This window comes from Scyliorhinus torazame, chromosome 9 (genome assembly GCF_047496885.1).
Source record: "Scyliorhinus torazame isolate Kashiwa2021f chromosome 9, sScyTor2.1, whole genome shotgun sequence".
NCBI lineage: Eukaryota > Metazoa > Chordata > Chondrichthyes > Carcharhiniformes > Scyliorhinidae > Scyliorhinus > Scyliorhinus torazame.
Genome location: NC_092715.1, coordinates 57,325,675 through 57,397,763, shown reverse-complemented (window position 1 = coordinate 57,397,763; position 72,089 = coordinate 57,325,675).

Below are 72,089 nucleotides of genomic sequence, written 5' to 3'. Positions count from 1 at the left end.
AGCATCCAAATCAGCCCGCCACTCTCTCCCCCTCCTGCAGCTCCAGCAGCAAATTCACATCAGTGGAAAGCCACTTGGGGGTGATGTGACGATTCATAGGAAGTCACACTGACACAGAGCATAGTGGAAGAGCGAGAAAACACTCTTCTCCGGGATCCAGGCCACAGATAAAAGGCCACAGATAAAAGGGGCTTCAGCTGACAAGCACACGGTCTCCAAACATCAGCAGTAGACAGTTAACAGTGCAATAAAGATACCAGCATCTAAATCAACTCGTCGCTCTCACCCCCTCCTGCAGCACCCAGCCTCAGAGCGCGGCAGAAGAGCGAGAGAACACCCCTTTCCGGGATCCAGGCTTCAGATAAAAGGGTTTGCAGCTGAAAAACACACAGCCTCCAGACAGCAAACATTAACCAGTCAACAGTACAAAAGCTTTCTTCCCCTCCTACAGCTCCAGTAGCAGATCCGCATCAGTGGAAAGTCGCTCAGGGGTGAGCATAACAATACACCTGAAAAGTCACACCTACATAGAGCATGGCAGAAGAGAGAGAGAGAGAGTAGCAACCCCTCCCACTCTCCAGCACTGGCAGTGGTTCCAGATACTCCAAGCCACAGAAGCAGAAGGGGCTGCAGCAGATAGGCACACGACCTCCAGGCATTAAAAAGTAAACAGTTACAGCACAGCAGCAATTTCTGAACATTAAATATGAACCCCCCATTACCAGTACAAAAAAAAAGCCACCAGCAATTTGCACAGTTTCCAAACCGGAAACAGTAAACAGTCACCAGCACGATGAAGCCACCAGTAGTCCACATAGGCATCCCAACATGACCTTCAAGTTGCTTGGTGGAATCGGGCTGGCAACCTTTCTCCTCCTGTAACACCAGCATCTGGGGCGAAATTCTCCCCCAACGGCGCGATGTCCCACATGAAGCAGGGAACATGAAGCAGGGAACAGTAAATAGTCAATAAACAGTCAATAGTACAACAGGCCAGTAGTAGGCCAACCAATCCTCTCCTCGCCTGACTCCAGGTCAGAGAAGCAAGCAGACACACAGCCTCCAGGAAATTGCAGTAGGACTTGAGTCACTCCTCCTCTCTTGCCCCCTATGGAAGCTCCCAGCAGCAGACTCTCAAAGCAGGAACAATCATCATAGAATCATAGAATTTACAGTGTAGAAGGAGATCATTCGGCCCATTGAGTCTGCACCGGCCCTTGGAAAGAGCACCCCACCCAAACCCGCACCTCCACCCCATCCCCACAATCCAGTAACCACACCCAACCATTTTGGACACTAAGGGCAATTTAGCATGGCCAATCCACCAAACCTGCACATCTTTGGACTGTGGGAGGAAACTGGAGCACCTGGAGGAAACCCACGCAGACACAGAGAGAAAGTGTAGACTCCACACAGACAGTGACCCAAGCCAGGAATCGAACCTGGGACACTGGAGCTGTGAACAAACAGTGATAACCACTATGCTACCATGCTGCCATGTGTAGCCAAAGCCACACAAACACTGAGCATAGCAGAATGGGTGAGAAAGCACCCCTCTCCTCCTCTTCAGTCCAGTAGTAGGCCAACCAATACCTCCCCTTGCCTTGCTCCAGTTCAAAGAAGCAGAAGGAGCTGCAGCAAACACACACACAGACTCCAAGTAGCTGCAGTAGTATCTGAGTCACTCCTCCTCTTCCCTCTTCCTCTGACACTGAGAAAAGCACCCCTATCCCTTCTCAGTTCAGTAGTAGGGCAACCAAGGCCTCCCCTTGCTTCACTCCAGGTCAAGGAAGCAGAAGGGGCAGCAAAGAGAAAACAGAAACTAGGTCTGCAGGCAGTTTGCTGTTGAAAGCAGGAGTACACAGAAAACACAACCTGCAGCCACCTGGAGAATATTCTGTTGGGCACAGAAATAAGAGACGGTAGAAACAAGCACACATTTCCCAACGTGAAACAGTGAATAGTCAGCAGTGCAACATATGCAACAGCAAGCTACAAGAGCAGACCCCCTCCCCCATCTTCAGTACGGTAGTAGGCCAGCCAAAACCTCCCCTCGCCTCACTCCAGGTCAAAGAAGAAGAAGGGACAGCGGCAATCAGACAGAAGTCTCAACCTTGCATGGTGTGATTTGTAGGAGGACCATCTTTGCTCAAGTCAGCTAGCCTCCTTTCACACTTCCTATTGGCTGTCGTCTCATATCAATCAACATTGTTCTGGGATCAGGGTATTAATTAGTAACACACAAAAAGGAGCCCTGCTCAATTTTCCCAAAATTTCCTGTTCATTATCCTAAATCTGAATTTTCAATATCAATCCAAATACAAATACGGGTATGAAAGTAATGGCTAAAGTTGTTGTTAACAATCTCTTTAGAGGCCAATAACTTTTCACAACATATTTTAACTTCCAGTCAATAGCTTAAGGAGTGACATGACAAGATTTCATGTTTTAAAACTTTAACTGTAACAAATGACTAAAACAAACACTATTAACTAAACACTGTTTTCATTTCATATGTAACTTCAAACCACAGAAGAAACATTCCCCTTTTAAATATATCACCCATAGGAACATAGGGAGGAACATGTCTGGAATACTATGAATGGTTTTGGTCCCCTTATCTAAGGAAAGATATTCTGGCATTGGAGGCAGTCCAGAGAAGGTTCACTAGGTTGATCGCGGGTATGGAGGGATTTTTTTTAGTGAGCAGAGGTTGAGTAGGCTGGGCAGATTTTTAATCAGTAAGAGAATCAAGGGTTATGGGAATAAAGCGGGAAAGTGGAATTAAGGGTGATTACATCAGATCAGTCATGATCTCATTGAATGGCAGAGCAGACTCGATGGGCCGAATGACCTATTTCTCCTGTATCTTATGGTCTTATGGTCTAACATAAGCTATTCGGTGCCCCCAAGCCTGCTCCACCATTTATCTAGATCATGGCTGATCTTCTATCTCAAATCCAACTTCCTGCACTATCCCCATCGCTCATTCCACAGAATTACAGCGCACAAAAATTGTATGACTGTCTAGTACTTCCTGCTTATACTGTTTGGCATGGAAATAGTCCTGTTTTGTAGCTTCACCAGGTTGACACCTCATTTTTAGGTATGCATGATAATGCTGCAGGCATGCCTCCTGCATTCTTCATTGAACCAAGGTTGATCCTCTGGCTTGATGTTAATAGCAGAGTGGGGGACATGCTGGGCATGAGGTTATAGATTCTGGTTATATGCAATTCTGCTGCTGCTGATGGCCCACATTGCCTCATGGATGCCCAGTCTTGAGTTGCTAGATGTTTGAGATCAATCCCATATATCACAGTGATAGTGCCACATAACACAATGGAGGGCATCCTCGATATGAAGGTGGGACTTTGTCTCAACAAGGATTGTGCGGTGGTCACTCCTACCTGTATTATCATGGGCAGGTGCATTTGTGGCAGGCAGGTTGGTGAGAGATAGGTCAAGTAGGTTTTTCACTTGTTGGCTCCTTCAGCGCCGGTCGCTGACTAGCGGCTGTGCCCTTTTGAAGTCAGCCAGCTCAGTCAGTCGTGGTGCTACTGAACCGCTCATGGCTGAGGGCCCAGAAATCTATTAGCCTGTTGGGACACCTGAGCCCCAAAACATTAATTGCTTGATTGACAACTCCAGATTTCTGATCTCTTGTGCTCGTTTCACAATGTTTATTTACAAATATAAAGATGTTTCAAGTGGTTGCAGTCTCAGCTACTGATACTTTAAAGTCTGGATGACTGCCACTTTTATTGGGCTGAAGTAAAAGTATATTTTTAAAGAAAATGGGATGTTATCATTTAATTATTGTTTTTGAAGACTTGCTTTTACACAGCTGACCATCACTACAGGGTTCATTGGTTCTGTACTGTGCATAGTGGGTGATGGACATGGACCAAATGGGTTGGGAGCAAAAGGTACTACAGGCAGTGGGCGGGAGGCATAATGTGGCATGGATAGGGCATGGAGGTCTGTGGTGAGGAGGAGCTATCAGGCTGGAGGGCCTTTTTGTTTATATTCTGCCTGTAACAAATCCCCACAGCACCGAGTCGAGACTTTTAAACAGCCTGCCCCAGCACCTGATAGCTCCTCCGGCTGCCTCCTAACTTTTTCCCATCTCGGCAGGCCTGACTGCAGCCTGCATCTGGGCCTTCATGATAAAAATAGCGTCCTTGTGGACACTTTCTCCCGAGGTGGATGAGCCGAGGATTTTCTCAACTCCTGCTACCTGCCTCCGGGATGAAAATCCAGTCCCTGATCATTTCATCGCAGCAATATAGTTGGATCAATTGAAGTGAAATCCTTAATCGCAAAGCATTACTGAAGGGGACAGGAACAGATTGGACTTACTTTGGGCTTGTTAAAAAGATGAACACTTCAAAAGGATCATTTACACAGTGGGATTTAGAGTCTTTACCCTTCTGCTTATTTGGTAGAATACTCTTGGGACATCCAGCACTGGCGAGGATATTGGGAGAAAATGTATCTAGCATGAAGGAGTCAGTTCAAGGTTTCACAGAGGCTTCTCACAGATGTTGAACATTCCACAGGAGAGGATCTTCATCAGGTTTCACACATCAGGGCTCAACTTCAATATTGTTAAATTACCTTTGAAGTCGAGATTAAAGGCAGTGGTTTAATCAATGGAGGAAAATGATGCAGTGACTGAACACAGCAAAACTGCAGAGGGTTCCAAAACATTTGTTGTATCAATGTGCTTATATTTACAATAACTGCATTATAATGCTAATTGTGAATACATTTTGAAAATGATCTGGATTGCATTTTCTCTCTGATCTCTTACATTTATACTGACAGCACGGTAACATAGTGGTTAGCACTATGGCTTCACAGCACCAAGTTCCCAGGTTCGATTCCCGGCTTGGGTCACTGTCTGTGCGGAGTCTGCACGTTCTCCCCGTGTCAGCGTGGGTTTCCTCCGGGTGCTCCGGTTTCCTTCCACAAGTCCCGAAAGACGTGCTGTTAGGTAATTTGGACATTCTGAATTCTCCCTCCGTGTACCCGAACAGGAGCCGGAATGTGGCGACTAGGGGCTTTTCACAGCAACTTAATTGCAGTGTTAATGCAAGCCTACTTGTGACAATAAAGATTATTATTATTATTGTACTGGAATGCTGAGTTGGTTTCTGATGCTGGAATAAGGGCCTGGAACGTCTTTCACTGACCCTACCAGACAAAGTAGAGTTGGAAGAAGGTTGGTCAATTTAAATATTCCAGGTAGGTCCATGACTGCATCTCATGTACCCGTCAGAGTGGGTAGATCCAAACTATGGCTCTTGTTCCACTACTCCACTGTGCTCCAGCAATTTGAGGCCCGGTAAGTATGGCCTGTTGATTCCCTTCTGAGAGGGAATTTTTATTTCAGCTGCCCTTATTTTCCAGTTGATGTTTATCTCCTTTCCCCCCCCAAAAAGTTGCAATTAATGCTCAGCATATAAATCTTACAAATAGTTTATTTTGGAGCTATTTAGTTTATCGATTTAATATTTCTTTGCAGCAAAATTTCCTGCCACTGTCCCTGAGTTTTCCATAACAGAGCGCAGAGGGAATGCGGTCATGAGAGAGAGACACAGTGATATCATAAATCAACTGATGGGCTACCAGTCCAAGCCCCGCTACAGAGGTGTAAAAGAGTTCTGATTCATTTGAGGGAAGAAAAGGGAAACTAACTTAAGGCAATCAATCCTTCTGATACCAATTCCCTCCGGTTTGACCTGTGGTGGGGATTTCAGTAGGCCCATAACAGAATCCACTGGCGCTATCATGGGTGAGCTGAGCAGGACTCCTTGGTTACCCAGAGGGAGTAACACATCTTTAAAGTTGATCTCAGATGCAACAGGTTCTGACCTCATGCTCTCATCAAGTTCAATTTGTCGACTTGGTAACAATGGGGTAGATAGCCAAAGGATCCAAAATTCCAATAACGTTTCCTCTGGATTCTCCTCTCAATTTTGCCCACCCACGTCACAGAAATTTTACACTGGGATCTGTAAGGCATCTCACACAACTCCACATTGATGCTATTTCAAACTGCACCACAATCCCGTACCAGCCTCCCCGGACAGGCGCCGGAATGTGGCGACTAGGGGCTTTTCACAGTAACTTCATTTGAAGCCTACTTGTGACAATAAGCGATTTTCATTTCATTCATTTCATTTCATTTCATTTCATTTTCATTCATTTCATTTCATTTTCATTTCATTTCATTTTCAATCTCTGACTGGAAGCTACATCAAGTCAATGCCCAATAGCAAGTCTCTGTTAACCTCTGAACTGGGGCAAAAAAAGAAGACAAATTAGAGAACTCAGCAGGATTGGTGACAATCCCCACGTTATTGATAATTATATCTGCAAGGAAAACTTGTTGGAAACACACAACAGCGCAGGGAAAGGAATTGAGTTTTACTGAGCCCTTTGAGGAGGTGGGGGAAGGGGGAGGAGGAGGTAACAGAGGAGGGAGCCCTGTTGGGGTATATTTTCCTGTCGCCTGGGAAGTTTTGCTGGAGAGGCGAAGAACAGGAACGACTGTCCGCATCATGGAGACAAGCAGCCAATTGAGATGATTAAGGTTCAAATTAGGTGTGATTTTTGGCCTCGATGGCAACCCCTGGGGGCATGTGGAGGCTGCCAGCTCAATGGAGGCAGCCTCCCTGTTCATTAAACGGGAAGTCCCATGCTGCGATAACGGGCTTACTGACATGAAAGGCCAAATCCCGTGCCCAATCTAATCTCCCAGAGGCATTCCCTCTTCACTCCTGTTACTTTGATTTTGTCAGCATAAATGTACCAATCATACAACAGGGGTTGGTAAAACAAAAATGTGGGCTAACTACTGTGCACCGTACTGTGGCTACCAGAGCAGGTCAGAGGCTAGGAATCCTGTGGCGTGTAGCTCACCTCCTGACTCCCCAAACCTGTCCACCACCTACAATACATAAGTCAGGAGTGTGATGGAATAATCTGCACTTGCCTGGATGAGTGCTGCTCCAACAATACTCAAGGGCTCGACACCATCCAGCACAAAGCAGCCCACTTGATTGATACTGTTGCTAACTTTTGGTTGGCTCTTAATTCGGAATTTGCTCTGTTTGTTTAACCTTTGCTCTAGAGTCGCCAGGTATCTTTATGATACAGCCACGAGGTTCAAGTTCAAGTAATGATCAATAACTCAACACACCAATTAGTAAGATTCAAACCAAAACACATTTATTATACATAGTAAATCACTACTCATGCATAAACTCTACTTTCTAGGCTACTCCTATCACTAAAATGCCTATACTTAGCTTCAGACTGGCCCACCAGGTCAGGGGAACAAATGGCCTTTCGTTCAGGTCCTGAGTCTGCAGGATTCAAAAGCTGGTATGGACTGGTAGCTGGGAGCGCCTATCTCGTAGCGAGCGTTGACTTGAGACTTAGTTGGCTGGTGGAAGCGAGGCAGGTCACTGTCAAGGGCTGGTTCAAGTTGCTGAGTGACCCTGCCAAAGAAAAACAAATTGAACTTGGGGGCGTAACTTTATAGTCCCCAGGGGCTTCCCGCCCTTCGGGGCAGACCCCATACCTGGTTCCAAGTGATTGGACTACTTTCCGATCACTTGGATCGATTTCTCCAATGCTGGAGCGGTTCCCTGATCGCTGGGCTGTCCCTTAGTGTCCGTTGGCCTTCCTTTGTCTTGGCTCCTGCTGGCGCCGAGGAGTTTGGCTTGGCTTTAGTCACCTTAACTGTTACCATTGTGCCCGGGGATCGCTCATTAATATGCAGATGGCTGCTGCATTACTATGCAGATGGCTGCTGGTTTTAGTGCTGTCTGGTTTCTTACAGGTTCCAATGTACATGATTTCTGTATTTGCTAGTCTTTGCCTGTGTTGGCTGAATTTCCCTTCAGCCTTTGCGGTTCTCCATTTTAAGTCGGGAAGTGGCCAACTCAGGTGGGCACAATTTGTAATTGGTAATGGGTTGAAGGGTTATGGAGGACGGGCAGGACAATGGAATTGAGGCCAAGGATGGGATCAGCCATGGTCAGGTTGAGGGTGTTAGGCCCGGGAGGATAAATTGCCTACTTCTGCTCTGAGATCATGTGTTCTAGGGAGGAGATGCTCTGGCTGATTTTGTGATCCAGCTCTTGGTCTGTAACATTGTAGGTAACAGATGAGAATCATATCATAGAATCATAGAATTTACAGTGCAGAAGGAGGCCATTCGGCCCATCGAGTCTGCACCGGCTCTTGGAAAGAGCACCCTACCCAAGGTCAACACCTCCACCCTATCACCATAACCCAGTAACCCCACCCAACACTAAGGGCAATTTTTGGACACTAAGGACAATTTATCATGGCCAATCCACCTAACCTGCACATCTTTGGACTGTGGGAGGAAACCGGAGCACCCGGAGGAAACCCACGCACACACGGGGAGGATGTGCAGATTCCGCACAGACAGTGACCCAAACCGGAATCGAACCTGGGACCCTGGCGCTGTGAAGCAATTGTGCTAACCACTATGCTACCGTGCTGCCCCTAATATCAGTTATGATAGAATGGCGGAGCAGACTCGATGGGCCGAGATGACCTAATTCTGTTCCTATATCTTATAACCTGCTGAACTTGTAAACTGTTTGTAAATTAACTGTTTTCAAAAGATTCAGCAACTTATACATCATGAGGGAACTGTGACGTTTTATGATACCAAAATCGGCACCGAACCTTCACCGATTCCGGGACCGGTGAGGGGCTAGCAGCGATGCCGGGTAAAAGTCCCGGTTCCTGCACTAAAAATGGCTAGAGAATGGCCGGGTCCATGGCCATGCAAGTGCACAGCGACGACCTGCTGCGGCTGCGCCGTACACCATTGCGCCAGCCATGCGCGGACCCACCCTGCCAAATAGGGTCCACAGGCCAACCCCTGGCCATCCCAGGCCATCCCCCACCAGTCCCCCCAGCCCTTGTGGAAGCTGCCCCGACCAGCAGTACAGCTCCTGGTTGACTGTGGCGGCGCTGGACACAGTTCCCGACCGCTCAGACCACATGTCAACCGCGCAGTCGGGAACTTGGGCCATGAGGGGCGGAACATCGGAGAAGGGCCTTCAGGTGACGCGCCAACGGCGCTCCAACGGCGTGCTGTGTGCGATGCGATGACGGCATTTTGGAGGGAGCGGAGAATCGAAAACGGGCGTCAAACCGGCGCCGACAACAATTTAGCCGTCGGAAGGTATTCTCCGCCTGATCGCCAATTACGATATCGCCGTCAGGCAACAGAGAATCCCACCCCAGATGTAAGCAAAATAAGCAGAGAATGCCGCTGCTGGATAGGGCGCGCTGACCAGGAAAACATAGCTGGCGGACGAGAGAATATCGCTCAAGGTGCATAAAGCAGCATGGTTTTCAAAGGTATTTAAAGGGCTGCGACATTTACAAAAACCAAAGAACTACTCTTGGTTAGATGGGACATTTTACTATATATTCATAAAATCTATTCTGAATATTCACCATCAAGTGACTCTTCTGTACTCAAAGTGTATTGTTGTGAACCAGAAAATGAAGTAGTTTGACTAAGGGGGCTGGTTGACTTAAGGGCTGGTTTAGCAGGGGCTGGTTTAGCACAGTGGGCTGAACAGCTAGCTTGTAATGCAGAACGAGGCAGCAGCGTGGGTTCAATTCCCGTACCAGCCTCCCCAAACAGGTGCCAGAATGTGGCGACTAGGGGCTTTTCACAGTAACTTCATTGAAGCCTACTTGTGACAATAAGTGATTATTATTGTTAATGGTTGATGCTTAGTTTTAGAAATTAGGCATTTAATAGAGGCTGTAACTTTTAACTACACACCTGTTGGGATAGTCTTGATCCTATTGCTTTATGCTATCACTTTCTCTCTGTTCAGTGAAAGAAAAAATCAGTATGAATACCTCTCTAAGCAAGCTATAAAGAGAGAAATCTATGCAAAGCTTAATGGAGACAGAGATGGTGTAGGGAATGACATATTGGCATGGATGGAAGATTGGCTAGCTAACAGGAATGGGGGGGTAGGCATAAATGGGTCTGTTTTTGTTGGCAGGATGTAATAACTGGTGTGCTTCAGGGATCAGTGCATGGCCCTCAACTCTTTACAATTTATATCATGATTTTGTGGCCCTCTAAAATGGCCTCCCGCAAAGAGTGATGGGAAATTCAGCCAAGCTTGAACACAGACAAGCTGCAGCCTGCAAGTATACAAACTGCAGCCCAGACTTTATGCAGAAGCTCACACCTGCAAAAGGCCATTAAAGGGCAATTAAAGGGGGTGGCATGTGGCGCAGTGGTTAGCACTGGGACTGTGGCGCTGAGGACCGGGTTTCGAATCGTACACGTATGTAAAAGCAAGAGGGTGGCCAGGGAAAGTGTTGGTCCACTGAAGAACAGGGGAGGGAATCGATTTGTGGAGCCAGAGGAAATGGGCGAGGTACTAAATGAATACTTTGCATCAGTATTCACCAAAGAGAAGGAATTGGTGGATGTTGAGTCTGGAGAAGGGTGTGTTGATAGCCTGGGTCAAATTGAGATCCAAAAAGACGAGGTGCTGGGCGTCTTGAAAAATATTAAGGTGGATAAGTCCCCAGGGCCTGATGGATCTACCCAAGAATACTGAAGGAGGCAAGAGAGGAAATTACTGAGGCCTTGACAGAAATCTTAGGATCCTCACTGTCTTCAGGTGACGTCTCAGAGGACTGGAGAATAGCCAATGTTGTTCCTTTGTTTAAGGAGGGTAACAAGGATAATCCAGGGAACTACAGGCCGGTGAGCCTTACGAAGTGGTAGGGAAATTACTGGAGAGAATTCTTCGAGGCAGGATCTACTCCCATTTGGAAGCAAGGTGTCATATTTGCAAGAGGCAGCACGGTTTTGTGAAGGGGAGGTCGTGTCTCACTAATTTGACAGAGTTTTTCGAGGAGGTCACAAAGATGATTGATGCAGATAGGGCAGTGGATGTTGTCTATGTGGACTTCAGTAAAGCCTTTGTCAAGCTCCCTCATGGCAGACTGGTACAAAAGGTAACGTCACACAGGATCAGAGGTGAGCTGGCAAGATGGATACAGAACCGGCTAGGTCATAGAAGGCAGAGAGTAGCAATGGAAGGGTGCTTTTCTGATTGGAGGGCTGTGACTAGTGGTATTCCGCAGGGATCAGTGCTGGGACCTTTGCTGTTCATAGTATATATAAATGATTTGGAGGAAAATGTAACTGGTCTGATTAGTAAGTTTGCAGACGACACAAAGGTTGGTGGAATTGCGGATAGCAATGAGGACTGTCAGAGGATACAGCAGGATTTGGATTGTTTGGAGACTTGGGCGGAGAGATGGCGGATGGAGTTTAATCCGGACAAATGTGGGGTAATGCATTTTGGAAGGTCTAATGCAGGTAGGGAATATACAGTGAATGGTAGAACCCTCAAGAGTATTGACAGTCAGAGAGATCTTGGTGTACATGTCCACAGGTCACTGAAAGGGGCGACGCAGGTGGAGAAGATAGTCAAGAAGGCATACGGCACGCTTGCCTTCATTGGCCGGGGCAGTGAGTATAAAAATTGGTAAGTCATGTTGCAGCTGTATAGAACCTTAGTTAGGCCACACTTGGAGTATAGCATTCAATTCTTGTTGCCACACTACCAGACGGATGTGGAGGCTTTAGAGAGGGTGCAGAAGAGATTTACCAGGATGTTTCCTGGCATGGAGGGCATTAGCTATGAGGAGAGGTTGAATAAACTCGGTTTGTTCTCACTGGAACGAAGGAAGTTGAGGGGTGACCTGATAGAGGTCTACAAAATTATGAGGACCATAGACAGAGTGGATAGTCAAAGACTTTTTTCCAGGGTAAAGGGATCAATTACTAGGGGGCATAGGTTTAAGGTGCGAGGGGCAAGGATTAGAGGAGATGTACGAGGCAAGTTTTTTACACAGAGGGTAGTGGGTGACTGGAACTCGCTGCCGGAGGAGGTGGTGGAAGCAGGGACGAAAGGGGCATCTTGACAAATACATGAATAGGATGGGAATAGAGGGATACGGACACGGAAGTGTAGAAGATTTTAGTTTAGACGGGCAGCATGGTCGGCGCAAGCTTGGAGGGTCGAAGGGCCTGTTCCCGTGCTGTACTTTTCTTTGATCTTTGTTCTTTGAATCCTGGCCCTAGGTGTGGAGTTTGCACATTCTCCCCATGTCTGCATGGGTTTCACCCCCACAACCCAAAGATGTGTAGGATAGGTGGATTGGCCACGCTAAATTGCCCCTTAATTGAAAAAAAAAATTCGGTACTCTAAATTTAAAAAAAAAGGCAATCAAAGGAACAATAGAATTATCCTGTCCATCAAATCATCTCCCAGAGGCAGCGGCACCAGCCCCTGCTCGGACACTCCCAGGATTGGCCACTTCCAAAATCGATGTGGCAGCCCCTGATTGGATGTGACCAATCAGGGGGATGGAGCCCTGATCAATTGATTGACAGCGACCCAGCGTGTGACCGATCAGGGGGGATGGAGCCCTGATCAATTGATTGACAGCGACCCAGCGACCGCCCACAAAATGGACAGGGAAATCACAAGCCGGTTAAAAGGCATTGCGCAGCCATCACGCGCTCTCTTTCGACTGCAGCACAACAGCTACCGACATCAGCCATGACCAAGGGCCCACACCATCCACAGAGGACGACAACAGAACACAGACTACCTACAGAATTTCAATACTGCCAGACTACCAGAATCCTGATAAGGCCATATCTGCTCTGCATTTGCCAGTCACCTGAAAGTTAAGTTAAGGTCATTTAAGTGTATTAGTTCATAGTCCAATGTGCATGAATGTGTGATTAACCTTGTGTATGTTAAATAAACTATAATTGTACTAAACTACTTGTGTAATCATTTGTCCACCATATACGGGTTAAACACACTGTGGTTATCAAAAAAGCAACAATTTGAATGAAGGGACTAAAGGGATGGTTGCTAAATTTGCTGATGACACAAAGATACGTAGGAAAGAAAACTACAGTGCAGAAGAGGTCCTTCGGCCCATCCAGTCTGCACCTACACATGAAAAGCCCTGACCTGCCTACCTAATCCCATTTGCCAGCACTTGACCCATAGCCTTGAATGTTATGGCGTGCTAAGTACTCATCCAGGTACTTTTCAAAGGGTGTGAGGCATCCACCTCTACCACCCTCCCAGACAGTGTGTTCCAGACCATCACCACTCTCTGGGTAAAAAGGTTTTTCCTCAAATCCCCCCTAAACCTTCCACCCCTCACTTTGAACTTGTCTCCCCTCATAACTAACTAACCCTCCAATGAAGGGGAACAGCTGCTCCACCATGAAGGGGGGAAGTAAGTTGTGAAGAGGACATAGGGAGGCGACAAAAGGATACAGAAAGGTTAGGTGAGTGGACAAAGATCTGGCAAATGGAGTATCATGTGGGAAAACATGAAATTGTCCATTTTGGCATGAGGAATAAAAGAGAAGCATATTATTGAAATGGTGAGAGGTTGCAGAGCTCTGAGATGCAGAAGGACCTGGGTGTCCTACTGAATGAATCACAAAAGGCTAGTATAAGTGCAGCAAGTAATTAGGAAAGCACATAGAATGTTATAATTTATTGTGATGGGAAGTGAACACAAGAGGAAGGAGGTTATGCTTCAGTTACACAGGACATTGGTGAGGCCACATCTGGGGTACTGTGTACAGTATTGGTTTCTTTTAAGGAAAGATGTAAATACGTCGGAAGCAGTTCAGAGGTTTACTAAGTTAATACCTGGAATGGGGTGGGTTGGCTTATGAGGAAAGGTTGGACAGAAACGCAGAAGATACGAGTAGGAGGAGGCCATTCAGCCCTTTGGGCCTGCTCCACCATTCGTCACAATCATGACTGATCATCCAACTCAATAGCCTAATCCTGCTTTCTCCCCATAACCCTTGATCCCTTTGCCTCAAAAGCCATATCTAGCCGCCTCTTGAATGTATTCAATGTCTTAGCTTCAACTACTTCCTGTGGTAATGAATTCCACAGGCTCACCACTCTTTGGGTGAAGAAATGTCTCCTCATCACTGTCCTAAATGGGCTATCCCGAATCATCAGACTGTGACCCCTGGTTCTGGGCACACCCACCATCGGGAACTTCCTCCCTGCATCTGCCCTGTCTAGTCCTGTTAGAATTTTATAAGTCTCATGAGACCCCCCCTCATTCATCTGAATTCCAGCAACAACAATCCTAATCTAGTCAATCTCTCCTCATACGTCAGTCCCGCCATCCCTGGAATCAGCCTGGTAAAACTTCGCTGCACATCCTCGAGAGCAAGAACATCTTTCCTCAGAAAAGGAGACCAAAACTGCACACAATATTCTAGGTGTGGCCTTGCCAAGGTCCTGTATAATTGCAACAATACATCCCTGCTCTTGTACTCTAAACTTCTCGCAATGAAGGCCAACATACCATTTGCCTTCTTTACCGCCTGCTGCACCTGCAAGTTTACCTTCAGCAACTGGTGCACAAGGACACCCAGGTCCTGCTGGATACTCCCCTCTCCCAATTTACAACCATTCAGGTAGTAATCTGCCTTCCTGTGTTTGCTTTCAAAGTGAATAACCTCATATTTATCCAAATTATACTGCATTTGCCATTGATTTGCCCACTCACCCAACCTGTCCAGATCATGCTGAATGATCTCTGCATCCTCGTCACAGTTCACCCTCCCACCCAACTTGGGATCATCTGCAAACTTTGAGATGTTACATTTTGTTCCCTCATCCAAATAATTAATATATATTGTGAATAGCTGGGGTCCCAGCACTGATCCCTGTGGCACCTCACTAGTTACTGCCTGCTAATTTGAAAAGGACCCATTAATTCCTACTCTTTGTTTCCTTTCTGCCAAGTAGTTTCTCTCCATCTTAATACACTTCCCACAGTTCCATGCGATAATCTCTGATGCGGTACTTTGTCAAACGCTTTCTGAAAGTCCAAATATACTACATCGACTGGCTCCCCCTTGTCAACTCTACTAGTTACATCGTCAAAGAATTTCAATAGATTTGTCACGGGTGATTTCCCCTTCATAAATCCATGCTGACTATGTCTGATTTCTAAATGCTCTGCTCTAAAGTCCTTGATAATGGATTTGAGAATATTTCCCACTACTGACGTTAGGTTTACTGGTCTACAATTCCCTGTTTTCTCTCTACCTCCCTTTTTGAATATTGGAGTGACATTATCTACCCTCCAATCTGCAGGGACTGCTACAGAATCTATAGAATCCTGGAATATGACCACCAATGCATCCACTATTTCTAGAGCAGTGTCCTTAAATCCTCTGGGATGTAGATTATCAGGACCTGGGGATTTATCAGCATTTAATCCCATTAATTTCCCCAGCACCATTTCTCTACTAATATTTGGGAGCACGGTCGCACAAGTGATCAGCACTGTGGCTTCACAGCGCCAGGGTCCCAGGTTCGATTCCCTGCTGGGTCACTGTCTGTGCGGAGTCTGCACGTTCTCCCCGTGTGTGCGTGGGCTTCCTCCGGGTGCTTTAGTTTCCTCCCACAGTCCAAAGACGTGCAGGTTAGGTGGATTGGCCATGATAAATTGCCCTTAGTGACCAAAAAAGGTTAGGAGGGGTTATTGGGTTACGGGGATAGGGTGGAAGTGAGGGCTTAAGTGGGTCGGTGCAGACTCGATGGGCCGAATGGCCTCCTTCTGCACTGTATGTTCTATGTTCTATTGATCTCCCTCAATTCTTCCATCTCACTAAATCTTGCAGGGTAGGCTTATATCCGTTGGAGTTTGGAAGAGTAAGAGGCAACTTGATTGCAACCTTTTAGATATTGAGGGGACTTGACAGGATGGAGGTGCAGTGGACCCCCACGCCATGTTGTGTCGGTGCCGGCGCTAAGGAAGTCCCCCCCGCGCATTCGTGGGTTTGCGCGGCCCAACTGCACATGCGCGGGTTGGCGTGGACGCCCATTTGGCGCCGAGATGGGAGGCTGGAGTGGCGCGACGGCGCGAACACTCTGTCTCCATTTCGGAGAATCGCGCTCCTGGTATTCTTGTGTCTGTCCTGATGAGTCAAGATGAAGAACTTTGACAGTCTGTGACTTCCTTCACAAATGGAGAGGGATAGGAACAGACAGTATGGGACGGTATTTAATTGGGGGAGGGGAAATTACACTGCTATTAGACAGGAGCTGAGGAGCATAAATTGGGAGCAGATGTTCTCAGGGAAATGCACAACAGTAATGTGGGGGTTGTTTAAGGAGCACTTGCTGCGAATGCTGGATAGTTTTGTCCCACTGAGACAAGGAAGGAATGGTAAGGTGGAGGAGCCTTGGATGACAAGACAAGTGGAGCTTCTAGTCACGAAGAAGAAGGAAGCTTATGTAAGGTAGAGGAAGCAAGAATCTGGCTCGGCTCTAGAGGGCTACATGGTAGCCCCCAGGAAGGAACTCAAAAATGGACTTAGGAGAGCTAGAAGGGGACATGAAAAAGCCCTGGTGGGAAAGATTAGGGAAAACCCCAAGGCGTCTACACTTATGTGAGAAATAAGAGGATGATCAGAGTGAGAGTAGGGCCGATCAGGGATAGTGGAGGGAACTTGTGCCTAGAGTCTGAGGACGTAGGGGAGGCCCTAAATGAATATTTTGCTTCAGTATTCACCAAAAGGGGGCGGTTGTTGCCTGTGAGAACAGCGTGAACCAGGTTAATAGGCTCGAACAGGTTGATATTAAGAAGGAGGATGTGCTGGAAATTTTGAAAAGCATCAGGATAGACAAGTCCCCTGGGCCAGATGGGATATACCCAAGGGTACTACGGGAAGCAAGGGAGGAGATTGCTGCGCCGTTGGCCATGATCTTTGCGTCTTCACTCTCCACTGGAGTAGTACCGGATGATTGGAGGGAGGTGAATGTTGATCCCCTGTTCAAGAAAGAGAATAGGGAAATCCCTGGGAATTACAGACCAGTCAGTCTTACATCTGTGGTGAGAAAAATACTGGAAAGGATTCTGAGAGATAGGATTTATGATTATTTGGAAAAACATAGTTTGATTAAAGATAGTCAGCATGGCTTTGTGAGGTCATGCCTCACAAGCCTCATTGAATTCTTTGAGGACATGGCGAGACATAATTGATGAAGGTCAGGCAGTGGATGGGGTGTATATGGATTTCAGTAAGGCATTTGATAACGTTCCCCAAGGTAGGCTCATTCAGAAAGTCAGGGGGGATGGGATACAGGGAAATTTGGCTGTCTGGATACAGAATTGGCTGGCCGAAAGAAGACAGCGAGTAGTAGTGGATGGAAAGTATTCCACCCGGAGGTCAGTGATCAGTGGTGTCACACTGTGATCTATTCTGGGACCTCTGCTCTTTGTTGTTTTTATAAATGACTTGGATGAGGAAGTGGAAGGGTGTGGCAGTAAGTTTGCTGATGACACGAAGATTGGTGGAGTTGTAGATAGTGTCAAGGGCTGTTGCAGGTTACAACAGAACATTGACAGGGTGCAGAGCTGGGCTGAGAAGTGGCAGATGGAGTTCAACCTAGATAAATATGAAGTGATTCATTTTGAAAGGTCGTATTTGAATGCTGAATACAGGGTTAAAGGCAGGATTCTTGGAAGTGTGGAGGAACAGAGGGACCTTGGGGTCCATGTACATAGATCCCTTAAAATTGCCATCCATGTACATAGATCCCTCAAGGTTGTTAGGGTTGTTAAGAAGGCGTCTGGTGTGTTGGCTTTCTGGTCTGGAGAGCATGAAGAAAGGTTGAGGGAGCGAGGGCTTTTCTCACTGCAGTGAAGAAGGAAGAGAGGTGACTTGATAAAGGTGTACAAGGTGATGAGAAGCGTGGATAGAGTGGATAGCCAGAGACTTTTCCCCAGGGCGAACATGGCTGTCACGAGGGGACATAATTTTAAGGTGATTGAAGGAAGGTATAGGGGAGATGTCAGAGGTAGGTTCTTTACACAGAGAGTGTGTGGAATGCACTGCCAGCGGAGGTGGTGGAGTCAGAGTCATTAGGGACATTTAAGCGACTCTTGGACAGGCATTTGGACAGCAGTAAATTGAAGGTTGATCTTAGATTCGGATAAGTGGTCAGCACATCATCGTGGGCCGAAGGGCCTGTACTATGCTGTACTGTTCTATGTTCTATGTTCTATGGATGTTTCCTCTTGTGGGAGAATCTAAAACTAAGGGTGACTGGTTAAAAATAAGGGGTCACTCTTTCAAGACAAAGGTGAAGGAAAACATTCTTTCAGAGAGTTGTGACACCTTGAAATTCCTTTCCTTGAAAGGTGGCTGAGGTAGGGGGCTGGATTCTCCGATTTGGAGGTTATGTCCCCACGCCAGTGTGGGGACGGTGGCATTTTACGCCAGGAAAACTGGCGCAAAGCAGCCACCGCTTCCCTGTTTTGCTGGGGGCTAGCGGGGAGGCAGCGTAGAGCACCCGGCTCCAGCTGCCGAAAAGCCCCGGAGGATTGCCGGGTCTGTGGCCACGCATGCGCACAGCGGCGGCTTGCAGCAGTCGCGCCGTGCTTCATGGCGGATGCCGTTTGCGGACCCTGCCCACAAAATAATCAGCCCCTTCGGCCGGATCGCGCCACAGTGCCCCCAGTCCCGAATATGTCCACCCCTGCCCGCGGATCGGCCCTCCCCCGACTGTCGCGGCGCTGGCCTGAGTCCGCAGCCGCCACGCTGAGTTCCCGACAGGCGAGACCGTGAGAGACCCACGCCGTCGGGAACTTGACCTGTTGGGGGGGCGGAGCTTCGGGGGGTGGGCCTCAGGCAATGTCCTGAGGCCGTGGATACGTGGCACGGTGTATTCGGAGGGGGCGGGGCACCACAGAAGTGGCGCCGTCCCCGATTCTGTCGGGAATTTGGATTCTCCAGCCCATCGGCGAACGCGATTTCGGCGTCGTCGACCAGCAAATCTAGCCCAGGATCTTTGAATATCTTTATGGCCGAGCTGGATAGATTCTCGAAAACTAAGGAAGTGAAAGCTTATTGGGGGTAGGCAGGAATGTGAAGTTGAGGTTAAAATTAGATCAGCCATGGTCTTATTAAATGGTGGAGGCCTACTCCAGCTTCTAATTCATATGTTTGTATGTTCGTACAAATATATAGGAAGGATGAGAAAAGGAGGATAAGAAAGAGGAAAATTAGATTACATTAATGGCAATTTCTTGTCCCCTGTGACAGATACTATTTTCTCTTTTGGGCAATGTTTCTATTTTGGTATGCCTGATTGCCATAGGCTTACTGTCTGTCTCTGAAAATCTCACATTTATCAAAAGCATTGACAGCTCTGATTTTAGTGTTCTTCAAGGTTGGCGATGTTAGCCCTGAGTAACAGGCACCTCAAGGCAGGCCACAAAGACTCGTATTACCGGATGGCCTCCTCTCCTCCAGATCAAGACACGCCACATTGCAAGGTCTGTTGCATTCTTTCCAATGCTTTATCATGTTTTTAAATAATCTTTATTATTGTCACAAGTAAGCTTGCATTAACACTGCAATGACGTTACTGTGAAAATACCCTAGTCGCCACACTACGACGCCTGTTCGGGTACACGGAGGGAGAATTCAGAATGCCCAAATCACCTAACAGCACATCCTTTGGGACTTGTGGGTGGAAACTGGAGCTCCCAGAGGAAACACACGCAGACACGGGGAGAAGGTGCAGACTCCGCACAGACAGCGACCCAAGCCGGGAATCAAACCATGGACCCTGACGCTGTGAAGCAACAGTGTTAACCAATGTGCTACCGTGCTGCCTGAGTGAGTTGGACTTTGTAATGTCATCTATTTGCTTTAAACCAAAGGCAGGACGTTGATAAGGACAGCTATTTTATTTACAGGGGTTGGTGCTTGATAACCTTCTCCAGTGGCTGCAGTTTTCTTACATCACATTGTATACTGGACTTTCTATTTTAATACTGAAATAAGCTGATATGATAATAATAATCGCTTATTGTCACAAGTAGACTTCAATGAAGTTACTGTGAAAAGCCCCTAGTCACCACATTCTGGTGCCTGTTCGGGGAGGCTGGTACAGGAATGTACTGGGACAAGGTCAGTTTGGACCGTTCAGGTGCAGATTGTATGCAACAGTAGCATTTGGCAAATCTTTGCACTTCCTATTATAATTTAATTATATTTTATTTGGTCTCAGGATGTGGGCAATGCCATGGTTATTGCCCATCTCTTGATGACCTGAGCAAACTTCCCCTTATATGGCTGCCTCACTTGTGGTGATGGGCATTCCGCAAGGGTGTTCGATAAGGAATTCTGTGTCCTGGACAGATGGTTCAGCAAGCGGCGACCCCAGTTCACGTGTGTACACAGCCTGGTCCTGCCTTCCAGCCACTTACACAAGCAAGTGTCTGAGGGGGCAGACTAAAAGAAGTCACATGATCCATCATGAAGTGAGCGATCTATCATGAGCGCAATTTCTAGCCACGTCATTTGTGGATCCCGTTGTCACTGATCAGAGGCAGGACATATCCGGTGGTATTAGATACAGAACAACTGTTCAGACCATCTTTCTTGGTGGCACCCCAAAGGTTAATGGTTGAAGCAACCATGTTGGTTGGATGAATTGGAGGCCTCTCTGTCAGGGAGGCTGGATACAGGTGTCGTGGGGTCATCGCCCTGTATAGGCAATACTGCCCTTTCACATTTACTGGGGATGGCATTGGTCTATCATGATCCCTGACATCCATCTCAGCCCTCCAAAGTGGTCCTCAATGCTTCCATCCGAGTGCGATGCTCATTTGACTTCCTTGTTTTAAGAACAAGACCCAAGATATATTAGTCCATAGGCTTGGGAGTATGTGGATGATTTCTGCAGAGTTTTCACCACTCAGTGTCCAAACAATATTAACACCTCTGACTTGCTCTGAGACTAGTAATGAATGAAAGAATGCCACACAGATAGAGAGCCTGCAAGGAAGAATATAGTGGTACTTGTAGTTCACCTTGTAATGATATGTATATAGTCAGGTTAGTGAAGGGTTAATTATTACATCTCTGTGTAATTCAAACACTATAGGGCACCACCACTTCTCTGTATATAAATCAGACCCTGAAGGAATTCTGGGTGTTAGTGAAGGCAAAATCCTGAGAACAGCACTAGGAGAAGATTAGATTAGATAGAGTTAACACGAGGTTAGATCATAGTATAATTAGTGACTATTTAGATTATTGCTAGGCAGATTCAATATTACTTTATTATTGACTATAGCTCAGTAGAGTGTGCAAACTTCATTTAATTAATAGTTATTCAATAAATCAGTTTTGTTTCAATCTAATGATGGGTGGATTCTTTGTCATCAACACAACAGATCATTCTGGAAGAAAAGACAAAGAACACAACATATTACCACCAAGGGTAATATAACACACCACCTTGGCAGCTCCGGTGAGGCTGTTAAATTTCTTCTTGCATTGGAAAGGGGTCCTGGTGGTCAAGAAGGTGTCACTCAACTTCACAGCCAGCTCCCTCCACAAAGTTAATTTCATATGTTTGGCAGCTCTCAACCTGAAATAGTCACGGTTCTTCGGTTCCTTCTGATATTTCCCTGGTCCACCACAATTCAATAAGATCTCAGTTGTGAAGCTTTTTCTGCTCCAATGTCTCCTTTCTGTTGATCTCCTATCCACACTCTCATCCTGGCTGTGGCACTTTCAAATCTCCTGCTCTGTACCTGAAGTTGGAATTGCGAACTTGACAGTCTCTTTGTTGCTCCTCACACTTCCTAGATTTCTCACAGTCATCTGAGGCAATGTTACCCTGTTGTGTTTGTTATAGAGCTGGAAGTTGTGTTTGCAGCCATCTTCACATCAATAGTTTTGATGGCGGAAACCTGTATTTTAGCAGTAAGGGTCTGTAGTTAAGAAAGGTTAAGTTAATATCTTCACTTTTTTTCATCAATCCTTGATTTTTCAAACTCCTCTTTCTGCTTCTATGTTTGACTGAGAATATCTTGGCGAACTAGTCACATGTATAAAACCAAAGTCCTGCGGAAAGTTGCAGAACAGCTTGTTAGCAAGCTGGTTAGCAAACCAGCTTGGTATGGATCGTACTCTGCTCAAGACCACAGGAAACTACAAAAGGTGTATGTAGCTCAAACCATCACGCAAACCAACCTCCCATCCATTGACTCTATCCAAAATACCCACTGCCTCGGAAAGGCAGCCAGCATAATTAAGAACCCCACGCACCCCGGACATATTCTCTGCCACCTTCTTCCGTCAGGAAAAAGATACCAAAGTTTGAGGTCACGTACCAACCGACTCAAGAACAGCTTCTTCTCTATTGCCATCAGACTTTTGAATGGACCTACCTTGTATTAAGTTGATCTTTTCTCTACACCTTGCTATAACTGTAACATTATATTCTGCAGTCTCTCCTTCCCTCCCTATGCACTGTATGCATTGTTTGTGCAGCATGCAACAAACAATACTTGTCACTGTATACTAATACGTGTGACAATAATTATTCAAATCAGATAACCTGTGACTTGGAGCAGAGTGACCTTTGACTGACACCATAATGTCCAAGATGTTCCGTATCGCAAAGATTCTCCTCATTGATATGGCTGCCTCTGCCATGATGTTGTGCAGTCTACTCTCTTCAAAGGATCTGGATTAGTAATCAAAGACGATGATGAAAACTTTGCCTTTGACCTCAAATAAATACATTCTCAGGAGCTTCTATGGCCACAAAGGAAAGATGGTGGGTATTAGTGGTTCACTCTGCTGTTGGCTGTTCAGAAGCAATCCTTGATTAACTCTTTAATAGACTGTCTGATGCCACCAGGCTGACTGATTTGATTTGATTTGATTTATTGTCATGTGTACTGAGGTACAGTGCAAAGTAATGTTCTGCATATAGTCCAGACAGATCGATCCATACATGAAAAAAACATAGGACATACGATAAATACACAATGTAAATACATAGACTCAGGCATCGGGTGAAGCATACGCAATGTAGAACTACTCAGTAGGGAAGATGTGTGAAGAGATCTGTCTGGACTATATGCAGAACATTACTTTGCACTGTTTAGACTAAGGGGCTGTTTAGCACAGGGCTAAACCGCTGGCTTTGAAAGCAGACCAAGGCAGGCCAGCAGCATGGTTCGATTCCCGTCACAGCCTTCCCGAACAGGTGCCGGAATGTGGCGACTAGGGGCTTTTCACAGTAACTTCATTTGAAGCCTACTTGTGACAATAAGCGATTTTCATTTAATTCCTCCTGTACTCTAACTCATGATTGTTCAAGATCCTACCCACTATGGTTGTAGATGGAGTTGGAGCAAAGTTTGACACACAGTCGTGTGTATAGTGGGGGCTAAGATGCAGCCTTGTGGGGCCCTGGTATTGAGGACTATCATGGAGGAGGTGTAATTGTTTATTCCTACTGATTGTGGTCTGTGCACCAGGAAGTCAGGATCCAGTTGCAGAGGGAGGAGCCAAGTGCTAGCTTTTGAAGTTTTGATATGAACCTTCTGGGATTATGGTGTTGAAGGTGGAGCTGTAGTCAATGAATAGGAGTCTGACATAGGGGTCCTTGCTGTCGAGATGCTCCAGAGATGAGTGTAGGGCCAGGGAAACGGCCTCTGCTGTGGACCTGTTGTGGCGGTTTGCGAATTGAAATGGAACAAGGCATTCTGGGAGAATGGAGTTGATGTGTCTCATGACCAACCTCTCGAAGCACTTCATCATGATAGATGTCAAGGCCACCAGATGGTAGTCATTGAGGCATGTTGCCACGTTCTTCTTCGGCACCGGTCTTATGGTGGTCGTCTTGAAGCAGGGGGGCACCTTGGACTGAGTAGAGAGAGGTTGAAGATGTCCGCGAACACACCCGCCAGTTGGTCCATGCAGGATCTGTGTGCACAACCAGGGATTCCATCAGGAGCTTTTGTTTTCCGAGGATTCAATTTCAAGAAGATCGATCTGATTTTGGAAGCTGTCACGGTAGGTTTGAGTGTGTCCGAGGCCGCTAGGGCAGTTCATAGTAACCCTACAGTACAGAAAGTGACCATTCGGCCATTGGGTCTGCACCCTACCTAGGCCCACTTCCCTGCCTTGCAACCTCACACTAAGGGGAAATTTAGCATGGCCAATCCACCTAAGCTGTACATCTTTGAACTGTGGGAGGAACCAGAGCACCTGGACAAAACACACACAAACATGGGGAGAAAGTGCAAACTCCACACAGACAGTCACCCGAGTTCGGAATCAAACCCAGGTCCCTGGAGCTGTGGGGCAGCAGTGCTATCTACTGTGCCATAATGCCGCCCATTGACACCGGTTTGTTAGTTTCCTGCTTGAAGCAAGCATAGAATTCATTGAGTTCGTCGGAGGGATGCGTAGCTGCAGGAGTCTCTACTCAGCTTTGCGTGGTAGCCCATTATGTTGTTTAAGCTTTGCCACAACCTACGAGAGTTTGTCTCATTAACATGTGACTCTAGCTTAGTCTAGTATTGTCTCTTGGCATCCCTGATGGCTTTGTGGAGGCCATACCTGGATTTCTTGTACAGGTCAGGGTTGCCTGGCTTGAACGCCTCAGAACTGACCTTCAGTAGGGAGTGAATCTCCCGATTAAACCATGGTGTCCGGTTGGGGAACATACATACTACCTTCTTTGGCACGCAATCTGCTGGGCTCTTCTTTGGCACTTCCCTCTTCCCAAGAGACCCTGATGGATTTTCGGGAGAATGTTGAGTCAAAGTGTTTTAGTCACTTTTAGTCTGTCATTAAAAACAAAGAAATCATGATGATTATGAGATGATTTCCCTGATCATAGTTGTTGTTAGCAGACCTCCACACATTCATATACTGTTCTTTTTACTCTTTGTGGAAGAGTGGGGGAAGTGGTGGAAAGATTTCTGAGCTGACTATCAGCCCATTGAATTGGGTTGTGGTCAACACGTCCTGGCTTTGGACCTGAACACGGGACGTCTGTTATATAGCAACATAGGAATTAGGACCAGAAGTAGGTAATTCAGTCCTTTGAGCCTGCTCCGCCATTCAATCTGATCCCTTCATGGTCTCAAATCCATCTCGCTACCTGTTCCCCATATCCCTTTAACCCATTTTTAATATCAGAAATATATCTATCTCCTTCTTGAAACCATTTCATAACTCATATTCCACGCACTATGGGGCAGCGAGTTCCACAAATTCACCACCCTCTGCGAGAAGTAGTTCCTCCTCATCTCAGTTATAAATCTACTGCCTCTCAACCTATATCTGTAACCTCTCATTCTAGATTGCCCTATAAGGGGAACATTTGGTCTACATTTACTTTATTAATCCCTTTTAGCACCTTATATCCCTCGATCAGATTCCCTCTCATCCTTCTAAACTCCAGCGAGTATAAGCACAAACTGTTTAATCTCTCCTCACACATCAACCCTTTCATCCCCGGAATCAATCTGGTGAACCTCCTCTGAACTGCCTCCAATACCATCACATCCTTCCTCAAATAAGGAGACCAAAACTGGACACAATACTTCAGATGTGGTCTCACCAACACCTTATACAATTGCAACAATTGTTATGTTTATTCTTGGCCGTGTAATATTGGGGCATTCTTGAAAGGTGAAATTGTATTTCCAGTGGTAGAGACGCTCCCATTGCACCACAAGGTTCATAGTATTGGTGAAGCACTGGGATGTTTGATGCACTCATCATCCTACTGTTGCGCATTTTTTCTAATCTCTCCTCAGTAGCTGGCAAGTCTATAGTGATGAACAAAGTACCTGCTTCCACTTGCTCAATAAAATTAAAATCTTCCAGTTGTATTCCTTCAACTGGAATTATTCACAATCTATCTGCAGTTGTCCTTTCCTTAAACTTACTCAGCAAATGAATCATATCTCATGAGTCGAGTACAAAATGTTGAATTTTAGGTGGCATCTTTGCAATTTCCTTTCGGTTAAGAAGAGGAGCAAATGGTTTCTGTTCCAATTCAATTTTAAGCCTCCTTTACATAATCAGGGAGCTTCTCACAGGCCCATGTGGCTGCCAATGCTTCTTTCTCTATGATTGCGTGCCTCTTCTCTGTGTCCATGGGAGATCCAGAGGGGTAACAAACGACCTTCTTTGTCCACCTTTTTGAACTTTAAACTGCCCCGCACCCAAGCCTGTGGATGATGGGCTGGATTCCCCGCCGGTGGGATGCTCTGTTTTGCTGGCAGCCCGGGGTTTCCCGACAGTGTGGGGCTGCCCCACAATGGGAAACCCCATTGACCAGCTGGCGAAACGGAGCATCCCGCTGGCGTGCTGAAACAAAAATCATAGAATTTACAGTGCAGAAGGAGGCCATTCAGCCCATCAAGTCTGCACCGGCTCTTGAAAAGGGCACCCCACTTAAGCCCACACCTTCACCCTATTCCCATAACCCAGTAACCCCACCTAACCTTTTTAGACACTAAGGGCAATTTATCACGGCCAATCCACCTAACCTGCACATCTTTGGACTGTGGGAGGAAACTGGAGCACGCGGGGGAAACCCACACACACACGGGAAGAATGTGCAGACTTGTCACAGACAGTGGCCCAAGCCAGGAATCGAACCTGGGACCCTGGAGCTGTTAAGCAACTGTGCTAACCACTATGCTACCGTGCTGCGGTAATGTGGTGTGGCGGGGCGGAAAACCTAGCCCGATGTGTTTGCTACTACAATCGTTGGCGATTTTGGAACATAGTGAGGTAGAATTCCTGGTGAAATTATGAGCCTTTTGATCTTGTTTAATTGAGTCAAGTCCATGGGAGACACAGTAGTTAGCAATGCTGCCTCATGGCGCCAAAGACCTAGGTTTTACCTTGTGTGGGGTTTGCACATTCTTCCTGTGTCCGCGTGGATCTCACCCCACAACTCAATGATGTGCAGGGCAGGTGGATAGGCCACGCTAAATTGCCCCTTAATTGGAATTTTTTTAAAAATTGAGTCAAGTCCACACAGATTCTAATGGAACCAATAGACTTTGGTAATGCAACTATTCCAGAACACCACTTTGTCCATATGGTTATTAAAGAGATGACTCATTGTTGATTGAATCTCGCTCTTGACTTTGTTTATGAGTGGGTAGGAGACCTTCCTTGCTGAGAAAAAACATATAGATATAGGGCGGCCTCGTCACGTCCGACTTGGTGTCGGGATATCTGCATTGGGATTCGCGACGCTCAAAACATCTCACGAAATTCAACGGAATCTTGCGGCACAATCTGGACCTTGCTTGTGCGGAACGAGAGCAGGCGTGCATACTTAAATGAGCGATTAATCTCATTTAAATATGCACTCAGCCAATTCACCGAAGGACCGGGATTCACAGGAATCGCCAGCGAGGCCCCAACCAGGCGCCATTTAGGACTTGTTCACCAAGTCATGATGGCATCTTAGGGGGGCTTGCTGGGGAGGCCCTAGGTGGTCAGGCACTGGGCAGGGTGGTGGTGACACGGTAGCACAGTGGTGAGCACTGTTGCTTCACAGCGAAAGGTTCTGGGTTTGATTCCCGCTTGGGTCACTGTCTATGCTGAGTCAACACATTCTCTCCGTGCCTGCATGGATTTCCTCCGGCTGCTCAGGATTCATCCCACAAGTCCCGAAAGACGTTCTTGAAGGTGATTTGGACATTCTGAATTCTCCCTCTGTGTACCCGAACAGGGGCCAGAGTGTGGCAATAAGGGGATTTCCACCGTAATTTCGCTGCAGTGTTAATGTAAGCCTACTTGTGACACTAATAAAGATGATGATTGTTATTATTTTTATTACCCTGGCACTCCCCCAGCATTTGGCACCTTGGCACTGCCAGCCTGGAGCCTTGGCACTGCCATTCTGGCACCCTGGCAGTGCCACCCTGGCACTGCCAGGGTGCCTGGGTGGCACTGACAAACAAGCAGGGGTATTGTTAGGGTGCCAGGCTGGCAGTGCCAAGGTACCTGGGTGCCAGGTTTTCCATGCCGGGGTTGGGCCTGGGGGGCTTTCACATAAGAGGTAGAGTGGGGGGAGGGTTTAAGGACCCCAGACGAGATAAGTTGGGTGAATAGAGGGGATCCTGAGGCCATGGTAGGGGCACGGGGGTGGGGGTGGGGGGGGGGGGGGGGGGGGGAGAAAGAATCATAGAATTTACAGTGCAGAAGGGGGCCATTCGGCCTTTCGAGTCTGCACTGGCCCTTACAAAGAGCACCCTACTCAAGCCCACGTATCTATCCTATCCCCGTAACCCCCACTTAACCGTTTTGGACACTAAGGACAATATAGCATGGCCAATCCACCTAACCTGCACATCTTTGACCTGTGGGAGGAAACCGGAGCACCCGGAGGAAACCCACGCACACACGGGGAGAACGTGCAGACTCCGCACAGACAGTGACCTAGCCGGGAATCGAACCTGGGACCCTGGAGCTGTGAAGCAATTATGATAACCACTATGCTACCGTGCTGCCCTTAGTCGGGGCTGTCTTTAAAAATGGCACCTCAATCTGCAAGTAGTCTTCCGTCACTGTCTTAAAGAGTGGCCTCGACGGGGAGTTCCTCACCGAGGCCAAAAAAAAGACAAAGAGCCGTTGAATAAGCGGGTTCTTTCTCAGCGCTGCAGGGTCAAGAAACACTGCACCAAACTCGCCATTTAGCTGACTTTACTAGAATCCGCTGAATTGCGCCTTCCGAGTTATGTGGAATTCTATTTTCAGCTTTCTGATGCTTGAAACTAAGGATTAGAATTCATTCCTGAATACCTCATTGGATTGAACGTCATAAATCTCACAAAGCTTGTAAATGAGTTTTAGCTGCAAACATACTTTTCTGTTCAGTAATGATGATTCTTGGTTCATTTATCACATACAGGGGTTCCACAATTTAATCATTCTTGAATTATAAGCTTGACAAGTGCTGGTCTATTAACTTTAATGATGTCCCCTCCTGGACCTTGCAACTGGATGGAGGATTGTTGCAATGTGATATTTTTAAGCCACTTTATTTAATCAGATTATACTGAAACACCCGCACCAGTGTCTAGGTAAATTCTGTGCGGTGACCATCAACTTCTAATTAATGCTCCAGGAATTATTTTCTGATTTATTAACTTCTCGGAAGAAGGTTATTTGTTTTTTCTGTGGCTCTTCCACTTCTTGGACTCGACATGATTTTCTTGTTATCTTTCTTCCTACGAGCTGTAGGACCTCTGGATTGGCAGGCTATATTTAAATGTCCTAAGTTCCCACAGTTCTGGCACTCTGCTCCCCCTGCTGAGCATTCTTTCTGCTGGTGTAAGGTTTTTCCGCCACCCCGAGAATATTTTGGGATGTTGGTAGGTACTTTTGTTCCTGAGTCTGTGGGATCTTTCTTCACTGCACTTTCTCTTTTTCCTCTGACATATTGAATTGCTTCAATATCTTTTCTAAGGGGCATCATTTTCTCCGCCATTAACCATTCTGTTTTGCTCTCTAAACCCAGTCTGTTGCACTATTTCTACTGCGAGGGTTAAATCTGCCCTCATTTGCAAAAATTCATCAATTGTCATAAAACCCCATCTGGTTCATTAATCTCCTTCGGGGAAGGAAATCTGCCACCCTTACTTGGTCCAACCGACATGTTACTCTTAACTGCCCACTCAGTTCAAGGGAAATTAGGGATGGACAACAAATGCTGCTCTTGCCACACAAACATGGGAAGAATGTGCAGACATCCCATGAAATAATAAGGAAAATAAAACCTCAGTACCCAACACGAGGTTGTACTTCTGCTTCCTACCCGATCTCCGTCTCTAGTCATGTGACATTGCATCATAGTTACATCAATCTTTACATCAGTATCAGGTGCTCCTGATGTCAATGTTTCATCCGTTGTCGTGGCGTCTGCATGGTCTCACCAATGTACCACGCCTCGGGACATCCTTTCCAGGTCAACCATAGTATTCCAACAGCCAGACTTCTGGCATAGCTGAGGTATTGCAGACTGAATTTACACCGCTTGCATACCACTCAGTATGCTAATTATACGCCCGACTTACAGCAGGATTAGCATCGGGATGTCATGGTGGTCCGAAGCCCAGCCCCACCTCACATTTGATGAAAAACAGCACCGCCAGAATTCCGAGCCCGATCTAATTTTTTTTTAAATGTAGCTACTTGAAAGAAAATGAGTGCGCCTTTTTGGAAACTCTAAGGTTATTTTGGTATTTGAAGATCAGGCAGATAAACCAAAGTACTGAGTGTACAAATAGCTTTTATTGTGGGCTGTTGCAGTGAGAGTAACATGGAGTTATGTGGCATATGTGGAGCTCTCGCTGCGGCGAAGAGAGGCAATATATCAGCTGAGAGTTAACATGTGTGCTGGAAATAGCAAAGGCGGACATTAATCTCCAGGGACATCAAAGGGCATCACGCAGTTGCATGCTGGGTTTGAAGGTTACAACTCGAGTATCAATCGAGAAAAAGAAAATTTAAGAAGATCTGATTATTAATCTAGAAAGACCTGAAACCGTGGCCGGTTTCACAATCGTGTCAGATTGCCAACATGTTTAAACCTGTATAAAGTTGGTTCTGCTCCAGAGGTGCTCAAGGTAACGCCTGCTGCTGAAATACAAAGGGCATGAAGCACGTAACTGCTGGCATACTTACTTTTATTCCTTTCATTCCAGTCCTTTTGGCCAGAGGTTTTGCCTTAGTGAGGTGCGGTGTAACTGTGGCACCACCCGTCTCAATGCCAACTCTGCCAGACATATTTTTAACGAGTGGGAACTATACCCATAATTATGTGAAAGAGATTTAATTAAAGATCCAATTCTCGGAAGGTAACACATAGCAAACCGTAAAACATGCTACTTAATTCAGGCATGCTGAGCACAGATGGGACAGGTGGTCTTGTGCCCTGGTATTTCTTCATAATTGTCCTTTTTGCAACACCCTCAGCTGTGAGTCAGTAACTCATGGATTCAAGCTCCAATCTGGAGGTCTGAAGACATAACCTAGGCTGACACTTCAGTACATTGAGTTGCTGAAGATGCCCAGGCGTTACACTAATTAACCTTCAATGGATTGCAATTCAGGCAGTATTTTTTATTTATGTTCTCTGCTGTTCTAAATGATTGTTCCATGCAGCTAATGTTACACGCACTGTTCATTGGCTACATGTATCAGCAGGGAGGCCAATCACCAATATCGCCATGTGTGCGCTCTGCTCAAAGGCAGGTTCTTTGTACATTGTCCGCTGATGCTTCATCCTCAGCCATTCTTTGGCAGTTTGCTTTTTCAATGCATACTTACCATTGCATTCCATTCTCGGGGACAAGGCAAGGAGGTTGGCTCTAAGTTTACCTCAGTTGGAACGGGAATCAAATGTTGGTGTTATTCTCAATCACACGCTAGCCACCTAGCCAACTGAGCGAACTGGCAGGGTGCCCAATAGTGCCACTTGAAAACAGCCTGCCCCTTTTAAAGTGGAGGTGCGTTGTGGGTGGAGGAAGTGGAGGGAGTCCTTTTGTGTAGGAAAGATTGAAGAATGGCTAAACATGTGAGAGAGTCATCAGGTGGAATTTCCAGGCCTTCCCGCCGAAGGTCACCTCCCCACCCCCACCTCAACAGGTTCCCCAGTTGCAGGATGGGCGAGGCACGCAAAACGCCACAGACATCGGTGGAACTGGAAGATCCCGCCAGCAACCTTTGGCGAGCTGCCTCCACCACTGGAAAACACATTGCGGGGGGCCGAAAAATACTGTCAATCACGTTTTCGAAATCTTGGTCTAAGATGTGGGGCGAAGGAAAGTTATCCTTCATCTGCTGGGTGGCAGAAGACCTACAAGACATTTGAGGGCACTGTTATGATAGGAGATGTTAGCAAATTAGATCTGGAAATGTGATCGAAGATGTAATTGGCAATTAAGGGGTTAGCAAACTGAGGGTAAAACACCTAGCACTGAAGAAGTCTTACAACACCAGGTTAAAGTCCAACAGGTCCTGTTGGACTTTAACCTGGTGTTGTAAGACTTCTTACTGTGCTCACCCCAGTCCAATGTCGGCATCTCTATATCATTCTAGCACTGAGTCATAGGTTATACATCCACACCTGGTCTGAGTTACATTATCCTATTCAGACTTAGACTTGTTAATGGGAATAAACAGGTTATCCCTGTTCAGCCAGGATGATTCACTCAAGATTCATAGCGGTGACCAGCTATTAGCTCATTACAGAGTCTGAGGGCCTCTTTTTTCTGCGAATTGGAGGTTAATTGCATATTCACCCGAGCGTCCAAAATCCTGGACATAGCCCTCGCAAAACCCTGCCAGAATTCTTTGAGCGCCGGGCATGCCCAGAACATATGGACATGGTGTGACGGACTACCTGAAAACCTCGCACACCTGTCCTCCACCCCAAAGAACTTGCTCATTCTCGCCGTCGTCATGTGAGCCCTGTGTACCAACTTAAACTGAATTAAGCTGAGCCTGGCACATAATGCGGAGGAATTCACCCTGCCCAGGGCATCAGCCCACAGGCCCTCATCTAGCTCCTCACCTGGCTCCTCCTCCCTCTTGCCCTTCAGTTCCTCCACTGAGGCTTCCTCCGCCTCCTGCATGGTAGATGTCTGACACCTTCCCCTCTCCTACCCAGATGTCAGACACCGCCCTGTCCTGTATCCTTCGAGGGGGTAGTAACGGAAATGTCCCCACCTGTTTTCTGAGAAAGTCATGGATTTGGAGGTATCTGAAGGCATTTCCCGGGGGCAGGCTGAACTTCTCCTCCAGCGCCTTCAAGCTAGGGAAAGTCCCATCTATAAACAGGTCTCCCATCCTTCTAATGCCTGCCCTATTCCAGCCTTGAAACCCCCCGTCTATCTTGCCCGGAGCAAATCTATGGTTGTTCCGTATTGGGGGCCAAACTGAGGCCCCCTCCTCCTTCCTGTGCCTTCTCCACTGACCCCAGACCCTCAGTGCCGCTGTCACCACCGGGCTTGTGGCGTATCGTAGAACATAGAACATAGAACATAGAACAATACAGCGCAGTACAGGCCCTTCGGCCCACGATGTTGCACCGAAACAAAAGCCATCTAACCTACACTATGCCATTATCATCCATATGTTTATCCAATAAACTTTTAAATGCCCTCAATGTTGGCGAGTTCACTACTGTAGCAAGTAGGGCATTCCACGGCCTCACTACTCTTTGCGTAAAGAACCTACCTCTGACCTCTGTCCTATATCTATTACCCCTCAGTTTAAAGTTATGTCCCCTCGTGCCAGCCATTTCCATCCACGGGAGAAGGCTCTCACTGTCCACCCTATCCAACCCCCTGATCATTTTGTATGCCTCTATTAAGTCTCCTCTTAACCTTCTTCTCTCCAACGAAAACAACCTCAAGTCCATCAGCCTTTCCTCATAAGATTTTCCCTCCATACCAGGCAACATCCTGGTAAATCTCCTCTGCACCCGCTCCAAAGCCTCCACGTCCTTCCTATAGTGCGGTGACCAGAACTGTACGCAATACTCCAAATGCGGCCGTACCAGAGTTCTGTACAGCTGCAACATGACCTGCCGACTCCGGAACTCAATCCCTCTACCAATAAAGGCCAACACTCCATAGGCCTTCTTCACAACCCTATCAACCTGGGTGGCAACTTTCAGGGATCTATGTACATGGACACCTAGATCCCTCTGCTCATCCACACTTCCAAGAACTTTACCATTAGCCAAATATTCCGCATTCCTGTTATTCCTTCCAAAGTGAATCACCTCACACTTCTCTACATTAAACTCCATTTGCCACCTCTCAGCCCAGCTCTGCAGCTTATCTATATCCCTCTGTAACCTGCTACATCCTTCCACACTATCGACAACACCACCGACTTTAGTATCGTCTGCAAATTTACTCACCCACCCTTCTGCGCCTTCCTCGAGGTCATTGATAAAAATGACAAACAGCAACGGCCCCAGAACAGATCCTTGTGGTACTCCACTTGTGACTGTACTCCATTCTGAACATTTCCCATCAACCACCACCCTCTGTCTTCTTTCAGCTAGCCAATTTCTGATCCACATCTCTAAATCACCCTCAATCCCCAGCCTCCGTATTTTTTGCAATAGCCTACCGTGGGGAACCTTATCAAACGCTTTGCTGAAACCCATATACACCACATCAACTGCTCTACCCTCGTCTACCTGTTCAGTCACCTTCTCAAAGAACTCAATAAGGTTTGTAAGACATGACCTACCCTTCACAAAGCCATGCTGACTATCCCTGATCATCTTATTCCTATCTAGATGATTATAAATCTTGTCTCTTATAATCCCCTCCAAGACTTTACCCACTACAGACGTGAGGCTCACCGGTCTATAGTTGCCGGGGTTGTCTCTGCTCCCCTTTTTGAACAAAGGGACCACATTTGCTGTCCTCCAGTCCTCTGGCACTATTCCTGTAGCCAATGATGACATAAAAGTCAAAGCCAAAGGTCCAGCAATCTCTTCCCTGGCCTCCCAGAGAATCCTAGGATAAATCCCATCAGGTCCCGGGGACTTATCTATTTTCAGCCTGTCCAGAATTGCCAACACCTCTTCCCTACGTACCTCAATGCCATCTATTCTATTAGCCTGGGGCTCAGCATTCTCCTCCACAACATTATCTTTTTCCTGAGTGAATACTGACGAAAAATATTCATTTAGTATCTCGCCTATCTCTTCAGACTCCACACACAATTTCCCATCCCTGTCCTTGACTGGTCCTACTCTTTCCCTAGTCATTCGCTTATTCCTGACATACCTATAGAAAGCTTTTGGGTTTTCCTTGATCCTTCCTGCCAAATACTTCTCATGTCCCCTCCTTGCTCGTCTTAGCTCTCTCTTTAGATCCTTCCTCGCTACCTTGTAACTATCCATCGCCCCAACCGAAACTTCACACTTCATCTTCACATAGGCCTCCTTCTTCCTCTTAACAAGAGATTCCACTTCCTTGGTAAACCACGGTTCCCTCGCTCGACGCCTTCCTCCCTGTCTGACCAGTACATACTTATCAAGAACACGCAGTAGCTGATCCTTGAACAAGCCCCACTTATCCCGTGTGCCCAACACTTGCAGCCTACTTCTCCACCTTATCCCCCCCAAGTCACGTCTAATGGCATCATAATTGCCCTTCCCCCAGCTATAACTCTTGCCCTGCGGTGTATACTTATCCCTTTCCATCATTAACGTAAACATCACCGAATTGTGGTCACTGTCCCCAAAGTGCTCTCCTACCTCCAAATCCAACACCTGGCCTGGTTCATTACCCAAAACCAAATCCAACGTGGCCTCGCCTCTTGTTGGCCTGTCAACATATTGTTTCAGGAAACCCTCCTGTACACACTGTACAAAAAACGACCCATCTACTGTACTCGAACTATATCTTTTCCAGTCAATATTTGGAAAGTTAAAGTCTCCCATAATAACTACCCTGTTACTTTCGCTCATATCCAGAATCATCTTCGCCATCCTTTCCTCTACATCCCTAGAACTATTAGGAGGCCTATAAAAAACTCCCAACAGGGTGACCTCTCCTTTCCTGTTTCTAACTTCAGCCCATACTACCTCGGAAGAAGAGTCCCCATCTAGCATCCTCTCCGCCACCGTAATACTGCTCTTGACTAGCAGCGCCACACCTCCCCCTCTTTTGCCTCCTTCTCTGAGCTTACTAAAACACCTAAACCCCGGAACCTGCAACATCCATTCCTGTCCCTGCTCTATCTATGTCTCCGTAATGGCCACAACATCGAAGTCCCAGGTACCAACCCATGCTGCCAGTTCCCCTATCTTGTTTCATATACTCCTGGCATTGAAGTAGACACACTTCAAACCACCTACCTGAACACTGGCCCCCTCCTGCGACGTCAAATCTGTGCTCCTGACCTCTATACTCTCATTCTCCCTTACCCTAAAACTACAATCCAGGTTCCCATGCCCCTGCTGCATTAGTTTAAACCCCCCCAAAGAGCACTAACAAATCTCCCCCCCAGGATATTTGTGCCCCTCAGGTTCAGATGTAGACCATCCTGTCTGTAGAGGTCCCACCTTCCCCAGAAAGAGCCCCAGTTATCCAGAAATCTGAATCCCTCCCGCCTGCACCATCCCTGTAGCCACGTGTTTAAATGCTCTCTCTCCCTATTCCTCATCTCACTATCACGTGGCACGGGCAACAACCCAGAGATAACAACTCTGTTTGTTCTAGTTCTGAGCTTCCATCCTAGCTCCCTGAATGCCTGCCTGACATCCTTGTCCCCTTTCCTACCTATGTCGTTAGTGCCAATGTGGACCACGACTTGGGGCTGCTCCCCCTCCCCCTAAGGACCCGGAAAACACGATCCGAGACATCACGTACCCTTGCACCTGGGAGGCAACATACCAAACGTGAGTCTCTCACGCTCCCACAAAATCTCCTATCTGTGCCCCTGACTATAGAGTCCCCAATTACTAATGCTCTGCTCCTCTCCCCCCTTCCCTTCTGAGCAACAGGGACAGACTCCGTGCCAGAGGCCCGTACCCCATGGCTTACCCCTGGTAAGTCCCCCCCCCACAAGTATCCAAAGCGGTATACTTGTTTCTCAGGGGAACGACCGCAGGGGATCCCTGCACTGACTGCTTTTTCCCAGTCCCTCTTACAGTTACCCACCTATCTCCAATCTTTGGTGTAACTAATTCCCTGAAGCTGCTATCTATGACCCCTTCTGCCTCCCGAATGATCCGAAGTTCTTCCAACTCCAGCTCCAGTTCCCTAACTCGGTCTTGGAGGAGCTGGGGATGGCAGCACTTCCTGCAGGTAAAATCAGCAGGGACACTAACTGCATCCCTCACCTCAAACATCCTGCAGGAGGAACATTGCACTCCCTTCCCTGCCATTCCTCTTACTTTCTACCAAGATCTGGCTAACAACTAAATTAAATTTTTATAAAAAATAATAATAATATAATAAAATATGGTACTCACCTCAGACCAATGGGTTTTATTATTAGGTTAGAGGAGGAGGGCGGGTGGGAGACACTACACGTGTAGTGTCTCGGGTTTCCTCTCCACCAGAATTTATTGGTGAGGGTCTTCCCAGACGTCCGCGGGTCGACTTCCTGTTCCCGCCTAAAAAACTAATTAAAAAAAAAAAGATCGTGCCGGCGAGAATGGCAGCGGTGCCGCTACGAGTGCCCCTAGGCTGGTGCCTTTGCATGACGCCGCCTCTAACCACCCCCACGCCGACCCCTCCTCCATTTCCCATTTCCTAATTGATGTGTTTGGCAGGTCGGTTCGGTGTGGACTGCACATGATGCAGCGATGCGAGAAACAGACCCCTAACACTGTAGAAGATCCAACACGGTTTTATTGAACGATAGAACTAACATACATATTTAACTGTGGGTCGACACTATACTGAACTGACTGGAGACCTTGTACTAGCCTGACTAGACTTACTAGCTACCGCATGGTGTTTGCACAGTGCTAGCTCGTGGACTCTGACTGTCTCAGTGGCTGGGTCCCGAGAGAGCGGGAAACTTAATGCCCTCTGGCTTTATAGTGGTGGTGTCCTGTCTGGTCTTGTTTGCCCACACAAATCCCGTGATAATCCTGTTCACCCGCTTGAAGGAGGATTTGGGGATGAAGATGGAAAGGCACTGAAAAATGAGCAGGAATCTGGGGAGAACTGTCATCTTCACAGTCTGCACCCTTCCCGCCAGGGAAAGCGGGAGCATGTCCCACCTTTTAAAGTCTCCCTTCATCTGCTCTACAAGCCGAGATAAATTGAGCCTGTGTAGGGCATCCCAGTTCCTAGCCACCTGTGTACCCAGGGAACGAAAGCTCCTCTCCACCATCTTGAGCGGGAGCTCCCCTAGTCTCTTCTCCTGACCCCTAGCGTGGATTACAAACAGCTCACTTTTCCCCACGTTCAACTTGTACCCCGAGAAGCTCCCAAAGTCCCTTAGGATTTGAATGACCTCCCCCATCCCCTCTAGCGGGTCCGAAATATACAATAGCAGGTTGTCTGCATAGAGGGAAACCCGGTGCTCCTCCCCCCCGGACCAGCCCCCTCCAGTTCCTTGAAGTCCTCAGCGCTATGGCCAACGGCTCAATTGCCAGGGCAAACAGTAGTGGGGATAGGGGGCACCCCTGCCTCGTCCCTCGATGCAATCTAAAATACGCCAACCTCAGCGGGTTCATGGATACACTTGCTATGGGGGCCTGATATAGTAGCTTGACCCACCCTATGAATCCCTCCCCGAATCCAAACAAAGAACAAAGAACAAAGAACAAAGAAATGTACAGCACAGGAACAGGCCCTTCGGCCCTCCAAGCCCGTGCCGACCATACTGCCCGACTAAACTACAATCTTCTACACTTCCTGGGTCCGTATCCTTCTATTCCCATCCTATTCATATATTTGTCAAGATGCCCCTTAAATGTCCCTATCGTCCCTGCTTCCACTACCTCCTCCGGTAGCGAGTTCCAGGTACCCACTACCCTCTGCGTAAAAAACTTGCCTCGTACATCTACTCTAAACCTTGCCCCTCTCACCTTAAACCTATGCCCCCTAGTAATTGACCCCTCTACCCTGGGGAAAAGCCTCTGACTATCCACTCTGTATATGCCCCTCATAATTTTGTATACCTCTATCAGGTCGCCCCTCAACCTCCTTCGTTCCAGTGAGAACAAACCGAGTTTATTCAATCGCTCCTCATAGCTTATGCCCTCCATACCAGGCAACATTCTGGTAAATCTCTTCTGCACCCTCTCTAAAGCCTCCACATCCTTCTGGTAGTGTGGCGACCAGAATTGAACACTATACTCCAAGTGTGGCCTAACTAAGTTTCTATACAGCTGCACCATGACTTGCCAATTCTTATACTCAATGCCCCGGCCAATGAAGGCAAGCATGCCGTATGCCTTCTTGACTACCTTCTCCACCTGTGTTGCCCCTTTCAATGACCTGTGGACCTGTACTCCTAGATCTCTTTGACTTTCAATACTCTTGAGGGTTCTACCATTCACTGTATATTCCCTACCTGCATTAGACCTTCCAAAATGCATTACCTCACATTTGTCCGGATTAAACTCCATCTGCCATCTCTCCGCCCAAGTCTCCAGACGATCTAAATCCTGCTGTATCCTCAGACAGTCCTCATCGCTATCCGCAATTCCACCAACCTTTGTGTCGTCTGCAAACTTACTAATCAGACCAGTTACATTTTCCTCCAAATCATTTATATATACTACAAAGAGCAAAGGTCCCAGCACTGATCCCTGTGGAACACCACTGGTCACAGCCCTCCAATTAGAAAAGCATCATTCCATTGCTACCCTCTGCCTTCTATGGCCTAGCCAGTTCTGTATCCACCTTGCCAGTTCACCCCTGATCCCGTGTGACTTCACCTTTTGTACTAGTCTACCATGAGGGACCTTGTCAAAGGCCTTACTGAAGTCCATATAGACAACATCTACTGCCCTACCTGCATCAATGTGTTCAATTGCCTGCCCTTGATGAAACGCGTCTGGTCCTCCTCAATCACTTCCGGGACGCAGTCCTCTATTCTGGTAGCCAAAATTTCTGCCAGCAGTTTGGCGTCTACATTAAGGAGCGATATCGGCCTGTAGGACCCACATTGAAGCGGATCCTTCTCCCTCTTCAAAATGAGCGAAATCAATGCCTGCGACATCGTCGGGGGGAGGGTTCCTCTCTCCTTTGTCTCGTTAAAGGTTCTTAGCAGGAGTGGGCTCAGTAGCTCCGAGAATTTCTTATAAACCTCTACAGGGAAGCCGTCCAGACCCGGGGCCTTGCCCGACTGCATACTTGCTAGTCCTTAACTATCTCCTCCAACTCAATCGGGGACCCCAGTCCCTCCACCAGGTCTTCGTCCACCCTTGGGAATCTCAATTGATCCATAAATTGCTTCATCCCTTCCCCTCCCCTCGGGGGTTCTGACTCATACAGCTTACAATAAAACTCCTTGAAAACTTCATTGATCTTGTCTGGGCCCAACACCGTATTACCTTCCTTATCCCTCACTCCCCTGATCTCCCTGACCGCCTCTCTCCTGTGAAGTTGGTGCGCCAGCATCCTACTTGCTTTCTCCCCATACTCGTAAACTGCCCCTTTCACCTTCCTCAACTGTGCCTCCGCCTTCCCCGTGGTCAGCAAATCGAACTCCGCCTGCAATCTCCGGCACCCCTTTAGCAGCGCCCTCTCGGGGGGCTCTGCGTACTTCCTGTCTACTCTAAGTATCTCTCCCACCAGCCTCTCCCTCTCTGCCCTCTCCCTCTTCTCTCTGTGGGACCTAATAGAAATTAACTCCCCTCTGATAACCACCTTCATAGCCTCCCAAACCTTTGTTGATGTTACCTCCCCTGTGTCATTTGTTATCATATATTTTTGAATGCTCCTCCTTATCCGCCCACACACCTCTTCATCCGCCAGCAGCCCCACATCCAGCCTCCAGAGAGGGCGCTGCACCCGCTCCGCCCCCAGTCGCAGGTCCACCCAGTGCGGGGCATGGTCCGAGACCGCAATGGCCAAATACGCGACCCCCTCCACCCTCGGGATTAACGCCCTGCTCAACACAAAAAAGTCAATCCGCGAGTAGACTTTGTGGACGTGGTAAAAAAAGGAGAACTCCACGGGTCCACACCCCCCATTTGATCCATGAACTCCCACAGGGCCCTGGCCGATGCCGGTCTCTTTCCCGACCTGGACTTAGACCTGTCCAGTGCCGGATCCAGGCCAGTGTTAAAGTCCCGCTCCATGATCAAGTCACTTGACTGCAAGTCTGGGATTTTACCCAACATGCGCCCCATGAATTCCACATCATCCCAGTTCGAGGCATAAACGTTCACTAACACCACCCGGGCCCCCTGCAGCTTGCCACTCACCATTATGTACCTGTCCCCCTTGTCCGCCACAATACTCCCTGCCTCGAATGCCACCCGTTTATTAACCAGAATTGCCACCTCTCTGGTCTTTGAGTCTAGCCCCGAATGGAACACCTGGCCCACCCATCCCCTCCTTAACCTCGTTTGGTCAGCGAATTCTAAGTGCATTTCCTGTGGCATGGCCACGTCTGCCTTTAATCCCTTTAAATGCAAGAACACGCGGGCCCTCTTGACCGGCCCGTTCAGACCCCTCACATTCCACATGATCAGCCTGGAACCCCCCCCGCCCGCCGACTAGCCATCTCCCTTTTTCCAGACTCTCCATCCGTCCCCAACAGTTGGCTCCACTTCAGTCAGCAAAGCAGCACCCAATCCCCCACCCCCCAATCCCAACCCCCCCGTGCCCAGCACCCGCTTAGCACTGATTTCCCCCCCCATTACACTTCAGTAAGTCAGCTGACACCGGCCGCTCCCGCCTCTATCTCCAAACTTACTATTGTCTCCTCCTTTGGGCCCCCAACCCCCCCCCCCTCCCCCACAGGGTAAGAGGGCAGGAGCCATCCAGATCCTTCCTGTGCAATGAAAAACACAACCCGGGCGTTATCCCGCCCCCTGAAAAAAAAACAGAAAAAGAAAATTCTACTACCAATCTTACATCAGGCCAACACCCGGTTACACATCCTCGCCAGCGCGTTTCACCCACGTGCAGCTGCCCCTTAGTTCGAGTCCAGCTTTTCGTGCTGAATAAAAGTCCACGCCTCGTCTGGCGTATCAAAGTAATGGTGCCTGTCCTGGACGTTACCCAAAGTCTCGCCAGATGCAGGAGCCCGAACTTCACCCCTTTGCTGTGAAGGACCGCCTTAGCCCGGTTGAATCCCGCACGCCTCCTAGCCAGTTTAGCTCCCAAGTCCTGGTATATGCGAATCTCACCGTTCTCCCACTTACTGCTCCGCTCTTTCTTTGCCCACCGCAAGACACGCTCCCTGTCTGTGAATCGGTGGAACCTTAGCACCATCGCCCTCGGTGGTTCGTTCGCCCTAGGCTTCCTCGCCAGGACTCTATGTGCTCCGTCCAGTCCCAAGGGCTGCGGGAAGGCCCCCGCGCCCATCAGCGTCCCCAGCATTGTAGTCACATACGTGCTCGTCTCCGCCCCCTCCGCACCTTTAGGGAAGCCCAGAATCGGCAGGTTGTGACTTGTAGACCTATATTCGAGGTCATCCAGTCTCTCCTGCCATCTCTTGTGTAGGGCCTCCTGCGCCTCCACTCTGACCGCCAGGCCCAGCATCTCATCCTCATTGTCAGATACCTTCCTCTCCACCTCTTTAATCGCCTTCTCCTGCACCTTCTGAGTTTCCGCCATCTTTTCCATGGAGGCCTTCATAGGGGTCAGCATCTCCGTCTTCAGCTCTGTGAAGCAGCTTCTCAGTAAGTCTTGCTGCTCTCTCTTTTATTTAATAAATTTAGTGTACCCAATTATTTTTTCCAATTAAGGGGCAATTTAATGTGGCCAATCCACCTATCCTGCACATCTTTGGGTTGTGGGGGTGAAGCCCACGCAGACACGGGGAGGATGTACAAACTCCTCACGGACAGTGACCCAGGGCCGGGATTCGAACCCGGGTCCTCAGCGCCGTAGGCAGCAATGCTAACCACTGTGCCACCGTGCTGCCCTCACTGCTCTCTCGACCACTGGGCCCACGCTGCTTGGTCCGTGCCGGCCGCCATTTTGTCCTCCCGGACCCGCTACGCTCGCTTCCCCACAATCACTCTTTTAACGGCCCCGCTCTTGGTTCCCTCCATTCAGCAGTAAGGGGAACCCCTCCAGCGTCCTTTGCCACGCCGGGAATCACCGCCAAAGTGCCATCGCCGCTCCGCTTAAAGGCCCGAAACTCCGATCCCGGCGGGAGCTGCCGTGTGTGCGACCTATTCGGACATGGCAGCTACCGGAAGTCCACTGGCCTGCCCTTTAGCTCCATTGTTATTGCCTGCCTAGCAGCCCAGACTGCTCCAACCCAGGCTGAGCTGGTTCAGGGGGCAGGAAAGTGAAGTTGAAAGCTAAGATCAGCATTGATTGTATTGAATGGTAGAGCAGGCTTGACAGGGTGTATGGTATTCTTCTGCTCCTCTGTTTTTTCCTTGTGTGAAGCTTTTGCCCCCGAGGTCGAGAGCTGCTCGAGGTTGGCCCCAAAGGTCATATACAGTCTCTTCTTCTGAAGTTCAGCAACCTTCCAACACCCAAACTGCAGCCAGTGGGGAAGAGCCTTGTAGGAGAACAAGCACAGGCAAAGGCACATAGAAGACAGCCACGAAGGCAATGCACAGGGGTGATTGATTTAATTGTATATAAATTGTACAATGATTGAATTTACAAAGTGTGCATATTCTGATGGGTGTTTTTAGTGCTGGCAGGCAGAGATAATGGTCAGTGATGGAGGAAAAGTAAGAAGGATGGTACTGTTGGTGAATGGCGAGATGTGGTATCGCTCACGCATAATCGCATCATGCACACTGTGGGTGGAGTAAGACTTTTGAAATTGTAGCCCCTCTACTCTTTGCTGTTCTTCCACTTCCTGTTGTACCTCGGTGGTTCCCAGAGTCGGTCCAAAGCTTCTGCATCAAGTGACCCGCCTCCTGACTCCCCAAAAGCCTCTCGAACAACTGCAAGGCATAAGGTAGAAAAGGGGTGAAATGTTTTCCAATTCCTTGGCCGTGTGCAGCCCCCAATATGCCCAAGACGTTTTACACTATCCATCGCCATGCAGACCTTGTGATATCTCATCCACTTGTCTAAACACCCATTCATTTGCACAACTGCACTGTGCTGTAGTGCAACCTGCCTGGGGGCATTGCAGCAATTCATCAAATACTTGATCACCACCAGGTAGAAACACCTAGAACATTGCATTACAATGTTTTTCACGATTGAAAGTACAATAAAAATGTAAATTATTGTCGATGAAGGACAAGAGCCAGCAGGTGGATGGGAACACTGCTAGCTCCAAGTTATTCTCCAAGTCAGGGTTTTCCAAACTCAAGGTTGTGACCCGCAGGTGGGTCGCAGGCAGGTGTCGGGAGGGTCACGGAACGATCGGCCCCACCGTTCCCACACTGGTCCCGATCGCAGGAGAAGTGTCCAACAGCCACTGAGAATTATGGCCACTATCACCTTTTAAATGTAGATAGGCTGTGTGGAGTCTGCCGACCAGAGGTGGCAGCAGAGAGTAGGTCACATGCCCTTCACATAGAATTGACGTGATGCACCATCCAGGGACCTGCTTTTGGCGCAAAATCGTGGAGCAGTGTTGCTTCTATTTTCCAGCTGCTGGCAAGATGATAGTTTTCTTAAAGGTAAGAGATGGCCAGCGAGTCAAATAGGCAGTTTACCTATTGGACAGGATCTCACAACAGAATCTGCTGGAGAGAGCTGCGCAGGAGAGTCCAGGGCAGGACAAAGCAGTGGTAGTTTTAGAGCTCCAGGGCCTCTGGTTAACGGCCCTGAAAAAAAAGCTTAATTCAGAATAAAGAAGTATTTCTTGATGTATGGTTTTGTCAATTGTAACGATGCAAATAAGGAGGCAAAGTCCATGTGTGTTATATGCAGGGAAGTACTGGCAAATGAAAAAAGTTACTGAATTTGGAAGAGAAGTGGTGTGTGAAAAATTCCTTTTCCGTTTGAGACTGCAGAGTCAGTTATTAACTTAGAGTTTGGGGCAGCACGGTGGCACAGTGGTTGGCATTGCTGCCTCACGGAGCCGAGGTCCCAGGTTCAATCCCGGCCCTTGGTCACTGTCCGTGTGGTGTTTGCAGATTCTCCCCGTGTTTGCGTGGGTTTTGCCCCCACAACCCAAAGATGTGCAGGATAGGTGGATTTGCCATGCTAAAATTACCCCTTAATTGGAAAAAATTAATTGGGTACTTAGAGCTCACTCCAAATTAAAAGTCTACGCTGCTGTAGCTGACCTGTGATACCACATTAAAACACGCCAAAAGCCCATGAAGCTGTCAGCACTCTGGTGTGGTATCTCCCTTGAGTACCCAATGCTGAGTAAAACAAAACATTGCGTTGCCATTGCCATTCATGACGACCTAGAAATTTCATAGAATTTACAGTGCAGAAGGAAGCCATTCGGCCCATCGAGTCTGCACTGGCTCTTGGAAAGAGCACCCTACCCAAGGTCAACACCTCCACCCTATCCCCATAACCCAGTGACCCCACCCAACACTAAGGGCAATTTTGGACACTAAGGGCAATTTATCATGGCCAATCCACCTAACCTGCACATCTTTGGACTGTGGGAGGAAACCGGAGCGCCCAGAGGAAACCCACGCACACACGGGGAGGATGTGCAGACCTGCATGTGTGAAGTTGAATTTTCCATTTTCATAAAGATGAAGATGGAACAGAGGATCTGGCTGAAGTCTATACCTAATTTGCGCATTGCCCTTTGTTCATTTCAACTTGTGATCATGAGGAGAAAGCTGGCTCACCCTTTCACATTAAAAGGTGACAAACATGACGTGTGTCGTGAAGGTCGGTCAGCGTATGTCATAAAGGATGGTCGGCGTGTGTCCTGAAGGTTAGCAGATTGCCAAAAGTGGGTCCTGGGAAATAAAGTTTGAAAAACACTGCTCCGAGTCACAAGTCATCTGATTTGATTTGATTTATTATTGTCCCATGTATTAGTATATAGTGAAAAGTTTTGTTTCTTGCATTCTATGCAGACAACACATACCGTACATAGGGAAGGAAGGAGAGACGACAGAATGTAATGTTACAGTCATAGCTAGGGTGTAGAGAAAAGATCAACTTAACACAAGGTAGGTCCATTCAAATGTCTGATGGCAGTAGGGAAGAAGCTGTTCTTGAGTCGGTTGGTACATGACCTCAAACTTTTGTATCTTTTTACTGACGGAAGAAGGTGGAAGAGAGTATGTCCGGGGTGCATGGGGTCCTCAATTATGCTGGTTGCCTTTCCGAGGCAGCGGGAATTATAGAAAGAGTCACTGGATGGGAGGCTGGTTAGCGTGATGTACTGGGCTACATTCTCGACCTTTTGTAGTTTCCTGCGGTCTTGGGCAGAGCAGGATCCATACCAAGCTGTGATACAACCAGAAAGAATGCTTTCAATGGTGCATCTGTAGAAGTTGATGAGGGTCGTAGCTGACATGCCAAGTTTCCTTAGTCTTCTGAGAAAGTAGAGTCGTAGGTGGGCTTTCTTAACTATAGTGTCGGCATGGGGGGACCAGGACAGGCTGTTGGTGATCTGGACACCTGAAAACTTAAGCTCTCGACCCTTTCTACTTCGTTCCCATTGATGTAGACAGGGGCATGTTCTTCTCTACGCTTCCTGAAGTCGATGACAATCTCCTTCGTTTTGTTGACATTGAGGGAGAGATTATTGTTGTTGCACCAGTTCACCAGATTCTCTATCTCATTCCTGTACTCTGTCTTGTCATTGTTTGAAATCCGACCCACTACGGTGGTGTCATTAGCAAATTTGAAAATTGAGTTGGAGGGGAATTTAGCCACACAGTCATAGGTGTATAAGGAGTATAGTAGGGGGCTGAGGACACAGCCTTGTGGGGCACCGGTGCTGAGGATGATTGTGGAGGAGGTGTTGATGCCTATCTTTACTGATTGTGGTCTGTGGGTTAGGGGAAGTTCAGAATCCAGTTGCAGAGGAGGAGTTGAGACCCAGGCCACAGAGTTTGGAGATGAGTTTCGTAGGAATAATGGTGTTAAAGGCTGAGCTGTAGTCAATAAATAGGAGTCTGACATAGGTGTCTTTGTTATCTAGGTGTTCAACTGTTAAGTGCAGGGCCAGGGAGATGGCATCTGCTGTGCACCTGTTGCAACGGTAGGCGAACTCTAGTGGATCAAGACAATTTGGGAGGCTGGAGTTGATTTGTGCCATGACTAACCTTTCAAAGCACTTCATGATGATGGATGTCAAAGCCACTGGACGATAGTCATTAATGCACGCTGCTTGGCCTTTCATTGGTACAGGGATGATGGTCGTCTTCTTGAAGCAGATAGGGACCTCGGATTGTTGTAAAGAGGGGTTGAAGATGTCTGCGAATACCCCCGCCAGCTGATCCGCGCAAGACCTGAGTGCTCGTCCGGGTACCCCATCCAGGCCAGTGGCTTTCCGAGGGCTGACCTTTGAGAAGGCTGCTCTGACGTCTGCAATGGTGATCTCAGATACAAGTTCATCCGAGGCTTCTGGGGTGGAGGGCTTGCTCTCGCTGACTGACCTCTTGCTCAAAGCGTGCATAGAATGTGTTGAGCTTATCAGGGAGGGGTGCGTTGGAGCTGGCGATTTTACATGCCTTCATCTTGTAGCCCGTTATGTCTTGCAGACCTTGCCATAGTCGGCGGGGGTCCGAGTGGCTAGCCTGGGACTCAAGCTTGCCCATCTACACAAGGGCATATACCAGTCTCCCTTCATCATTGTTGCATCAAAATCCCAGAACACCCCATCGAATGGCAGTGTTGGGCACCTTCACCACACAGGCTACAGTGCCTTAAGAATGTGTTCCTTCACTACCTAATTCAAGGACAACTTTGGATGGACAATAAATGCTGGCCTTGTCAGTGAGGCCCATAACCTGAGAACAATTTTGAGAAAATGCATCTATTGCTTCTCAGATTGCCAAAGTTTACACGTTTTAGTGAAGATTTGACAGTCATGTCCTGACAATGCAAAATTATAATTTAAATGTGATGAAAGTTCAGAGTTCACAGTCTCAGCAATACTAATGTCATTAAAAAGCACAATCCACAAATGTGATTTAGTCTTCTTCTGAGTATCAAGTGCAAATGCATCAAGTTTATGAAGAAACCATTTACATTTTTGTTAAATTAGCTTGGAGTATGTTTTGATATATAATAATAATGTTTATTTATTATGTGGAATATAAAAAAACTTGCATCCGTATAGTGCCTTTCATAAACATCCGATATCCCAAAGCACATTTTTAAATGTTAAAAATCGTCCTATCTTTATACTGAGACTGTTTTACCCTTTGGGGAATAGTAGTTGGGGAAAGTGGTGGAAGGATTCCCGAGATGATTATCAGCCTGTTGAACCGCGTTATGGACACTCCTTCCATGGCCAATACGTCATGGTGTTGGACTTGAACCCAGAGCTTCTGGTCAGAGGTCGGGATGCTACCCACTGTGATACTTTCCAGCCGATGTAATACTTGACAGAAGTTTGTTCACTGTTGTAACATAGAAGCTGCAGGAGCCAACTGACACAAAGAAAATTCCCACAAAGCAATCCGCTAATATCCGAATAATCAGATTTAGTGATGTTGGTTGAATGATAAATATTGGCTGGGATACTGGTGGTAACTCCTTCTTTGGAATAGTGTCATAGGGAGCTGTGTTCCCTATTTTGTCAGGCCGGAAGGATGATTCGTGATCGGGCGGAGAATCCAGCATCGGGCAAAAGGGATCGGTGCCCGGTTCCCCGCTGGTGGGAATCATGTGGGTGAGAATTAGTACAGGTCTTTACAGACGCTACAACCAAGAAAGCACAACAGCGCCTATACTTCCTCAGGAAACTAAGGAAATTCGGCATGTCCATATAGACTCTTAACAATCTTTACAGATGCACCATAGAAAGCATCCAATTTAGCAGCATCACAGCCTGGTATGGCAACTGCTCGGCCCAAGGCCATAAGAAACTGCAGTTGTAAGTGTCTAGTTTTACAATGAGAAAGTCAGCGGAGGGCTAGCAGTCGCGCCAGGTAAAGCCCGGCTTAACCTACAGATACAGATGGAGATACGGTGGCTGCGCCGTACAACGTGGCGCCAGCCACGTGCTGACCTGGCCTGCCAGATAGTGTCCCCCTGGAACTATCCTCGCCACCCCCCACCAGTCCCCCCAGCCCCGCCGAAGTCCCCCAGCCAGCGGAACGGCTCCCCTCCTAACTGTGGCAGCGGTGGACACACTCAACAGCCGCCACGCAAGGTCCCCTAAAACTGTGAGGACATGCGACCGACGCCGTCGGGAAGTCGGCCCATTGGGGCGGAGAATAGGAGGAGGGCCTCAGGTGACATCCTGAGACCATCCCATTGGCGTGCGCTGTACTCAGCGATTACGCTGTTTTTGTGGGGGCGGTGCCGCCCCACGATTTCGGCGTGAAAACGGATTGTCCGGCAAATCGCCTAACGCGATTTCGGCGTCGGCAATCGGAGAATACCGCCCAGGATCTTTTAAATGCACCTGAGAGGGCACTGAAGAAGCAAGGGTCTGGGCAAAGCAGCAGAGACTCAGATAGACAAGTCGATTGGGTTAACATTTTGGATGGGATTGTCTGGCCTCCCAGCCGCATGTTCTTGGCAGCGGGAGGCGGCGCTTGTTCGTTGGTGGCAGGATTCTCTGTTCCCACCGCTGTCAATGGGAATTCCCATTGAAACCACCCCATGCCGCCGGGAAACCCGCAATGAGGGGGTGCTGGCAGTGGGACCAGAGAATCCCGCCACCAGTGAACAGCCGGAGAATTCCCGGCCTCATCTGGAATTCCAAGTCTCATCTCTAACAACACTCCCTCAGTGTTGGCACTGGAATGCAGATTGCTTTCCTGCATGTTTCTGATCTTGGCATATCCAGCAACCTTAATTGATGGAAAGGTAAGGGGATGGCATGTTTAAATGGTCTCTGATGACTTACTAGTCCTCTAAGCAGAGGTCTGATTCTGCTGTCCTCAGTTTGACGTGTAAAACTCCAATATTACTGGTGCAGCATCCAGGGGGCATAGACCTGTTATCTGAGTCTCTGCTCCTTTGTCCAGGCCCTTGCTCCTTCAGTGTTCAGTCTATTGGTGTTTTTAAATGAGCTGACATTACATTGAAACATGAGGTGAGTAATGGTGGAAGGGGTTCACAGGGTGGGGTTTGCAGGGGAGGGGTGTCAGCAGCCAGGGCAGGAAGGGTGTCTCTCAGCGAGTGGTTCCCCCCACCCCGTCCCCACCTCCCAACCACTTCCTGATGCTGGGTCCTTCAATGAGCCGATGAGTGCCTGATAGGCTTCCTACATGGCAAGTCTCCCACCTGCTGCTGGCATCCAAGCAATGGCAGCAGGATGAGGTCTTTGGGTAGGCATTTACTGTCCACGGGCCTTCCAGCCACAGACTTGATTAGAAGATGGTGGGGTACCCACCCACTCCCCCTCCCAGCTCTCCCCCTCAAAGGGGAAAGCAGCCTATTGTTGTCTAGGACAATGGCGACTTTCGCTTTACCCACCCACTACTCTCCCACTCGATTAAATGCCTCCCTACCACCAAACCCACCCAGGAGGGGTCATTAAATGATACCCTCTGTGTTACAAATCCCGGTATCAACTGAGATGAATCCTGAACCCTCCCCTTCAACAAGCCTAACACTACCCCATGTGGTGACTCACCTAGAAATAACTAGAAGTTCCAGGGTCTGGTTTAGCACAGGGCTAAAGAGCTGGCTTTGAAGGCAGGCCAGCAGCACGGATCAATTCCCATACCAGCCTCCCCGAACAGGCGCCAGAATGTGGCGACTAGGGGCTTTTCTCAGTAACTTCATTTGAAGCCTACTTGTGACAATAAGCAATTTTCATTTTTCATTTTCATTCAAGTTCTTTAAAAGAATCATAATGTATCCGTAGCACTGAATGTCTATCTGCTTTGTGAGCCTTAATTCAAATGCCTGTTCCTTTATCTTTGCATCCTTTTTTAAATTATTTGTTTTTTGGAGGTTTCACCTCTCTGACTAAATTAACCCTGACTTGCCCTCACTTTTGTTAACTTTAATTTCCTCAGTGACTCATTTTTTTCTGAATTTCGATCTTATGTTTACAAGTGTTTTTTCTATTCCTCCCCGAACACGTGAAAGCCGTTTTGCTTTAATTGTTCAGTGAATCCCTCCAGATTTATGTCTCTTTATATTCTATTTTCGCTGTCGAGTCACTTGACACTGTCCGCCAAGACTGTAACCTCTTCCTTTCATTAGATTGAGGACAGCGGGATGCAGTTACAGTTCCGCAAAGCTGTTTCTCAGTTTCAGTGCGAAGATAGACCTCCCCGCCCCATTGCCACGATGTACCCTGGTCTTGACTGTCCTGAAATCCAGTGCAGATTCTAAGGGGCGAAGAATTGGTTGCAGAACCAGACGGAAAAGGGTAAACCCAACACAATTAACGTTGGGTGTGCATTTAAATATTTACGCATTAAATCCAACATCTTAATGAGGCATGCAAAGGAAATAGGCACTTCACTAAAAATAGAAGGGTGCGGAATTACAGACCAGGAGGAATTTGGCACAGGGCCCGCCTTCCCAATCGAGTGCTCCCTCTGCTCCCACAGGGCCACAAAATCCGCCATGCTACTTCACGCGGAACCACTCGTTAGAGTTTTATTCCGGAAATTCCGATAAGAGATCTCGGGTTGGATCCTCCGCCGGTGGGATTCTCCGTTGTGTGGCAATGCACCCCTGCCCGCGGGTTTCCCGGCACCGTGGAGTGGCCACAATGGGAAATTCCACTGGCAGGTGGCGGGGACGGAGAATTTCGCTGCCGGCGAGGACACGCCGCCCAGGAAAAATGCGGCTGGCGGAGCGGAGAATCCCGCCCCTCCGGTACAACTTTCTCATCCTGATGTATTTTCTGTATTCTCTATTTCTAAATCGGACATTCAGTTATTTGTAGTTTACCGTTCATCTCTGCTGCTGAAGTTGGCAATAGTAATGGTCAGGCACAAAGGGCTGATCATGGACCAAAGAAGGAGGCCTGCGAGCAGGAACACATTGATGGAGGCTGCATGGGCCAGATAGTTCAGTGGGAGCCATCTTCTTTTTGGCTCCCAGTTCCCTAAACATCACACATTCCCTCCACCACCCCCCCCCACCCCCCCCACCCCAACACACACACACACACACACAAGGTTGTTAAACCTTGCTGCCACAGAACTACCAGAAACCAGCAACATTCCCCCGCCCCCAATAAAGTTCCACAAAAACCCACCCAATTCAGCAAAATCGCCAGAGACCCTTCCCCGATTCGCTTGCACCTCCAAATCATAAGACCCCCCCCTACTCAGTACTTAATCCCCAATGACAACTCTACACCACCTGAGTTCCTTCAGCTGCATCAAGCTGAATGATCACGAGGCCTATGCGATTGTGAACCAACCTGTGGAGTTGACTTAATTGCGAGGCCTTTCATCTTGGAATCGGCTTACTTTCCACATGGTACTTTCCAGGGGAAGGACGGACATTTTGTTTATAGAGGAGATGCTGTAAGTCTGACAGTAGCGGACACAAACGATACTTTCAACTTGCGGCTGCGTGTTTCTCACCTGAACAATAGATGAGTGACAGAGGAAAATCTGCAGTTCCCTTGTATGTCCTTTTGCTCACCTTTCAGGCAGCCCTCAAAACGGCTGTCCAGCGCCACTGCTCGGAATAGGCAGGAAGATTTTCCAGGCATTGAGAGGCCTATGTAAAGGTCCTTTCAAGGGCCTCGGGAATCCTCTTCAAAAAGTTAAGAGTACTTTTTTGAAGATTTTTTGTTTCTGGGGCCAAGAGGCACATGAATTATTTTCCAGCCATTACAAACATTTTCAGGCCTGCTCTAGGTCTGTTTATGATCCACTCCCCCCCCCCCCCCTACAATTCCCCATCCCCACACCTTATCCCCGCACCCCCCCCCCCCCCTCCGCCATCCCCTTCACGAGCTTCCCAAACAAAAGAAGAACCAACTGACGTGAGAATTGGCCCAAAAGGCACATTATAATTGTAAATGTTGTGGGTCCCTAAATCACTGACAGCAAGGGTTTTCAACAAAGGGTAGTTCATTCACTAGCTTAGCAGCTACTTCTACACTTGTGCCCTGCCTGCGCTCCAGGGTATAACCCCCACACTCCCGTCATGTGACCTCTTTTGGAGCCGCGTTCTCACGTGACCACTCAGCCTACAATAATTTTTTTAAGCTTTCCTTATGGAGTTGGGAGGAGCAGGAATGCTCACCCTGATCCCACTAGGAAATCTGAGACCACCCTTGCCGTGATCGACTCCCTTTGCCCTGAACCACCCCCCCACCCCCCCACCGCCATTCCTCCCTGCGGGAAATATACACAGCAGCCAATCACGCCATTTACATGTTATTGATGGGCAGGCTCCACGCTGCACAATTTATTGCCACCTCTCACCCAGAATGGGTGAATAGTTGGCAGCGGGATTTAAATGGTTAAATACCAGCCCAAAGTGTCAGCTGAGATTGCAACTTTTAAAATGCGGTGACAAAGTGGACACCTTGAGAGAAGGACTTCAGCAATTCCGATCTGGTCTGGGGTCAGAAAGGAGTCACAGGATCATGGAATGGTACAGAACAGAAAGGAATTGCTGCTCGGTTTATAATCTTTCGATTTTGGGGTCTAGAGCAGCCCGCGTGACTTGAGCCAACACTGAAATCGTAAAGTTGAAAGGTATGCAGTCTGGCTGAAGTCTGAGGACAATCCATTCACAGTGTTCTTAATCTTCTCTGTCATGCATATGGCGTGACCTGATTTTAGCAGGCATGCACTGCCTTCCCTTCTCCACTTACAGACATCCATGTACTTTTCAGACGCGCAGCTGCACATTCTCTTGTAAACACAGTAACTCGAAGCAGTTGGCAAAATACAGAGCAAGGCTGAAACCAAAAAGACTTCTGTTTCAGTGCTTTAGTGAAGCTGATGCTTGTGTGGGTGTAGGACGGTCACATATTTATACCTGGACTTTGAGTTGTGAGCACACACGTCAAGCTGAGAAGAGGTCACAGTCGGGGCAGTCTATAGGTTCCCATTGTTCCTCGGCATCTCATGAATGCTGGGAGGATGAAAGCGCCACATAAATCTGTGCTTGCAGCTCGAGCTGTGATTTATTCTTGCATTTGCTTAAATGTAAATGAGCTTTTGGTGCCAGCCGAGGCGTGATGTACTTGATGGTCACTGACAAAAACCATGCGGACTTGTGGTTGCCCTGACTACCCTACTGCATTTAAGTATTTTACTTCTGACCTTGTCTCTGAGTCCTTCCGTTTCTTATTGTCTTTGGCAGGGGCTGTGCAGTGGAAAATGTCTTCAGTAAATTTGAAATGGAGTCAAGTCTGCTTTTGTGCGCGGTTAGTTTTAACAATACCTGTTTTTGTTTTTCTTTTTCAATACCCCCCCCCCCCGGTCAATACAAATTAAATGAAGCTAGGTGACTTCAGAGAATCGTGTAACAGGACAGTATGCCAGCTTTTATTAAGAACATAAGTCAAAAGACATGAGAAGCCTTTTGTGGTCGATGGAAACTCAGCTTGCTATCATTCTAACTCACCCATTCAGGCAGTGGCGGACTTTCACTTTTTGGGGCCCTGCGCTCCCCTTCATTTCTGGGGTTCTTCCCCAATTACTTCACACCCCTCCCTCTCAATTACATCATGCCCCCCCCCAAATGCGTCACGCCCCTCCTGACCTGCCCACCCCCACCCCACAGAATGAAAGGTGCAAGCCACAAAAATACACAAATTGATCACTGCTTCACTGCTTTAGTGCTTTTTAACTTTTAAAAACACACCCATATGAATAATTGCTCAATTGAAATCCAAGCTTACCTGACGGTGAAGATGGTTAATATTGCAATGTGTGTCTTGAGGCGGGAAAACACAGAACTTGCTGATGGATAACGAGATGGAAAAATTAGCCGATTAAATCAATGCAGCACAGGCCAGTGCAAGACAGAATGAGCAGGGCCAGTGCAGGAGCGAATACTCCAATCAACAAGAGGCGTACCCTGCCATTCAGTACATTTCATTCAGTTTCAAAAATTTACTTCCTAACTTCCTCTCACAAAATTAAATAAGTTATTGTCGTAAATTCATGTGAGTGGAGTATCCAGTGAGTCCAAGTCCAATATCAGTGGCTCTGTCTGCAGGATTCCATGTTTTGTCCTAGAAGAGACTTTCTGTAGGTCATTATGGAGAACAATGGTGGTTATAACTATCAGCATGTGACCAGCTGCAGCCATTATATCAGGCCAGCAATCGTCCATTTTGAAAAACAGAATTCAAACAAAAGAATGTGGAAGATGGACAGAATTTTAAAGATTTTCTTACTTCACCCCTGGCTGGCATGGCAATTTAGCGAGGTTTTCTTTCTATACTTTTTCTTCACAAAATCGTTAATTACATTATCATGGGCAAAATCTTGTAAAGATGCACATACAATCGTTAATATTATTTAACTTGTCAAATGTTCCTGACTCATCGTACTTTGCAAATAATGTTTAACTCTTTTCAATACAATAAAAGAATGTTCACTGGAAGCATTTGTGGCAGATATTGTTAAATGTATTTTCAGAATGGTTTCCACATTTGGAAAGGATGTTTGCAAACCATCACATACAAGTCTGTACAAATCTGCTGGTGATCACAAGCACAGAGCTTATCATTACTGATTTTTCACTTCACCTTCAGAAAGATCTATGTGTTCTCCTGGTAGAATTCACTTAATTTCTTACTGCAGGGTCTTGTAGCATTCGCATCCAAACATCTGTCGAAAAGCACACAAAATAAATCTACAGTTTTCTTCAGAGATTCACTTTTGCTCTGCAATTGCATCATTATTGTGTCACAAATAATATTGACAGTTTCAAAGATGATCTTCTCTTTCCTTTCTAAAGTGATTTAATTGTCTCTAGTTTCACCAAAAAATAGCTTCCTGTGTGTTGTATGCTTCGCATCATCAGAGGGACCAGTACGTTTTGTTAATGTTGGTGCCTCTGCTTCCAACGAGCTATAGTCATTTTGAAATTCCATAACAAGACTTTTAGCTGGGGCTAACAAATGTGCAGCATTCAATAAAGTTGTACCAACATTTTTCAGTGATTTGCTGATGCATTAATTCTTTGAAGTAAACGGTTCCCAAAAAGAGTAAAAGCGGCAATATCGTACTTATCAATCTTCTCTGCTAAAGATTTGTCTTCAGCTTTCACATATCTGAATTTGATGCAGCTATGTCTAATAAGGTTTCCTTTATATCAGCAAAGCTCATTTTCAAATCAAAACACCATCTGCACAGATTCTTTTGACCATCAAATGTTTTCCGTTTGATTCTCCAAGCGTGATTGCAACGTAGTCCACCGATACATAGACACCATAAAAAACAAACTCAAAACAACGTACAGCTCCCTCACAGGGTTCAGCTGCAGCATTGCAGATTAAATTCAAGGAGTGACTGGAACATGGAGAAGTTAAAAATGAAGTTCCCTGTAAGGGAAGAAAACAGAGAAAATCGGAGGTGCCCCTCAAAGTTTGTTTATAGTATTGAGATGTGCCATGACATACAAAGTGTTGGGAATCACTGATCTATAAGATTGTTTCAAACCTTTATCATACACAGAATCTGTTAAATGTCCTGCATGGAAGGAAGCCATTTGGCCCATTGTGTCTTTGACAGCCAACAAATAGCCACCATCTTTTAATCCCGCTTTCCGCGTAATTTTTAAACGTTATGACTGTTTCTGTCACCTTTTCTGAGTTCCAGATTCCCATTATTGCTCTGGGTGCAAAGAAATTTCCCCTTCCATTCTTTGGCTAGAAACTGCTTCACACCAGTGTGCTAGATTGGGTGGCCTGAGGCCCATCCAAACTTGGGCAATGGGCTAGTTACAGCTGCTTGTTGGTTGCTCTTAGGCATTGAGGCAAAGCGCCTGATTTGAATTCCAGGCCCTTGTGTCACCGCCGATGACTCTGACATTGTCTTGGTGGGGGCAGGGAAGAATGCGTGATTAATCAGGGGACGAGGTGGAGCCAGCAACGAATGTTGCTATTCCTGTGGGAATGGGAGGTGCACACATTTGTTAATGACAGCTTCCAGTGATCCTTTTAAAGACTGCTGGTAAGGCCAGATGCAGACCATATTTTCCTGAAAACAGCCCGCTTGGCATGGGCACTGCTCAGGGCACATCTGTTCTGCAAAGGAGACCTCAAACAGGCTTCAGGCTCTTGGTCTGCATATACACAGAGCCTAATAGTCAGAGACTATAGTCAGAGACTTAAATAGTCAGAGACTTTTTCCCAGGGTAGAGGGGTCAATTACTAGGGGGCATAAGTTTAAGGTGCGAGGGGCAAGGTTTAGAGTAGATGTACGAGGCAAGTATTTTACACAGAGGGTGTGGGTGCCTGGAACTCGCTGCCGGAGGAGGTGGTGGAAGCAGGGACGATAGTGATGTTTAAGGGGCATCTTGACAAATGCATGAATAGGATGGGAATAGAGGGATACAGACCCAGGAAGGGTAGAAGATTTTAGTTATACGGGCAGCATGGTCGGCACAGGCTTGGAGGGTCGAAGGGCTTGTTCCTGTGCTGTACTTTTCTCTGTACTTTGTTCTAATAGCTGTTCCAAGCACAGATTTGGATGTCTTCTCTACTTTTACCAATATGGTGAGCAGTGCACTTCAAATGTAGAATATGTGCACACATTCTTGAACGATATGGGATGTTTGGATGCCTGCAAAACAAAGTGTGATTTGCGCTATTTTCTCAACCTAAGAAGTTCTTAATATATCTTTTAAAACTATGTTCATTACTTTATCATTTTTCCTCTGCTCTTACTTTGTCACCTTGTTTTGTAGCAATGTTCAGAGTTTACTCTCATCAGTAGCACTTAATATTCTGGGCATGCTCAGGTAGCTAATGATCAAACAGTAAAGAAACCAAAGTGGGAATGGGATTTATGTTTCCAACAGTCTCCATGACCTTTGATAATATACAACAATGAATTGCCAAGGGGCTGACGGACCAACTGATATATGTTTCTGAGTTGGTCTGGGATCACCGCATGCGTGAATGACAAAGGTGAAAGTGTGTGCAAGTTCAAACAGTGAGGGGCACTAAATATCGCCTGGACTTTATTATTTTGTATAATAAGCTTCACATCAGAGTTGAATAGGTCTCCGTGGTGACGTACAGTGCTACATCACAAAGGCACAGAGACACAGGTACTGGAGATATAGTATTACAAAAAAGATAATCGGAGTGGTCTGATACAAAAACCCGGATAGCTGAATCATCTGAAGTGTGGACAAAAGGCCCCTTTTTGCAGTAACTGCTCCTAATTGTCACCAAGCTACTAGAAAACACTTTTCCATAGTCATGTTAGTGCCAACTGTAAAATAAGCTCTTCGATGAAAGGTAACATGATAATGCACATTTAGCAAAATAACAAGCATAAATGAATCATTTGGCCTTTGTTAACAAGTGCCACTCAGAAAGCTGGAGATGGAAAATAATACAAAGATACAAAGAAGGCAGAAGCCTAATGTTTGGTGAACAGAGGTAAGTCCTTCAAACTAGATTTGATTCTGCAATCAGGGGTAGCATTATGCGACATGCACTGGTTGGATGCAAGCACTTGACATACAACCAGCACTGATAGAATAGAATTCATAGAATAGAATCCAACTTCTGGTGGCGACATGTAGGTGGAGGTCACATGTTAGGTGGCTCCTGCTCGAGTCCCTGGATTTTGGATTTTTGTGCCTGGTCTCAGAGGTAGTTTTTGGATGAGTTGGTATGGGAAATCATAAGGAGGTTGGAAAACGTCAAAGTCCCGAAAGAAGGGTTCTGGAAAGAAGCGGATGAGCGGACGTCCGCCGGCGAGTGCTGCTGAGAGTCCTGCAGGAAGTAAGATGGCGGGAGCTGGGTCGTCGGGTGGGGACGTTCCCCTCATGTTGGAAACTCTGACCGCCGTAATGTTGGGGGAGTTAGAGAGGCTGTTTGCCAAGCATTTGGAGGTGCTTTGGAGGTAGATGACAGCTTTGCTTAAAGAGTGGATGGAGGAGGCGATTGCCCCAGTAAAGGCGGCAGCGATGAAGACGTCGGTCAAGGTGCAGAAAGAAGGAGTGAAGTTGAAGGGGGTGGCAGAGGCTTTGTCGCAACATAGTGACCAGTTCACCTCGATGGGTGAGGAGCTGCGGAGGGTGGTGGAGGTCAACGAAAGGCCCAGAGCCAAAGTGGATGACCTGGATAACAGATTGCGGATCGTGAAGCTGCCTGAGTGGGTGGAGGGCTCGAGGCCGACCGAGTAATTTGCAAAGATGTTACGAGTTGGACAGGGCACATCGGTCGCTCAGGCTGAAGCCTAAAGTGAATGAGCTACTAACGGCGGTCATACTCTGCTTCCACAGCTACCAGGTAAAGGAGAAGGTTTTGAGCTGGACGAAGCAGAGACGAGATGTGAAGTGGGAAGGCGTTGGTATGTATACACCAAGATCTGACGGCAGAGTTGTGAGAAGGCGGCCGGCCTTTGGACGGGTGAAGGCGGCATTGTATGGCAGCGGAGTGAGATTCGGAGTGGTCTACCCAGCGAACCTGAGAGTGAAGAGGGATTTTTATTTTGAGACGGTGGAGGGGGCGGAGGAGTTTGTTAAGGCTGAAGGATTGGGGCTGAGATGAGAGTTGGGATTTTGACTTGGTTGGTGGGGATGAGGATTGTTTTTCATAGTAAGAGTTTTCTACTTGGATTGGGGCTTTGTTTCTGTCTCTTAAATAGTGGGGGGGGGCGGTCATTTTCATGTGTTCTTGCTTTTTCTTATGTGTGCAGTTCCTTTTTCTTTCTTGGTTCGAGAGAGGTGGTTTTGGGCACTTGGGGCTGGGTTACTGAGGGGGTGGGAAGGAGCGGGTGGGAAGGAGGGGGTCTCTGGCAAGGGTCACTGCACTAGCAAACAAAGGCTGTCTAGTGAACTGGAGTGTGGTAGGGGGAAGGACCACGGCCATTGGAGCCTGGTTGAGCATGTGTGAAAGGTGAGGGGGGGAGAGGATTGATACTGGGTGAGGTGGTTGCAAGAGGAAGTGGATGGGGGGATTCTGGGAGGGAGGTAGGAGGTCAATGGTAACAAAAGGATGGAGCGGGTCCGGCCTGGGGTAATGGTGATGGCAGGGGTGGAGGGTGAGAGCTCCCCGATCAGAATGGTGACATGGAACGTGAGGGGGTTAGGAGGACCAGTGAAGAGAATGAGAGTTTTTTGCGCTTTTGAAGAGTTTCAAAGCTCATGTGGTGATGCTGCAAGAGATCCATCTGAGGACGAAGGATCAGATGAGGCTTAAGAATCATAGAATCATAGGATTACAGTGCAGAAGGAGGCCATTCGGTCCATCGAGTCTGCACTGACCCTTGGAAAGAGCACCTTACCTATTCCCACACCTCCACCCTATGTCCGTAACCCCACCTAACCTTTTTTGGACACAAAGGGCAATTTAGCATAGCCAAAGCACCTAACCTGTACATCTTTGGACTGTGGGAAGAAACCGGAACACCCGGAGGAAACCCACGCAGACACGGGGAGAACGTGCAGACTCCGCACAGACAGTGACCCAAGACGGAAATCGAACCTGGGATCCTGGCGCTGTGAAGCCACAGTGCTAACCACTGTGCTACCGTACTGCATGGGTGAGCCAGGTGTTTCATTCGCCGTTTGATTGTCGAGCTTGGGGGATGGCGATTTTGGTGGGCAAGGTAGGTGATCATTATGGGTGCATTGCAGGGGAAGTTGGTGCTGCTGGTAAGCGTATATGCCCCAAATTGGGACGATGTTGGGTTTGTGAAGAGAACATTGGGTGCTATTCCGGATCTGGATATCCATGAGTTGATAGTGGGGGGTGGGGGACTGTGTTGGAGTGTTGGAGCCGAGACTGGACAGGTCCCAGCCACGCTCGCTGACCCCGTTGGATTGGGGGGTGGGGTGGGGAGCAAAGGCATTGGCTGGGTTCATGAGGTAGATAGGGGGTTGACCTGTGGAGAATTTTACACCGGGAGTTTTAGTTTTTCCCCCTGGTGCACAAGGTATTCTCTATAATTATCATTTTTGTCGTGGGGAAGGCGCTGCTGGCAGGAGTTAAGAGAGCAGAGTATGTGGCAATTGTAATCTTGGATCATGCTCCACATTGGAGGAATGGTAGGAATGTTTGAGGACACAGTGGACAGGGATGTGTTGCCATAAACAATGGGGCAGGCCTCGATCTCGTTGTTACTTGAGAAGGACAAGGATCTGGTGGAGTGTGGGTCGTACAGGCCCGTTTCTCTGCTGAATGTGGGTGCCAAGATATTGGCAAAGGTGCTGCTGTTAAAGTTGGAGACGTGCCTTCTGAAGGTGATCATACGGGTTTTATAAGGGCAAAGAGTTGCCATCAAATGTGAGAAGGCTGGTGAATGTGGTGCTTTCTCCGGCAGAGAGAAGGGAGATGGAGGTGGTGGTGGCATTAAATGCGGAGAAGGTGTTTGATCGGGTGGAGTGGAATTATTTGATGGAAGTGTTGGAGAAATTTGGGATTGGGCCGAAGTTTGTGACGTGGTTGCAGCTGTTGTATAAGGAGCCAATGGCGAGCATGCGCACAAATAATATGAATTTGGGGTACTTTGCATTTCTCCGGGGTACGAGGCAGGGATGCCCCATGTTCCCCCTTCTGTTTGCATTGGCTATAAAGGCCTTGGCCATTGCACTGAGGAGTTTGAGGTTGTTGAAGACGATAGTGAAGGGGAGATGCTGGACCATAAGGGGTCCTTATATGCAGATGATTTGTTGCTGTATATTTCGGAGCAGAGCTCTTCGGTGGGGAGCATAACGGGGTTGCTCAGTGATTTGGGACGTTTTCAGGGTACAAATTGAATTTAGGGAAAAGTGAGTACTTTGTGGCCTCTTCTCCCGGAATGGGAGCGAGGGTGGGTGGGCTGCCATTTTGTTTGCCAGCGTGTCACTTTAGGTATCTGGGGGTGTAGGTGGCCAGGGATTGGGCAGGGCTTCGGAAGTTCAATTTCACTAGCTCGTTTTGGAGGGCGAAGGCTGACTTGCTGAGGTGGGACAATCACCCTCTGTCGCTGGTGGACCGGGTACAGGCAGTAAAGATTTGCCGCAATTCTTGCTCTTGTTTCAGTGCCTGCGTTTTTCAGGGGGGTTGGACAGGCTGATCTCCTCATTTGTTTGATGGCTAGGATTAGGAAGCTGATACTGCAGAGGGGAAGGCAGTCGGGGGCAATTAGGCCTCCCGAATTTGATGTATAATTACTGGGCGGCGAATGCAGGGAAGATTCAGGGATGGAAGAGGAAAGTGGGGGTTTTGCGGGTGAGAATGGAGGCGGGTGTTACCAATGTCGCCCCCTCAATGGTCCCAGGGAGGTACCTGGTGAGTCCAGTGCTGGTGGCCACTCTGAAGATCTGGAGGCAGTTTCGGCAGCAGGTTAGGTTGGGAGCGGGAGTGGTGGGGATGCCGATTAGGGGGAATCATGGGTTTGAGCTGGGGAGGACGGATGTAAGGTTCCAGGGATGGGAAGAGAGGAGAATTAAGGAAACAAAGGATCTGTTTCTGGGAGGGTGGTTTGCGAAGAGCTGAGCGAGAAGTTTGAGCTGTCGGGGGTGGGGGGAAGGTTTCAGGTATATGCAGGTGCAGGACTTTGCGAGGAGCATTTTCCCGACCTTCCCGAAAGCTCCGTGAAGTGCGAGGAAGGGTTGGCAGCGGCACTGGAGCAGGGATTGTGGTGTGTGAGGTGCTGCGAAGATTGAATGCCTCAACTTCAAAGTCTAAGATGAGCCAGCTGTTCGAGGGGGTGGAGGATGCCTGTGAGCGATGTGGGAGGTGCCCTGTGAACCATGTACATATGTTTGGGGCTTTTCTGAAGCTGGAAAGGTTTTGGAAAGGTTCAGCACCATTTCGGGGGTTCTGCATGTGGATGTGGAGTCCGGTCCCCTGGAAGCCATAGTCGGGGTGTCAGACCGGCCGGAGCTGCAGACGAGTGTGGGGACAGATGGGTTAGTCTTTGCCTCGCTGATCGGTCACAGGCAGGTCTTGTTGGGGTGGCGGTTGTAGCGCACAATGACTTACGAGAGACGAGAAGTGATGAAGTCGATCCAGGCTTTATTAAGCGATGCTTGTCCCCAGCAGCTCAGCAACAGAATGAAGCTGCGGGGAGAAGCTCGGGTTCTTGTACGCCGCCTTCAGGGCGGAGCCAGGTGTCGGCAGCCAACCGGGACCCGGGATCTGTCAGCCAATAGCATCACGGCTTCACAGTCCCACATGACCCCTAATACATACCACCACATTCACCCCTTGTTAAAAAGGAACCCGGCGGGGTGGTGGTTCGCATGGTGGTAGGGGTTTACAAGGCTGGCCCTGGAAGGAAAATTTCGGACAGTGTTACTACAGTTTTAGCCCTACACTGGGCTATGTACAAGTTTGTGAGAACTATTTACAATATTAGCAAAAAATTTTTTTTTTTGTCACGCGGATTCCACGAGTCGAGCGGGCGGTCTGGTCTTCCTCGTCGATCGCCTCAGCCCCAGTGGTGGTGCAGGTGCTTGTTCAGGCGTTGTCGTCTCCGGGAGCTTTTCGGTGTCTGTTCCTGTTTTACTCCTGGGCGGGCACGGGAGGAGGACCGATCCCCCCGGGAAGGGGGCGGTCGCGGGGTGCGCCATTGGCAGGGAGGGGATGATCGGTGTCGGGGGGGTGTGTGTGTTGCCGGCGGGCGCCAGGTCCCGCAGGGAGACCGTGTCCTGTCGGCCGTCGGGGTACGCGTACTGCGGGTTCGCGTGGAGAAGGTGAACCCTCTCGACCAACGGGTCCGATTTGTGCGCCCGCACATGTTTCCGGAGCAAGATGGGTCTTGGGGCCGCCAGCCAGGTCGGCAGCGACGTTCCGGAGGAGGACTTCCTGGGGAAGACAAGGAGGCGCTCATGAGGCGTTTGGTTAGTGGTGGTACACAGCAGCGACCGGATGGAGTGGAGAGCGTCCGGGAGGACCTCCTGCCACAGGGAAACTGGGAGATCCCTGGACCGTAGGGCCAGTAGGACGGTCTTCCAGACCGTGCCGTTCTCCCTCTCTACTTGCCCGTTCCCCCGGGAGTTGTAGCTGGTCATCCTGCTCGAGGCTATGCCCTTGCTGAGCAGGAACTGGCGCAGCTCGTCACTCATGAAGGAGGACCCCCTGTCGCTTTGGATATATGCGGGGCAACCGAACAGTGTGAATATGGTGCCAAGGGCTTTAATGACTGTGGCCACTGTCATGTCGGGGCAGGGGATGGCGAAGGGGAAACGAGAGTACTCATCCACCACGTTCAGGAAGTATGCGTTGCGGTCAGTGGAGAGGAGGGGCCCTTTGAAATCCAAACTGAGGCGTTCAAAGGGGCGGGAAGCCTTGATCAGGTGCACTCTATCCAGCCTGAAAAAGTGCGGTTTGCACTCTACGCAGATGTGGCAGTTCCTGGTGACTGTACGGACCTCCTCCACAGAGTAGGGGAGGTTGCGGGACTTTACGAAATGGTAGAATCGAGTGACCCCCGGGTGGCAGAGGTCCTTGTGGAGGGCTTGGAGGCGGTCTATTTGTGCGTTGACACATGTGCCGCGGGATAGGGCATCGGACGGCTTGTTCAGCTTTCCGGGACGATACAAGATCTCATAGTTGAAGGTGGAGAGCTCGATCCTCCACCTTAAGATCTTGTCATTTTTAATTTTGCCCCACTGTGTATTATCGAACATGAAGGCTACCGACCGTTGGTCGGTGAGGAGAGTGAATCTCCTGCCGGCCAGGTAATGCCTCCAATGTCGCACAGCTTCCACTATGGCTTGGGCTTCCTTTTCCACTGAGGAGTGGCGGATTTCTGAGGCGTGGAGGGCCCGGGAGAAAAAGGCCACGGGTCTGCCCGCTTGGTTAAGGGTGGCCGCCAGAGCTACGTCGGATGCGTCGCTCTCGACCTGGAAGGGGAGGGACTCGTCGATGGCGCGCATCTTGGCCTTTGCAATATCCGCTTTGATGCGGCTGAAGGCCTAGCGAGCCTCTGTCGACAGGGGGAAGGTAGTGGTCTGTATTAGCGGGCGGGCCTTGTCTGCATACTGGGGGACCCACTGGGCGTAATATGAAAAGAAACCCAGGCAACGTTTCAGGGCTTTGGAGCAGTGGGGGGAGGGGGAATTCCATAAGGGGGCGCACGCGTTCGGGGTCGGGGCCTATTATCCCATTGCGCACTACGTATCCCAGGATGGCCAACCGGTTTGTGCTAAAATAGCACTTTTCCTCGTTATATGTGAGGTTCAGGGCGTTAGCGGTCTGGAGGAACCTTTGGAGGTTGGCGTCGTGGTCCTGCTGATCGTGGCCGCAGATGGTTACGTGCTGGTCAACCATTCGGTCCATCTCCCGTTGGAAGACCGAGACCCCGTTTGTGACACCAAATGGGACCCTTAGGAAGTGGTATAGACGCCCGTCTGCCTCGAAGGCGGTGTACTTGCGGTCACCTGGGCGGATGGGGAGCTGGTGGTAGGCGGACTTGAGGTCCACGGTGGAGAAGACCTTATACTGGGCAATCCGATTGACCATGTCGGATATGCAGGGGAGAGGGTACGCATCTAGCTGCGTGTACCTGTTGATGGTCTGACTATAGTCTACGACCATCCTTTGCTTCTCCCCGGTCTTTACTACTACCACCTGGGCTCTCCAGGGACTATTGCTGGCCTGGATTATGCCTTCCTTCAGCAACCGCTGGACTTCAGATTGAATAAATATCCGGTCCTGGGCGCTGTACCGTCTGCTCCTAGTGGCGACTGGTTTGCAATCCGGGGTGAGGTTTGCAAACAAGGACGGCGGTTCAACCTTGAGAGTTGCGAGGCCGCAGATAGTGAGTGGGGGTATTGGGCCGCCAAATTGGAATGTTAGGCTCTGCAAGTTACACTGGAAATCTAATCCCAGTAATGTGGGCGCGCAGAGTTGGGGAAGGACGTAGAGCCTGTAGTTCTTAAACTCCCTCCCTTGCACCGTTAGGTTCGCGATGCAGAACCCTTTGATCTCTACGGAGTGGGATCCTGCAGCTAGGGAAATCTTTTGCGTGCCTGGATGGATGGTCAGAAAACAGCGTCTTACCGTGTCTGGGTGAATAAAACTTTCAGTGCTCCCGGAGTCGATCAGGCTCATATCCGTTGACCAGCACCGTTGTTGTCGTCGTCTGGAGCGTCCGGGGCCGCGATTGATCCAGTGTCACTGAAGCCAGTCGTGGTAGTAGTGTTGCGGCGTCTTCTTCGGACCCCGTGGAGCCGTCGATGCTGGGGTCCTTTGTTGTCAACCAAGATGGTGGCGTCCATGAATCGCACGCGGCCGGGGGTGGACAAAATGGCCGCCCCCATGGATCGCACGTGGTCGGGAGTGGACAAAATGGCCACCCCTTTGAATCGCACGTGGCTGGGGGGGGGGGTCACAAGATGGCGGCGCCCATCCTCCCCTCGTGGCGCCCGGGACCCAAAATGGCGGTGCCCGCGGGTCGCACATGGGGCACTGGGGGGGGTTGGGGAGCGTTTGGGATGTGCTGGGCTTGTTGTTCTCCGGGGATTGCGGCGACCCCCCCGGGACCGGCACACTGCCGCGTAATGGCCCTTCTTGCCGCAGCTTTTACAAATAGCTGCGCGGGCCGGGCAGCGCTGCCGGGGGTGTTTCGCTTGTCCGCAGAAATAGCAGCGGGCCCCCCCCGGGATGATCTGGCGCTTTAACCGTGCAAGCTTGCGAGGGGGGGGAAAGTTTGTCGCGACGGGGGTCCACGGAGCCCAAGGGGCTGCCGCGCGGTCGGGGCCGTAGGCGCGGGCGATTTGCGAGGCCACATCTAGGGAAGCTGCAAGGGCCCGTGCCTCTGATAGTCCTAGCGACTCTCTTTCTAAAAGTCTTTGGCGGATTTGGGGAGAGTTCATACCTGACACAAATGCATCGCGAGTTAGCAGGTCCGTGTGTTCGATCGCGTTCACCGGCGGGCAGCTGCAGCCCCGTGCCAAAATTAGCAGCGCGGCGTAGAATTCCTCTAGCGATTCTCCGGGACTTTGCCGACTCGTTGCGAGTTGGAGGCGCGCGTAGACCTGGTTAACGGGCCGAACGTAGATGCCCTTCAGCAATGCGAGCGCCGTCGGGAAATCCTCTGCGTCTTCTATGAGAGGGTAAATTTCCGGGCTTACCCTCGAATGCAGGACCTGCATTTTCTGGTCTTCTGTGATCCGGCCGGGGGACGTTCGGAGGTAGCCTTCAAAGCATGCTTGCCAGTGTTTGAATACTGCTGCCGCGTTCACTGCGTGGGGGCTGATCCGCAGGCATTCCGGGGCAATCCGGAGCTCCATAGTATTTTAAGCTCGCTTAATAAATTGTAGCGCACAATGACTTACAAGAGACGAGAAGTGATGAAGTCGATCCAGGCTTTATTAAGCGATGCTTGTCCCCAGCAGCTCAGCAACAGAATGAAGCTGCGGGGTGAAGCTCTGGTTCTTATACGCCGCCTTCAGGGCGGAGCCAGGAGTCGGCAGCCAACCAGGACCCGGGATCTGTCAGCCAATAGCATCACGGCTTCACAGTCCCCCATGACCCCTAATACATACCACCACAGAGGTCAGCTTCTCCACCTTGTGCCTCGGCGTGGCGGGGGGACGGTGGGGGGGGGGGCATGGGTTTATTTTGCATTTTGGGGAGTTGGGGTGGGGGGCAGGACGGGGGTGAGGGCTGAATGGGTTGGGTTTTTGGGGGTTGTAAATTGTAAAAATGTTGAAAATTTGTGAAATAAAAATACTTTGAAAGGAAGAATAGAACAGAATCCCAACAATGCAGAATGAGACCATTCAGCCCATCGCGTTTGCACCAAGCCTCCGAAATAGCATCCTACCTAGGTCCACTCCCCTGCTCTATCCCGTAACCCCACCGAACTTACACATCCCAGGACACTAAGGGGCAATTTAGCAGGGCCAATTCTCCTAACCTGCAAATCTTTGGACTGTGGGAGGAAACCGGAGCACCCGGAGGAAACCCACGCACACACGGGGAGAACGTGCAGACTCCACACAGACAGTGACCCGAGGCAGGAATCAGACCTAGGTCCCTGGCGCTGTGAGGCAGCAGTGCTAACCACTGATATTAACAAGGAGCGGGAAAGAGCTGAGTGGTGGGCTGGAGCTCGGTGGGGGGCAGGGGGAGGCATGCGACAAAGCCCTGCTGGCATCAGGAGCAAGAGGGCCCATGGTTTTAATTCTTGGGCATTGGAATTGTTGGGTCCCTGGAATGAAGGGGAAGCAGCAGACGGCCAGGGGCTGGGAGCTGGAGTCTGGGTAGCATTAGCTGCAGGGCACCGTAAGAAGAGCTTTTGGCAATCGGCTAAGTTGTCGGGAAGGAGTCCCAGGAGGGATGTCATGTTCTGCATGGTAGAATGGGTGGAGAAGCTGAGTGCATGGGAAGCTGAATGTTTCCCAGTGAGTCACTCCTGATCTTCTTGAGACCGACAGGGAAAGTTAAAAAGGAAATTCCGGGGATATCCTGACCCAGGATCATCTTTCCACCTGACGGGAAGTGACAGTGATGTGTGTCCCCCCCCCCCCAACCCCCCACCCCCCCCCCCCCACCATCAGTTAAAACTGCCCAGTAACATCATCACACCCTGAACTGCATTAGACAGACAAACCCCCTTCAACTTTCGGTGGAGTCATTGCCTCCTGGTCATAAGGGGGAACATTGAGACACAACAGTGGGCAGGTTACCTGGCTGATTTTAACAGCCACCCTCTCCAACCCCCGCGCCCCCCCCCCCCCCACTGCTATTTGGTTCTCATAAATGGTTAGTGTTCAAGTTGGCTCTGACACGTCAGGTTTTCATCAGCCAACGTGGACTGCTCCATATGTGCATTTGGACATTTCAGACAGCAGAGGGTTGGTGAGGGAGGTTCTGGATAGTTGCAAGTGGTCACATTGCCCTCCCCCCCCTCTCTAATTCCCACCCGAGCACACACCACGCCACATTGGTGTGGCTGTGTTCCCGACAGGCATAACATCCCTGTATTGGCTCAGATAATTGGACTGTGGGACAATTCCAGTTGGGGCTTCATCAGCATCCCGTTAACGGGATGCAAATCGGCATCAAGCCTGCCGCTGGCAGGAATGGCAACTCGCCCTGCTGACTGAGAGCCCACTTTCCAGCGGGAAACAGATTTCCCAACTCCCACTTCATTGTCCTCCCCTGCAACCCCCCGATCAGGTTTTCTGGGAGGCCAACAGGAGTCATGGGAGACCCATGTGAATCCCATTAAATTCACAAGCCACCCTAACCGGGGGACAGTTTTCCTGACACGTGGAGCCAGATACAGGTTTTCCCTGGTTCTCCCAGCGCTCTTCCCGCCATCATGACTGCAGCAGCGCACTGCTCTAATTGTAGCCATTTGGCGGGTGGGGCAGGATTAGACATGACGAGAGAGGCAGATATTGTGGGGAGTGGGATCTAAGGGTGGGGAGATAGATGACAGGGAAAGTTGGACATTGAGTGACATTCAGAGATGAGATAAGCCGTTATAGCCCAGTACACCCGTACCGGTAAGAAGGTGGCTGAGGAGATGGAGAGGAAATGCAGAGGCACGAGGAGTGAGAATGACGAGCAGTAGTTGGAGAGAGGCAATTTTCCTGTCATCTCCACCCAGCCTCGCTGACACCTCCTTCCCTCCCCTCCTGCAGTCTTGCCCTTCTCCCATTCGCCAAGCTGCGCCTCCTTGATTTATCGCTGGCCAGGAGTGGACACACACACCCTGCGCTCCACCAATTGGAGCGCTGCCTCTGATGGCAGGCGGTGGCACAAACTCCGGCATGAGGAGAACGCGCGCCCCATGTGCCCAGGGAGGCGCAGCGCGCGAGTGCATCGGGAAAAGGTGCCAAAACTCACATATGTCACTCATGGGAGAATGGGGGAGTCTCCAGTCACCCTTCAGGGAGGGGAGAGGTTGGTGCTATAACTAGGGGTAGACCATCGTTGGACAATGGCGGGCAGCTGTAAGAGGGAGAGGATGGAGGAGTGAGGCTGCGCAAAGTCATTTACCAGTAAGTGTGGGGGAAAGTTACGCTGAATTGATCTAAAGCTTTGAGGCCAATGTTATGGGCCAAGGTTTAGAAAACTCCAAAGTACATCATGGAGTTTACCTGACCTACAACTTTTAATAGATTTTGTTTCTGAGGAGCACAAGGGCCCACTTTCCAGGTGTTATGCAACAGAGACCTTAAGTATTTTTTACACAAAACAATATTTATTCTATGAATTCAGTTACCATTTTATAAACACGGAGTAAACATTTTATCAACTACCAACACAACTACCCCCCACAGATACAGTACTCTATATGTGACCCTTATTAACTTTCCTAACAACATCCATAAGTCAAACACCCTTTTTAACAAAGCAGTCGGTATAAATTCTTTACACAAGATAGTTATCACTTTTAAATTATCAAGTGATCTGGACACCTTTTAACATACAGAAAGAGAAAGACAAAATGAACCTGCCTTGTCTGAATTCAGCTTTCAATTGCCGAAAACAAAAGTAAAACACAAAGCCACAGACAGCTTCCAGCTCAAAACGAAAGTAAAAGCCAGAGACACAACCCAGCTCCACCCACACAATGACATCACTGCAGCTATTTGATAAACACCCATTTCTTAAAGGTACACTCCCATTACACCAAATACTGAGGAATTGGAGCTGAATGAAATAAGTGAGCTTGATAATCAATGAGGACGTATTTCTGAATTTTAAAATAGAAAATTTGTTTCTGATACTTTTGCAATGAGAGGATTTAAAATTAATAGATGGTCATCCAATTTTTATAAGGTTAATTCGGTTTATAAATTGCTCTTAATATTTTAGAAATTCACTTCATGGCACGGTGGGAACAGCTGTACTGGCCAATGTGGGAGTTTCTAAAAGGTTAGGTCAGGCTTTTATTCTAATGTTAAAGTTTTATTTCAGTGGGATCCATGAAGTTAGATGTCGAGGAGAGGCGGTGGCAGGCGGGGAGGGGGGGGGAGGGGTGGAGGGGGGGTTCAAATTGCATGAGGTGGATATTTAAGGAATCGGATGTTTGAGGAGTCAGACATGGAGAGGATCAGATGTCGGAGGAAGGAATTGGTCATCAGTCGGACACTGGAGAAGAATGAGTCAGACACTGGGGCTCCATCAATGTTTCTCGAGGGGGAGGTTTAACCGAATTGTGGGAGTCCAGTCATTGGGATGAAAGGGGAATAGATTGGTGTGCTGAGAAGAAACAACCTTGCTCTTCTTGGCCCACAAGCAGTGCTGGAAAGACACTTACCTTTTCCATCCAGTTGTTTTCACCTTCCTTAGAAACATGGAATTCCTAGAGTGGAGAAGGAGACCATTCAGCCCATTGACTCCGCACCAACCCTCCGAAAGAGCACTCTACCTAGACCCACTCCACTACCCTATCCTCGTAACCTCACCTAACCTGTACATCCCTGAACACCACGGGGCAATTTATCACGGCAGATCCACCTAATCTGCACATCTTTGGACTGTGGGAGGAAACCAGAGCACCCGGAGGAAAACCCACGCAGACACGGGGAGAAAGTGCAAACTCTACACAGTCACCCATGGCAATAACCGAACCAAAGTCCCTGGCACTTGAGGCAGCAGTTCTAACCACTGTGCCACCGTGCTGTCAACAGTCTAGTTTTCTGAGGGCTGGAATACCTGGTCAGCCAATGGTAAATCCGAAACAGAGATAAATCTTAGGAACGGAGCCATATTTAAATGTTTTAATGATCAGCAATGCTGCCTGTGAGCAGGTTAGTCAACTAAACCCGCAACCTGCTTTTTTTTAACACTGGAAGTGGGTACATTGAAGGTGGGCTGGCATTAGTCATCCCATTTTTTAAAGGTTTTTAACCACCCACCCCCCAATCCTTAGCAGATAAAATTCCTCCCTTTTGAATTTTGAGTGGATCAGTTTTTACACTGATGCAAAAGAAAATTCAATATGACTGGCCCCAAGCCAATAGCCACTATAATACCTGGGCTAAAATGAAAGGATAAATAATCAATTTTCTAACATTCGAATAATAGCTGAGGAATACAGACAGCTTCTCAATAGCTTCAAAGGGATGGTGCAACTAAAGATGCCCCATATTGAAGGAGGGGCTAAGGTTGGAGAATTATAGGGCAGCACGGTGGCGCAGTGGTTAGGATTGCTGCCTACAGGACCCGGGTTTGAATCCCGGCTCTGGGTCACTGTCCGTGTGGAGTTTGCACATTCTCCCCATGTCTGCGTGGGTTTCACCCCCACAACCCAAAGATGTGCAGGTTAGGTGGATTGGCCACGCTAAATTGCCCCTTAATTGGA